The sequence below is a fragment of the Pituophis catenifer genome, unplaced genomic scaffold, assembly GCF_029215685.1.
Source record: "Pituophis catenifer annectens isolate HBS135680 unplaced genomic scaffold, rPitCat1.0.hap2 SCAF_10, whole genome shotgun sequence".
Taxonomy (NCBI): domain Eukaryota; kingdom Metazoa; phylum Chordata; class Lepidosauria; order Squamata; family Colubridae; genus Pituophis; species Pituophis catenifer.
In genome coordinates, this window is record NW_027256890.1 from 31,234,833 (window position 1) to 31,305,173 (window position 70,341).

The 70,341-nt window shown below is 50.1% G+C and overlaps 1 protein-coding gene across 1 annotated transcript; it reads left to right on the forward strand.

Annotated features, from left to right (window-relative positions):
- Positions 1-7,033: 7,033 nt before the first annotated feature.
- Positions 7,034-53,794, forward strand: LMNA (lamin A/C). The gene is made up of 12 exons (XM_070951255.1): positions 7,034-7,548; positions 37,519-37,675; positions 40,256-40,381; positions 41,254-41,424; positions 41,722-41,847; positions 42,575-42,795; positions 43,186-43,396; positions 45,463-45,570; positions 45,741-45,860; positions 46,839-46,931; positions 49,367-49,615; positions 50,809-53,794. The coding sequence occupies exons 1-12, from the start codon at positions 7,196-7,198 to the stop codon at positions 50,833-50,835; spliced, it is 1,962 nt and encodes a 653-aa protein (XP_070807356.1). The 5' UTR covers positions 7,034-7,195; the 3' UTR covers positions 50,836-53,794.
- Positions 53,795-70,341: the final 16,547 nt, after the last annotated feature.

Below are 70,341 nucleotides of genomic sequence, written 5' to 3' on the forward strand. Positions count from 1 at the left end.
GCTTGGTGGGCGTGGCATGGCTTGGTGGGCAGGGCTTGGTGGGCGTGGCATGGCTTGGTGGGCATGGCTTGGTGGGCGTGGCATGGCTTGGTGGGCATGGCTTGGTGGGTGTGGCATGGCTTGGTGGGCAGGGCTTGGTGGGCATGGCAGGGGAAGGATACTGCAAAATCCCCATTTCCTCCTGATCAGCTGGGACTTGGGAGGCAGAGAATGGATGGGGGCGTGGCCAGTCAGAATAATTACTACAGATTCTCTGAACTACTCAAAATTTCCGCTACCAGTTCTCCAGCACTGGTCAGAACCTGCTGAATACCCCCTCTGCTTGGGAGGCAGGTGACCAGGGACGTAATCAGGGCATCACAGAGACATCTCCGACCTCTTGACCTTTTAGCACAAATGCAGCCGGTTGTGTCACTTGCACGAGTTGCAGCAGAGTAACATCATGATGCTCCTCCTGATATCACCTGCCCACCACAGACACCCCTACCCCATGCAGGGTGGGAAAATCAGCCACTCACCAGCGGCAGAGAAGAAGTGGTGACCCACCTGACGCCATTGAAGCTCCCAGGTAATTCATGCAGGGAAAATTCTTCCCCACCTATGTGTGTGTGCGTGTGTATTTTCCTGGAGCGGTTGGTAGAGATGACCTTGGCAGATGGCGGGATAAGTGGCAGCTGAATTTGCAGAAGGAACCACAAAAGTCTCTGAAGGGACCTTCCCTAATTTATTGGGCTATAAAGGCTGCGGAGGAGAGATGCACTTTGAGACTTGCAAGAGTCCGTTAATGCAATAAAAGGGAATGTAATTAGAGCTAACACTTCTACAGCTGTGGAGCACCTCACGAAGCTGACACTTCCCCACAAAGACACACAAAAGGTAAATGCACTCATCTTGGCCCATGGGAAAAATCTGCCACCCAGGGGTGTCTGGAGAGGGGTCAAAAAAGTCAAGATGATGGCTACACACTACACTCTTGAAGCCCCGGCCCTATGAGAACCAAGCCAGTGTCTGGGCCTTTTCCAGGACCAAGACCCTGCGATTCATCAGGGAAAAAAAGAGAGCGGTTGGGACTTGGCCCAGCCGTGCTGGCCCATTGTTAGTTTAACAGAATAGGTCCTTGGAGGTCATCTAGTCCAACCCTGCTCAAGCACGACACCGTACCATTCAGACAAATGGTTTTTAAAATCTGCAGTGATGGAGCATCTACAATGTCTGGAGACAAGCCATTCCACTGATCAATTGTTCTCAGGAAATTTCTCCTTATTTCTAGGTTAAATCTCTCCTTGTTCAGTTTCCATCCATTATTCCTTGTCTGGCCTTCAGGTGCTTTGGAGAATAGCTTGACCCCCTTCCTCCTCTCTGGGGCAGCCCCTCAAATATTGGAAGATGCTCTCCTGTCTCCCCTGGTCCTTCTCTTCACTAGGCTGGCCATGCTCAGTTCCTGCAACTGTTTGTCTTATGTTTTAGCCTCCAGTCCCCTCATCATCCTGGTTGCTCTTCTCTGCACTTTTTTCAGTACAGAGACGAGCACCAGGGCTCATTCCCCGAATCTTCCAACTTGATTGAAGGGAAGCCGCGACAGGACAAAAGAGTGCCAGGAATCCAAATGCTTTCAAACGTCTTTGGTCTACTTGTTTTGCAACAATAACTCTCACATGACTACAAAATTTCAATAGTTTTTAAATTAAAAACTATGAATAGGCGAAACAGAAAGGCAAACAACTGTGCTGGCTTAGAATTTCTCCAGAGGGGACCAGAAGATGTGGTCTTTTTTCCCATCTCCAATGAGGACTAATGAATCATGACCATGTCATTCACTTAACAATGTATTGATTCACTTAACAACCATGGCAAGAGGACACAAAACTCACTAAACAACAGCCTGGATTAGCAACAGACATTCTGGAGCCAACTGTGGTCGTAAGTCCAGGACTACCTGGAGGGTGAGACTTCCTTTCAGGAGAGCCCGCAAAGGAGCTGCTTCTCCGCTGTGAATTGCGGCCCAAAGGAAGCTGCAGCCCAGCAGCTACGCTGGCGTGAAGCAGTGCCACGGCTGCTGCTGCATGGCTCTGTGGAGCGGGAGGGGTTTTGTGCAGGGGGCACGTTGAAGGGGGCTGCAGCTGAGGGGAGAGAGCTTGTAACCATCAGGGTGACTCACCCTGGCGGAGTCTGGGAGAGGCATGCTGCTGGTCGAAGGCTCTGGGTGTGCGCATGTGTGTCTGTCTGTGTTTGCATGTGCGTATGTGTTGCCAGGGCCACCGTGTGAGTCACTCCTCTGGTGCTGGGAAACTACTCCTGGCTTTTTTCTCCATAAAGTTGTCAGGATGTTTGGTCTCCTGGAGAACCAGGCTGGCCTATCCCAGCCAGAGGAGGAGCAGGAGACACAGCCAGGGAGGAGGGGCCCCATTGCATCCCCTCCCACAGGATTTTGGAAAAAAGTTTCTGGCAAGTAAAAAGAGAGAGGACAGAAGGAATCCAAGCCGACTGGCAGCTCTGCCTGCAACTCTTTTAATCTTGCCAAAAGTGGTTTATTTATTACTCATGTGTGCATTTATTACATTTATTTGCAACTCATCTCGTTTCAAAACAAAGCAATGAAATGGATGGAAACTACTCAAGGAGAAAACCAACCTAGAACTAAGGAGGAATTTCCTGACAGTGAGAAAAATTAGCCAGTGGAACAGCTTGCCACCAGAAGTTGTGAGTGCTCCAACACTGGAGGCTTTTAAGAAGAAAGCAGACAGCCATTGTCTGTAATGTTAGGGTCTCCTGCTTGAGCAGAGGGTTGGACTAGATCTCCAAAGTCCCTTCCAAGTCTGTTCTTCTGGGTGGCTTATAGCATGAATCAGTTCGGTATTTTAATGGGATATCTGTGCATGCCTGTGTAAAACACATAGGATATTAGTTTTAAATGTTCATTGTTTAAAGAGGCAGCCTCTTCACCTGCTTGCTCTGCAGGGCTTTGCATCCTGAAGTCTCTCAGTCCTCACACTTTGTGCCAGTATCAAACCACCTGTTTCCAGGATTATACTGCACAAGGATTACATACTGCAGTCCCCCCCCCCGCCCCCCAACACCTGTGATTTGCACTGCTAAATTTGTCTCGGGGGGGGGGGGGGTTGTTCCAATGGTGGGTTTCAAAATTTTTTACTGCCAGTCTGTGGGTATGGCTTGGAGGGTGTGGCAGGGGAAGGATACTGTAAAATCTCCATTCCCACCCCACTCCAGGGGAAGGTTACTGCAAAATCCCCATTTCCTCCCGATCAGCTGGGACTCAGGAGACAGAGACTAGAAGGGGGTGGGGCCAGTCAGAGGTGGTATTTACCGGTTCTGCGAACTACTCAAAATTTCCGCTACCGGTTCTCCAGAACTGGTCAGAACCTGCTGAAACCCACCTCTGGGGTGTTCCATGATTGCCTGTTGCAGCCCAAACTCTCAAGGGCCTTACAACCTTGAGCACAATCCCACCACCAGTTTACATCAAATCAAACCAATCAAATATTTATTATGGTCATAGACCAGCATAACCAGCCCATATCACTACACTGCAAGGTATTTATTGATTGATTACATTTCTATGCTACCCCTCTCTCCTACAAGGTGACTCTGGGCAGCTTACAGGTCTAGTAAACAAGTAAAAAATAATTAAAAAATTAAACCATTAAAGCTATACAGATTAAAACATTAAAAGCTGCCCTAAAACCAGACCTATAAGAGCCAAGGGACAGACGGGATGGGGATCAGGTCTTCTTACCCCACCAGCCCCCTCCTGGGGTGAGCACCCCGCTCGGGGCCCAGGTCAAGCCAGCAAAACCAGAAGGCCAAAGGGGAGGGGGCAGTTCTCCCCTTCAGTGGCAGAGTGTTCCACAGCAGAAAGCCTCTCCTTGATCTCCTCTGCTCCACTTCCTTAGCAGACGGGATCCTCAGCAGGCCTCCTCTTCTGTTGGCATGAGTGGGGTTGGCTTGTCCCCTCAGGGAGAGACACGTCTCCTTAGAGACCCTCAGACATTCTCAGCAGCCGCCACGTCTCTGACTAGGATGAGGCAAAGTGCTGGAAAGACACGAATCCCCACCCACCTCAGCCCAAAGCGCAAAGGATGCGCTTTGAGCTGCAAAAGGAGCTGCATCTCCGGGGAGGCTCATTAAACAGGTGCCCCGGGAGTGCCAACAGGCAGAGCGGCTGGGCACAAGGTGGGCATGGAGAACCTTCAAAGTAGCCACAATTCACTCTGGAGTCACCTCTCTTCTTTTCTCTCCCCTGCTTGAGAAGGGGGTTGGGCTAGAAGACCTCATAAGCCCCTTTGTACCCTGTCATTCTGTGTGGAGGTGGGCATCAATGGGTCCTGGTTGTGTGTTGTAAAGGCCTCCAATGAACAGTGGTGACGGAAGAACCAGAGATAAGTTTGGGGGAAATTGTCCACCCCTCTGAATGAATCTAATCTGGGAGAAATGGATCGAGAATAAGTGGATGAGGATTACAATAGAGGAAGGAAAAAGTAACACTGACATTTGGAGAGCTAAGAATGAGACGCTGCCTGCTAGATGGAATCTGAAGCAGCTCTGCCCTTTTCAAACAGGAGCTTTAACAATTCGGTTCATTTATTTTTATCCTACATTTATTATTTTATAAGTAACTCAAGGCAGCAAGCATACATAAATACTCCTTCCTATTTTCCTCAGAAAAACCATCCTGTGAGGTGGACCGGCCCGAGACAGAGGGCCCCAGCTGGCTTTCATACCAGAAGTGGGATTAGAACTCACCATCTCCTGGTGATCAGCCCAATGTGTAAAAGCCGGCTTTTACGGCCAAGGCAGAACTAGAACACTGCCCCTTGGTTTCTCACCTGATGCCATCGCCACTACACCTTGTTCTTATGGCAAGGAGTGAGTGGGACTCAAGTGCAGGATCGGCCTGCTTGGTTCTAGTAATAGAAAGAATTAGAGAAGGGCGGGAGGAGATTTGAAACTGGGAAAGCTATTTTGTGATAGAGTCACAAAGGAATCGTGGGAAAAACTAGATATGGAAGGAAAGGAATGAAATTTGAATATTGCAGGGAGAAAAAGTAGGAGTTTGAAATTAAAATGTATTATAATATAAATTATTTTAGTTGTTACTGCAATTTGCTTCCCAGCCACTTCTCTAAAGCGTCTAGTCTCCCAACAGAGTTTGTGTGGAAAGTGGGTGTAAGGTCTTGCCTCTCCAAGCGTCCCTCCCTGTGGAAATATCTGGGACCTGACAGTGGGCCGTTGGGAAGAAAAGGGGGGGGCAGGGAAGCTGCTTGGGACAGAATGAAAAGAACAAGGATGCAGAATGGATGAAAAACAAAGTGTGGGAGGGGGGTGAAGGGAAAGACCCCATAGATGAGAAAAAAGGACATAGAATGGAATGAACAAGGCAAAGAAGGGAAATGAATGATATAGATCTTACAGAAAGAGGAAAAGAGCTGCAAAGAATGCAGGACATTGGAAAAATGCAAAGAAACAAAGAAAATCCAGGGTGATTTTCCACCAAAATTTGTGGCAAGTCATGGAACAAGACACGTTCAGCAAAGCGAACAGGGCTAAAGAAAATGAACCCGATGAAATGATGTGGGCTGAAACCGAAGTGAGGCAAAGGCTGATGGTTGGAAGGAAGGAAGGAAGGGAGGGAGGGAGGGAGGGAGGAAGGGAGGGAGGGAGGGAGGGAGGGAGGGAGGGAGGAAGGAAGGAAGGGAGGAAGGAATGGAGGGAGCTCCTGCTGTTCCTGGGGGTAGCTCCATCAAAAGGGACGGGGGAATGGGCTTGTGAAATGTGCCTGTAGACTCCTTGGGTGCAATTTTGGTTGAAAGGGTGGGAAAGATGTTAATTTGGACAGTGTGGTGGGGCTTTAAGTTAGGAAGATTGATACTTTTGAAATTGATATTTATTTATTGAACATTTATAAACATATATATTTATGAGTAGTTTGTCCTTGAGTTATGACAACAGTTGGGACTGGTACTTCTGTTAAGCAGGGTGGTCCTTAAATGAGTTATGTCTAATTTTATGACATTTTTGCCACACTCGTTAAGCAAATCACCGTGGTCCTTAAATCAAACAGTCATTAAGTGAACCTGGATTCCCTCATTGACTGTCAGAAGCTGGCTGGGAAGGATGCAAATGGCAGCCTTGTAATTCCAGAATGTTGCAAGATCCCAAGTTCAGGCTATTCGTGACCAAATGCCCCAAATGAGCCTTTTGATGGCTGATGTCCAGCAGGGCCTGCATTCCGCAAAACCCCAAATATGCAGTGAGTGTGTGACCCCCCAGATGGCCTGCCTGTCAGCCCTCAGGACCCCTTGATGCACTCCTGGTAGCAAAGGAGGGAAGCTCAACTGTGACTGGCAGGCATCACTCTGAAGGGCTGTCACTCATTAGCTCCCCAGGCAGGAGAAAAGGGAGGCTGGGCAAAGACTGGGTGGCCCCAGTTCCCGTTTCCCCCTTCAAAGGGGGGGGGGTCTAATAGGTAAAATAGCAACCCAGCTGAGCCTTCAGGGTCCCCGAGTGCCCAAGAAGACCCTCTACTCACCCCCCCCCCAGGATCCCATCCAAGAGGGGGGTCTCTGTCTTGCAGAAGAGAATTCAGGGCAACAAAGCCCCTTGATGGCACAGGAAGGGGGCTTCTCCCGGGTACGGGCAAAAAAGTCAAAATGGCAGCCAGGCAGTTGCAACTGAAGCTCGGCTGCGATAGCCTTAAAAAAGCCAGGTAGCGCTTGAAGCGCGTCTTCCCGGCCACCGGCCGATCCTCCCGCCCCGCCCGCAGAGCCCCCCGGAGAAGCCAACGGTGCTTGAACCATAAACCATGGCTTATGCCGCACGGGAAGGCCGGGCTTGGGAAAGCGAAAGGGCGGCGGGCTGGGCTGCCTCGTCCCGAAAGAGCCGGGGGGGGCGGGGGGACTCGTCCTCTGGGAAAGGAGCCCGCCCAACTCAGCCTCTCAGAGCCGACCACGAAAACTCCCAGCATTCCCCTCCCTCCGCCTCTCCCGGGCCGCCCCGCTGCTCTCCCGTCGGCGGGCCGGAGCTTCGGGGGCTCGGCGGCGCCCGGTTGGGCAGCGTCCTCGGGAGGGGCGGAGCCGGCGCCGCCCAGCCCGCCCCGCGCTCCTCTCGGGGGTATTTGAGGCGGCGGCCAGGCCGGGAGTGACTCAGACGCGCCGCCGTCAGCCGGAGAGCCGCCGCCATGGAGACCCCCGCCGGGCAGAAGCGCGGCCCCCGCAGCGGGGCCACCTCGACGCCGCTCTCGCCCGCGCGCATCACCCGCCTGCAGGAGAAGGAGGACCTGCAGGAGCTGAACGACCGGCTGGCCGTCTACATCGACAAGGTGCGCTCGCTGGAGTCGGAGAACGCGGGGCTGCGGCTGCGCATCACCGAGTCGGAGGAGGAGGTCAGCCGCGAGGTGGTCGGCATCAAGGCGGCCTACGAGGCCGAGCTGGGCGACGCGCGCAAGACGCTCGACTCGGTGGCCAAGGAGCGCGCGCGGCTCCAGCTGGAGCTCACCAAGGTCCGCGAGGAGTTCAAGGAGCTCAAGGCCAGGTGAGACCCCCGCCCCGCCCGCTTCCGTGGCGCAGGGCCGGCCGGCCGGCCAAGCGGCCGTAAAATGGCAGCCGCAGCGCCCGGCGCTCCTCGGCCCGGAGGCCCTTGAGGCGGCGGCCTTTGGCGGGGAGCCTTTGGGCGCGATCCTCCTTCGCGGAGGCTGCCCCGGACAGCCCCCCCTCGCTCCCTGGCCGGCCGGTCCCGCGTGGGCTCCCCTCTCCGGTCGGGCGTGGCGCTGAACGTGTGTCACTCCTAGGCCGTCCGACCCCAAAGCCTGCCCACCGGGCCCTGGGGGCCAATTGCACCGCGCCCAGGATGGGGCTGCGGGTCGCCGCATTTGGGGGCGGCCGCGCGGGGGTGGCATCCCCCTCCGGCCAAGGCGGGGCCTCCCGGGACGGAGGGCGAGCCTTAAAGCGGGCTTTGGGTCCCTCGGTGGGTGGGAGAGCGAAGGCGAGAAAAGGGGCCCCGGAAGGCCGCCTGGGCCTCTCTTGAGCGCGCTTCTGACTAACGGATTCCTTGGCTCGGAAAAGTCCAAAAGGCGCGACTGTAGTTGGTGACAGCAGCGGAAAAATTGTAGGAATGTGTGTGTGTGTGGTAGACGATTTAGTAGTTTAAAACTTTGGGGGGGGGCTGTTTTTTGCAGGGGATGGGAAAATAATATTATAATGTATTACTCAGTACTTAGCTAGGTGGGTTAATGTGTGTGTTAGTTTTTTTAAATGCAATCTGTAATGTTTGTTTTGTGTTTGTTTTATTTTGGGGGGGGGTTAGGATTTTAACTGTTGGAGAACACAACACCCTCAGACTATAATGGCTCCACTCCAGCTGCCTTCTTGTGGGCCATCCCAGATTTGGTTGTGGTCTTCCTGGCATAGTGAGAGGAGGGAGTTGGGGGGGGGTCTCATGTTCAGTGTGCCAAGTGTGCCCCTCAGTGCCAAGATTGGGCGGGGTAGAGCTCTTACTTTGCACCCTCTTCATGAGGCACCATGGGCAGGGGCTGCTCTCTTCAAGGCTGCATCAGAACCGCCAAGGGCCTCCCGGAAAAGGGGCTTCGGAGGACGAGTGTCCTAGGTGGACTGCCCGATCAGCAACACGCCTGATCTTGTTTAGAGGAGAGGGGCCTCCGTGGGTTGCTTGCAGAGTTCTTTCTGATGGGGTCTGATGCTTTTCAGTGGTGGAGCTACAGGGGGTGAGCAATTATGGCCTCTTTACGACCTGGGGACTTCAACTCCCAGAATCCCATAGCTGGCTCAGGAATTCTGGGAGCTGAAGTCCACAGGTTGTAAAGGGGCCAGAGCTGCCCACTCCTGAGCTGCACCAATGTGGGTCAGGAGAATGCAGCTAAATAACCCCAAATTGCTGTGTAGAACACAGAACCCCCAAAACGTGGAACATCCAGTTGACGACATGTGCATAAGAGATAAAATTAGATTCCAGTATAGATTCTAACATTCCTGACCTTAAATAACCTCATGATTTGGGCTTCCCACTTGCCAATCTGATTCTTAGCAGGTTTGGCAGCTCTAGTTTGGTCTGCTTACTCACAACCGAGCTGTGATGGTTGATGTGCAGATTACTCCTGTGCATGCTGTGTGTTCAACTGAACCTTCCTGGCTTCTGCATTGATCATTTTCACATTTCTTGCAAAGGTTCCTGAGAAATGAGTGTGAAGGTCCTACAAGGACGTTGTTAGTGATAAGTGGACTAATGGGAAGTGTGCAAATAAATCCACCCCAGGAGGCAACTCTCCTTCTGCTACTCCTGGTGTTGCCTGGATCTCTCTGGTGTTTGTGGTGCTGGGTGTGGCTATGTTCATTTGGCACCTGTAATTAATCATTCTGCAATGTTATAGGTGTGCCAGTACCCTGTTCCCTCCTGGCTGGGCGATGATGCATGGGCTTTGGTATGCTTCTGCCAAGGCTGACTTTGCTTTGACTCTGGACTACAGCTCTCACCTGGATGGCTAGAGTTCAAGACTCAGTTAAATTTCCTTGCTGTCTGCTAAAATGGATGAATGCCTCATGTGCTCTTGTAATTTTCCATTGGGGGAAATGACTGATTTTTATGCATACAAGTAATCCTCAATTTACAACTGATGGGTTAGAATCAGAATAACGGAGTTGGAAGGGACCTCGGAGGTCTTCTAGTCCAACCCCCTGCTCAGGCAGGAGTCCCAAAGTTATAATGCCTCAGAAAGGTACTTGATGGCGTGTAAAACAATTCCAGCTGTTGTAAAACGTTGATTTGCCCCTCCCCTGTGGTCACAGGACCACATTTTGGGTGCTTTGAGGACCTGTTGCATTTACAATCATGGTCACATGACCATGGATTCTGCTTGGGAAAGTGGTTTTGGAATTGTAGCCCTTAATTTGCTTCATGGCTGCATGGTTCACTTAATGGCCTTGTGATTTGCTTAACGACTGCTATAAAAATGGGTAAAACCCCCCCAGGTCCGGTCACGCGGTGCCTCAACAGCAATGACTTTTGACCGATCCCAAGTATGGTGGGAAGTCGAGGACTCCTGAGTTGCCTCCTGAATGAGCAGTGGCAAATACATTTAGGGGAAAGGTCACATCCAGGTGGGGGAGGGGTCTTTCCTCAGCCATCCTGGCTTGTGCGTGTGCCAGAAGGACCTGAGCTTTGCAGGGCAGACCCAGGTTGTGACTTTCCAGAGAGCCTGTTTGTGTTGTGTCTCCCCCTCCCCTCTGCCCATCCGTGCACCCTCAGTAGATTAGCTACTGTTTCTTCTTGTTGGGTGAGTTACATTTGTGTCTTTACCTAGAGAGAGAAACTTTGAGGAATGGATTTCCCAGAACAATAAATAAATATTGCTGGGCTGCTTTCAGGAAATCCTCAGCGCAGAACTAAAAGCGCAAGTGTTTTGTGAGTTCAACAGACTAACACATTTCATTAAAAGACATGAAGTTTGGTAAGCTGAAGCTCGCTCCAACCAATGCAAAAAAAGCTTCTTGCCTCTTAATCAAATTGGCTCGTTTGGAGAGATGCAGCCGGGGTTAGAGTTAAGTTGCCTGATTTTTGGTCATTGCACAGCTTTCCTCCTGCGAAAGATTTGCCCATGAGTCAGTAAGCGCAGTAGTAACTCCTTGACTTCAGACACGCCTGGAGGGGGAGAGAAGGGATTCCATGTCTTCATTTGGGCTGTTTATATGGGTAGAAATTCAGCTTCTCCTAAGCTTTGGGGCCGATTGGTGAATCTGAAGGACTCTTGTGACCCTTTTTCCTTTTTGGTCATCGTGGTCTTCAAAGAGCCAACCTAGAAGTGAGGAGAAATTTCCTGACCGTGAGAAACAATTCACCAGTGGAAGAGTTTCCCTCCAGAAGTTGTGGCTGCTCCATCGCTGGAGGCTTTCAAGGAGAGGGGGGGGAGGCAGCCACTTGTCTGGGATGGGATAGGGCAGGGGTGTCAAACTCACATTGTCCAGGTCACGTGACATATCATGAACCCCCCCCCCTTTGCTAAACCGGGCGTGGGCAGCTCGTGATGCCTCTGGCCTTTGCCAGCCCTGGTATAGAGTCTCCTGCTTGAGCAGAAGGGCTGGACTAGAAGACCTCCAAGTTCCCTTCCAACTCTGGTATTCTGTATTCTGTGGAGCTGTTGGAGGTGCCAAATGTTTGGCCCAGAGCTGTGTCAGAGTCTCTCAATGAGAGTCTTGGCCTGGATAAGACTTCAGGGATCCTTGCTGGCTTCCCAGCGGCATTTCTTGGGGATCATTCATCTTGCTGCCTAGTGACTTTTATCTCGGTTCCCCGGACTGGGTCCAGAGACCTACAGAGTGATAATCTGGCCCAGTGGCAGCTTCCTTCTTTTGTGACACCTGCTCCCTTCTTTGGAGGTCATCAAATACTGAAGTCCAGAAAAAGAAGACGGCTGCTCTGATGCGCTCCTCAGAAGCCAGCAGGTTTGGCTGAGGCTGGAGCATGTGCCATGTTTCTAGTCCTTAGTGTTTGTTTTTGTGATCCATAGGCATTAGGGGCATATTCCATAATCTGGAATAATTAATCAAGTTAGGGTATAAATCAGTCTTTTTTTTTTTTTCTTTAATTTGATTTATATGCTGCCCTTCTCCAGAGACTCAGGGCGGCTTACAATGCGTTAAGCAATAGCCTTCATTCTTTTCTATATTTTATACAAAGTCAGCTTATTGCCCCCACAAACTGGGTCCTCATTTCACCTACCTTAGAAAGGATGGAAGGCTGAGTCAAGCTTGAGCCTTGGAGAGATTCGAACCAGCAGAAATTGCAGGCAGCTGTGTTAATAACAGGGTGCATTAAACCACTGTACTATCAAGGCTCTTGATAGTTTTGGACCTTGACCACTGTAAGATGCGTCAACTTAAGCTCCCAGAATCCCTAGCCAGCTTTGCTGACAGGAATTCTGGGAATTGAAGTCCACACAACTTCAAGATTTAACAAGACCGGTATAAATACAACTTTGCTGGGAGAAATTTAAATCCCAAATTCTTGATCTGTTATTCCAAGTCAGTGGGAGGAAAAGCTAGCTTCTTGCAAGTGTCTTTTCAGCTTGGTGCCTCTCTCTGTCTCTGATAGTTTTCTTCCCGCTTCCTGCCATTTGCTCTTTCTTAAATCCATCCCCTGCAACCGTTAAAAACTGCTCTGTCCTGACTGAGTGGCTGCCACCTCGCTCTCCATGTTTTCTGAGTGAGTTTCTTCCTTGGCCACTTTTAGAAGTGACAGCTGCAGGCCGAGGCTTTGGGGAGGAGCTGCCGGAGAGGGTTGCTCCCCTTTTATCTTCCTAAGCCATTTGTGGCTGGCATCCTGGATTGCCTCTGCTGGGTCACAGGCCCAGCATTCATGCAGACGGAAGAAAAGAGGGCTGGGCAGTGCCTGACAGGAGCCGTGTAGGACAAAAGTGGAGCTTGATGGAGAGGTATTGGTTTGGGTGGTGAGAAGCCAGAAACATTGAGCAGAGCAACGATTGGACTAGAAGATCTCTGAGGTGCCTTCCAGCCCTATGATTCCATGTTCTATCAACGCTCTTCCAAGTCGGGGGACTCTGCATTCCTCGGTGAGGAGAGAACTTGCTTTGCTTAGGCCCCAAAAATAGTCTTTCTAAGCTTACGTATTGCTGCTCAGAAGAGAGTCTGAGCTTGCATCAATGGCTATAACCGTCCGCTTCATTCTTGAGTCCTTTCCAGAATTGCTCCCAGCCCAGGGCCCTGTTTCTGGGGGTCACTAAGAAGATGCTTCCCAAAGCCATTAGCAGGGCAGGAAGGGATCCCATTCCACGACTAGGAGTCAAACGTGACCTGGGTGTTGTGTTTTGGGATGATTCAAATGTTCAAAGGTCCTTAATTTTCCACATGCGTTCAAACAGCCTTCAACCTCTAGAAAGTGCCCTCTCAGCGGCAGCTCCCCGCTTCTCTACTCTTGGGGGAACCCTAGAAAGATTCCTGAAGTTGCTGCTTGGCCCTCCCTTTGTGCCAACCGTGCCAAGGCAGGAGCTGGCCTTTGAGAGCGGGGCAGGCTGTGAGTAGCAAGGCTCGCCCACATGCCAGGCGAGCTCTGGGTTGCCAACTTGGCAGAGGCGCTCTGGGCCTCCTCCATGTTGAAACAGAGGACCTTCCTCGGTCCCACCTCCCCTTGAACAGGCCAATTGGCAGCGGCCGCCTGCCCTGCATAGTCCGGATTGGCTGTCCCCATGGAAACCAGCCATTAGTTTGGATTTGAACAGCAGAGGAAGCGCCAGGCAGGACCGTTTCTGACTCATGGCGGCCACTCCTGCAGGAGCAATTATTCCTATGATTCATGGGCCGCTGGTTCTTTCCAAGCATGGGGAGCTGCCAAGTGGGAAGGGGAAGAGCCGAGATGGGCAAGGTGCCCACTTGGAGGGAGGAGGCAGGAAGGAGGCCTCCCCAAATGCTGGGGAAGTCCCCTCTCTGCCTGACGGAGCTGCCTGCTATTTTTTTTTATATATATTTGCTACTTTTAGCTGTGCTTTCCCAAAGGATCCACGCTTTCCAAGTTGTCATTTGCTTGGGCACGAAGCAGGATCCTGTAAATTTCCATGACGGGCATCCCAGGAGGATCCAGGGTGAGCTTAACATGGGCAAAATCAGTTTCCAGTCCCACTCATCTGAAAACTGATTTTCCCCACTGTAGTTCCCTCCCCTGGCTGGCCCCCCACAACACTTCATGAAAGGAAAACTTTGCATGCTGGTGGCTGTAGAACCTCCTGGTGCCATCCCTGTCTACCTCCCTACGGAGACAGCAGCTGCAGTAACAGGCAGCTCTCCTGCTCTGGAAGTTTTGAAGATCATGCTGTGGTCACAGAAGTTTGCTTCACACCTATTGAGCTTTTATTCTTTTAATTATGTTTTTTTAAAGTTTTATATATATTTTAATTGTTTTTTAATATTTGTATTTCATGTTCTTAATTCTGGCTGTACACCGCCCTGAGTCCTCAGGGAGAAGGGCGGTATATAAATTGGAAATAAAATAAAATATAAATAAATAAATACATTAAAAGAAAAAATATAAGTTTGCAATAGTGGTGAATATCTGTAGCTTGGATGTAGAATGAGGATGAAGCTTCTGGTTGATTTCTGAACATTTTGCTGCCAGGCTAGGAGTTTAGGTGGTGTCAGGGTTCCTCTGTTTTGTTGTTGTTGTTAGTTGCGAAGTTGTGTCCGACCCATCGTAACCCCTTGGTTCCTCCAGGCCTTCCTGTCCTCTACTATCCTCTGGAGTCCATCTAAGCTCATGCCTACTGCTTCAGTGACTCCATCCAGCCACCTCATTCTCTGCCGTCCCTTCTTCTTTTTTTTAATTTGATTTATATGCCGCCCTTCTCCGGAGACTCAGGGCGGCTTACAATGTGCTCAGCAATAGCCTTCATCCTTTTATATATTTATACAAAGTCAGCTTATTGCCCCCACAACTGGGTCCTCAATTTACCTACCTTAGAAAGGATGGAAGGCTGAGTCAACCTTGAGCCTTGGCGAGATTCGAACCTGCAGTAATTGCAGGCAGCTGGTCTTAATAACCAGCTTAATAACAGGGTGCCTTAGACCACTGTACTACCAAGGCTTTTTTGCCCTCAATCTTTCCCAGCATTAGGTTTTTCTCCAGGGAGTCCTTTCTTCTCATTAGGTGGCCAAAGTATTTGAGTTTCCTCTTCAGGATCTGGCCTTCTAAAGGGCAGTCAGGGTTGATCTCCTCTAGGCCTGACCGGTTGGATCGCCTTGCAGTCCAAGGGACTCGCAGGAGTCTTCTCCAGCACCAGAGTTCAAAGGCCTCCATTCTTTGGCACTCAGCCTTTCTTATGGTCCAACTTTCACAGCCATCCATTGCAACTGGGAAAACCATAGCCTTGACTATACGCACTTTTGTTGGCAGGGTGATGTCTCTGCTTATCCACCCTCAAAAATATAAATTAAAGTGCATTAAAAAAAGAACAAAAGAGAAACTTCTCCCTTCATCCAAAAGCAGATATAATCAACATTAACAATTTATCACAATCTCTTAAAATGAAACCAAACTTCTTTTTATTTGCTGTCCCCTCCCAATTTGTCATTTCTAGGGTCTATGGAGATTCTCAGTCCTCCAGGTCATGGCTGTCCCAAAGGTGCTTTTCCAAAAGGCAGCTGGACTTTCTTGGGGTTTTCCTTGAAAATGTTTCACTTCCCATCCAAGAAGCTGCTTCATTTTTAACCAAGAAGTCAGAACTGAAGAGAAGCAAAATATTTTCAAGAAAAAAAAAACAAAACCCAAGAAAGTTCAGTTGCCTTTTGGAAAAGCTTCTTAGGGACTGATGCCTCACCTCCCTGTTAAACAGCAGAATTCCAGTGTAAATTTTATGAGCTTTAGCTGATTTTTTGAGGTGCAAATCACAGCTGCTCCTTGCTTTAAAATGTGTGAAATGTGCACCAATAATGCAATGTGGGCTTTATCTTCTAAGAAGAACTCCTAAGTGATGGGTTTCTAATCCTCTGCTCTTCTTCCCTTCACCTTTTAAGGACGTACCTGGGATCAGGCCAGTGGTGGGTTGCTACTGGTTTGCCCCAGATTGGGCGAACTGGTAGCGGCGGTGGCAGGAGGCTCTGCCCACCTGCCCGGTCACTTCTGCACATGCCCACGAGCGAACTGGTAGCGAAGAGTTTTGAAACCTGCCCCTGGATCAGGCAGGTGCAAATGCAGCTATGGTGGGACGGAGGCAGCCTCCCTCACAAATACCTGGGACCCTGTCCTGGCAGGCTACCTTCTCCGGCAGCTGCAGCTTTGATGATAAAGCCACCGCTTTAGTGTATACGTCCTTGCCATCAAACAAATGCATACATTCGCAAAATAACAGAGGGCCTTAAAAACAAACAAACAGGAAGAAGCACCCTATGGAAATGCCAGGTCTTAAGAGCTTTCCTGGAGTCTAGGGGGGGTTTTGCTTCAGGGAAAGAGGGGTCCAAGCTCTGGGGACAAACCCCTATAATAGTATTTTTCAACCTTGACAACTTCAAGATGCATGGACTTCATGCTGGCTGGGGAATTCTGGGAATTGAAGTCCACCCGTCTTCAAGTAGCCAAGATTAAGAAATACTACCCTAAAGGGAACATGGATCCCAACCCACACAAATGAAATGTGTGCAAGAAAACAATTTGAAGGTGTTCACCAATCTTTGAATTGGACCCAGAAACAAATCAATGGTCTGGGCAACTTCAGACTTCACAATGTGTTGAAATGAAACGAGCAACTTCTCTCCAAGTATCTGCTGTGCTGAAACCTAAGTGTAACATGTAACCTGCCCCCAAAGCATTCAGCAGGAAGTTGGGACAATTGTGCGAGTGGGTCAGTGCCAGGGAAAGAGGGGTACCTCAGTCCCTGCTCAGGAGGTTCCTGGTTAGCTTTGGGTGGGCTCTTCTTTCCTTTAATTGACTCCTCCTGCCGTTTCTCCTTGGATCCCAAACCACAAGGGGAAACAACTAATTCTTTGCCAGGAGGAGGGGGTTCTGTGCTCTGCCTTGTCAGCATGCTTGTTTTAGAGTGGAAACTTCTGTCGAGGGTGGCAATGTGTTTTTGTGCGATTTGGCCTTGAATGGCCTTGAATTTAGCCCACATATGTCTTTAATTCCTTAGTTCCAGAGCCTTCATGGCAATTATCTCCCCAATCACACAACAACAACATAGATCCAGCTTTGTGTGGTTCTTCAGCGCTTCTAAAAAAATCCCCCTCTTACATTTTTGTCTTCCTCCTTGATCTTCCTTTTTTCTACATTGCTGTCCAGGAAGTTTTTCAGGCTTGGGAAATGTCTTCATTTGTTTGTGTCTGTGTGTACATGTGCAGGCACAAACCGTATAAGCTCCTTAGAATAAAGTTTTCCCAGGTGGCATACAAAACACGTTAGAGCCGCTATTAAAAACAGACTAAAAGGAGCCATTAAATTTAAGGAATGCATAAGCAAGACAAACCAGAGAGCCTGGGGTTTCATTCAGAAGAGGCTCTGGAACAACAGTTGTCCGTAGCAATTGTGCTATTTTTTCAGGGCAGAGCAGCTGCCACCGCCATCCAGGATGTCTGCATGGTGCTGGCTGGGGAGGTGGTCTCTTTGATGAGTTGCAAATGGAGTGGGGGGTCTTGCTCCTTTCTTCTCACCTGAGTCCACTCTGAAGTGCTTAGCAAAAGTGCCATTCCTGAGCTCCACTGGGGTGAGATCCCTTCATTTCGGGCAACAGGCCTGGACCTCTGGAAGCTGTGAGAAGGGCAGCCGGCATGCCCCCAATCCTGGGCAGTGTTTCTCCAGGGTTTTTAATGTTTTTAATTTTTAAATGTTTTTTATAATGATTTTAAATGCATTGTGAGCCGCCCTGAGTCTTCGGAGAGGGGCGGCATAATACCAAGAGCCTTGGTAGTACAGGAGTTTAAGGCACCCTGTTATTAAGCTTATTAAGACCAGCTGCCTGCAATTACTGCAGGGTTCGAATCTCTCCAAGGCTCAAGCTTGACTCAGCCTTCCATCCTTTCTAAGGTAGGTGAAATGAGGACCCAGTTTGTGGGGGCAATAAGCTGACTTTGTATAAATATACAAAAGTATGAAGGCTATTGCTTAACGCATTGTAAGCCGCCCTGAGTCTTCGGAGAAGGGCGGCATATAAATCAAATTAAAAAAAAAATTGAATTAATAAATAATAATAATAATAATAATAAATAAATAAATGGTACCAATAAAGGATAATATTGGTAGCTCAGAGTTGAACTGTGGGATCCTTGATGCTCTCTGAGCTTGGTGGTTTTCTTGCAGATGTTTCGTGACCAAACTAAATAACGTCATCAGTGCTGGAAGGGAGAAGGGTTTGTGGAGAGGAGGAGGAATGTGGGATCCTTGGTGCTCTCTGAGTTTGGTTGTTTCCTTGCAGATGTTTCGTGACCCAACTATGTAACATCATCCGTGCCAGACCTATAATATTTCTGCTAATAGTGCTGAGGGTGAGTGGGCTGGCTGGGAAGCAAATCCTCCTCAGCCCCCTCTTGAGCCCAGGAGGAGGGAGAGGCCTGCTTTCCTGTCTTGGAAATGAACCTCTCTGTTTTGCAAGCTGCTTTCCCTTCCCGTTACCCTGGGATTAAGGAAGAGAGCAGCCTGCCCTCCTGCTCCTTCTCCAGCTGAGCTCATCACTTCTGAATGATGTGGCTTAACCTGATTGGTGCGACCAGGCGCTTCCTCCTTGGCGCTTCCCAACTCCCCCCTTCATGAAGAGAAGTGGGCTCCGCCTGCCCTTCGCTTAGGTGTCTTGGGTAGGTGTGGGGCTGACGGGCAGACCCGGAAGACCCCAGATGGGAAATGGAGGAAGAAGGCAGAGGAAGGGATGGTTCGACTCCTAAGCAAGTTACGTTGCTTGTCAGTGTCTGTTCGCATGAGACGCTAAGCCCTCCACCTGGGTAGTGAACACGGCGGCTTTTTTGTCAGGATGCGCCTGGCCTGAACCAGTCGGCCACAGGAAGGTCTTCCGGCACTTTTGCTCCTGGAGACTCTTCATCCCAGGGGCTGTTTGGGGACCAGGGGAGAAACCTGCTTGTGCCTGACGGAAACAAGCTTCCTTCTCTGGACTTGGGTCAGCTTGTCTGAAAGCACAGACACTGAGCCCTTGTGTGTGTGTTTCAGTGCTGTCTGCTGCCCGGCAGCTTTGCTGGGTGGGAAATTTTGGGAGTTGAAGTTAAAGTGGCTTAAAGGTTGACCAAGGCCCAAACTGCTCTATCCTGACCATTCAAACAGCAGTTGGAGCAACACACTCTTTGTTGGGGGAGGGTGAGTGGGGGTTGGGGTGCCAGGTGGAGGTGGACGGTCCCTTTTGAAGCAATAGGAATGCTCACTGGTGGGATTCAAATAATTAAACAACCGGTCCTCTGCCCTAATGACCAGCTGGATGGGTGTGGCCATTGTGGGCATGGCCATGGGGTATGACAGGCAGTACTCTGCCTCCTGCACCCCCCTGGGAGTAAAAATGGGCTGCTGGGGCCAGGGCACCATTCCCCCCATGCCCCGTTTTGGGCCTAGGAGGCCTCCCTGCAGCCTCCTGGGAGCCAAAATGGGGTGTGTGGGGACTCCTGGAAGGGGTGGGGTGGGGCCAGCCAGCAATTGAACTACTGGTTCACTCGAACCGGCCCAAACTGGCTGAATCCCACCACTGGCCCCCTCCCCAGTGTGGCGGGGAGGGGGTCAGGCATCCTCCACAGACTTGGCACGAAGGAGGGAGTGGGAAGGAGAGAGCAGAGAGGAGGTTGGGGATCAGAGGCCCCCTTGGAAAGCCCTGCAGTGGCTTGGACCCAGTGGAGGCCGTTGGAGAGAAGAGGCTGCCCGCTGGCCTCACAAGGAAGCTGGGCTGAGGCCGGGGAAGAGGATTCTGATGTACACCCACACACCCTTCCTGGGTGCTGACAGAGGGACTTGGGTTCAGTTTCTGCTTCAGGGTGCTCCCGCCCAGCTGGTGGCACCCAGCGAGTGTGTCTGCAGCTCCCCAAAGTCTGGGCCAGGTAAAGAAATCCAACTTGTTCCTGTGGCCTGGATCACCTCATGTTTGGTGACCATCTGTGGCTGAAACAGGTTTTTCAAGCATTGGGAGGCAAAATGCACCGAGCTGAGAATTTGATCAGCACAAGAAGGATAAAAAGGAGCAGGCAAACGGTGTGTTTTTCTTGCTAAATAGTTTGCAGGCCTTGTAAACACGCCCCAATACTGTGGGAGGAGAGCTGACGTTAGTCTGTGTCGCCCACCCCGGGAACCTGACAGAGTCTTTTCTGACTTAGATTTTATTATGAGGCTTTTGTGAGGGGCAACGTTTTCATCCACAAAAGCTCTGAGTTTCTTCCCCTTCCTCAACTGACCCGTCAGGGCAAAGAGTCCAGCTGGCCTTTCTTGGTGCAAGCAGACGGCCTTCCTAACTGCCACTCCAGCCCTTCCCTGCCTGCCTGCCAGCTCCTGTCTCCTGGGCTCCATTCAGGATGCAGAGGGGAGGCCGGACTGCCAACCTGAGCCTATTGACCAAGGCCTTTGGGGGGATGGGGGTCACTTCTCCATCGCTGGTGTCTGATCAACAGGATATGAGTCAAAAGAGCAAATTGTCCTCCTTGCCTGGAAGGAAGGGTGGGCGTCATTCAGCAGACTCCGGCTTATAGCATGGGAGCTCAGGGGCAAAGAAATGGGTGGCCTGAGCCGATGCCAGGGACTTAGGCTCCGTTGCGGAGGCAATATGAGATCCCCGATGCCCACCTTTGCCATCAATGCTGGAAGTTGGGTAACTGTCACTTCTTGAGCAAGTTGGTTTCTGTTTGCATCCGAGGGATGTAATGCCAATGCCCTCCATTCGATACAGTAATTCATTGAAGCCCTGAAGGCATGAAATGTCTCCATACATGAGAGAAGAGCAGGCAGAACCAGGGGCGGAGTGAAGCGAGTCAGCAACCTAGAGTCCTTACATTCCCACAAATGTCTCAGTTCAACCCTCTGGAATTCCATTGACTCTTATCTGGTACCAATTTAGCTCTGACCCTTACTAGATTAGATCCTTGAGCAATAAATCTTCTGAATTGCAACTTAACATATAGTCCTGGTGCTTATTAGTGGTAGAAGGATATTTCTCCTTTGAGTGTTTCTGGCCTGTGGAAGCCAATGGCCTTTCTCCATCTGGATGGACTGACCTGGGTTTTGGGGATGGGGAAGCAACGTTACCAGCATCCTATGATTGGCAGGTTGGCCCTTATCTGATATAACCCCTGGCCTATTCAGAAACCTGGCATTTGACGTTGGGTTTGCTTTATTTTATTATTCCTCCATGGAAGAAAATCTGAATGAAATGAGAAGAAGCAGAGGAGGAGGAGGAGAAGGAGAAATCCGCCAATGGGGTGGGAGCTGTAGTGGGGCCAAAGAAGAAGAAGATTTTAAACATGTGAATCTCAAATTAGGAGCACCACCCCATCCCAAAGGCACTTCTCTAACCTACTTTCTTGTTTCCACTCTTTTTTTTTTTTTAAAAAAAATAAGTATCCTGGTTCAAGATGTTGTCATCTCTTCCCTGCAACCAGGTCAGTCTGGAGCTGCAGGCCCTGGGGAAGCAGCCCACCTGTCAGCACAAGCGCTTGCTCCCCTCGGCGTATTCAGGGGGTTGCATTGTCTGGAGGGGAGCAACTGGGGCTTTGCAGTCCTTCGGTGGAGGCTGAGATGGAAGGAAACATGAAACCAAGTCTGACTTTGCCCCCACTTGGTTCTTCAGTCGGGGCCGCTCTGGGTGGTTCCTGCAGCCCTCGTGCTAAATGGGGGCGGGGGTGGTGGGGGGGAAAGAGGGCCACCTGTTCTTCTGGGACCTTCCCTCCCTAGGTTCAGGGACAGCTGTTGTGGGTCTCCAGGATCCATCTCGGATTGTCCCCTGAAAATGAGGACATGGGACATGTTAGGGAAGGAAACCTCCCATTTTGCAGGCTTTGCACAGGGAGGTGTGGAGCCATTAATCTGATCAACAACCAGACTGTGGCGAAGTTAATGAAACACTCTTCTAAATTAGAGGCTTAATAGACAAAATAAGGACTAAAATGGAAATCTGGGGGATGGTGGAGTCATCCCGTGTAAATTACATGCTCTCCCACCCTTCCAAGTACAGTTGCGTGCATCTTCTGTACTAAGTAGAAAAAAAGTAAACGGGTTTTATAGCTAAGGTGGCTAAAAAGAATTTAAAACTGGATCAAATTATTTTCCATGGAAATAATCCAAAGCCAGCAGCAAAAATTTTTTTCTAGAGCATTGTTTCTCAACCATGGCTGCTTGAAGATGGGTGGATTTCAGCTCCCAGAATTCCCCAAACTCAGAGAACACCAAGGACCCCACAGTTCCTTACCTGTTCGTTACCTGTGGCTTGAACCTCTGGCTATTCCTTGTGCTGATTTACTCCTAGGCCAAGTAATTGTGGCTGGATAAATCCTTCCCCAAGGTTTGCCTGGACCATCAGACTCTTTTATCCTCCAAGCCACCCTAGGACTGGCTTTGTAAATCTGAGCTAACAAAATGTTGTTTTTTTGTTTGTTTGTTTCCATGTTATCTAATGGTCTAGTCACTATAACTGACAGGATTCTAGGTTGCCTTGATATTTAACAGACTAAGAGAGTGGGAAGAGATTTTGGAGGTCATCTAGTCCAATCCTTTGCTCAACAGCAGGCCCTCTACCATTCCAGACAAGTAGCAGTCCTGCGTCTTCTTAAAAGCACCCACAACTTCCACTAGTTAACTAGTTCTACTGGTGAATTGTCCTCACCGCCAGGAAATTTCTCCTTAGTTTCGATTGCTCCTCTCCTTGATTAGTTTCCATCTGTTGTTTCTGGTGCTTTGGAAGATAGATTGACTCCTCCTCTTCTTTGTGGCAGCCCCTCAAATACTGGGATCCTGCTATCCTGTCTCCCCTAATCCTTCTCTCACTATACTTACCCACTTCCTACAAGTATGGTTTAGCCTCCAGACTCTTAATTAACTTTGTTGCTCTTCTCTGCACTCTTTCCAGAATTTGAACATCTGCATTCTGGTCTGTGCAGAGGTAGCCGGGTTCTTTTAAAACCTTGTGAGATGGTAGAAAGTGAAATACATTTGCCCTTTTCAGAGGCTGTGCAAAGCACGCAAAAGAGGCGTGTTGGCCTCTGAGTGTTAAACCGCCATCTCAGAGCCCCGTGGTGGCTTCAGGGCTGCTCTCGGCTGCCTGGCTGATCCCGTGCAGGCAACCTTGCGCCAGTCCCAGCATGTGCAGACAGCCAGGCGGAGCTTTTGAAGGCGCCGAGGGGGCTTGGCAGCAGATAGCAGCTGCCTTGGACACGTGGAGGGAGGGAGGGAGGGAGCTGCTTGCTGGTGCCAGGGCCTGGGGAGAGTTTTCCCAAGTACTTTGCACCTTCTAATAATTGACCTGTTGCTCTTTCAAGTTGGGAAAAGAATTGAGAGATTATGTTTGTTTGTAATGCTGAATAAACGGTAGTTTATTAGATGGAGCGCTTGGGTGTGGCTGTTTACCCTGCATACAGTTTTTTAACAAATAATTGGAAGATTTAATCTTTCTGCTTGAGGTGCACGACTAGGAACTCAAAATATTTAAATGGACTGTTCTTCAAAATCAGGGTTACCCAACCCTTGCAACTGTAAGACACTGCAACTCCCAGAATTCCCCACCCGGCATGAAGTCCATGCATCTTAAAGTTGCTTGGGAAACACTGTTCTAAGTGAACAGCTACTGATTGAAACAAATGAAGCGTCCGTGTTTTTCTTCAGTAACAGGTGAATTTTGAATGTTGGCAATGAATTCACTTATTCCCCTTTAATGGGTTTGCCTGGCAAGGAAGCAGCTGGCTGTTTGCTGGATCTGGCTTGGCTCTTAAGCCCTTGCAAGCAACAGGCTCGGAAATGGATGATGTAAATTGGGGGGGGGGAGAGAGAAAGGAGCCCCTGGAGGACCTCACAGGCACCCTGTCTGGCTTGGAGGGCCAACCGAAGTCTCATGAAGAGCCAGGCTCAAAGCAGAGCAGCAGCTGCCGGCCTCCCATACCCACCCAACCGGATCTGTTTCTCCCACCCCTTCGGCACAGGGTAGCCCTTGACGTCAGCCACGGCTGGGAAGAAAACCCTGCTTTGTTTACCATCTTCGGCAGGAGCCCTGCCCTGAATTCTTGCACGGTGGCACGATGCCTGCCATGCTCTGGTCCCTTTTCCACCCACCCAGAGAAGCGGTGTTACATCACACACACTGCAGGGACAGAAAGCTGGGTGGGGGTCTCCCTGGGAAGTGGGGAAGGCAAGGAGAACGTGACCTTTCTCTCTTGGGAGAGAGCTGGGCTGTTGTTGGAGAACAAGGCATTGGAATCGCCTGGCGGGTTTTGGGCCGCCTCCGAGCTTTAGAAGCTGGCACGAGGTCAGTCCACGCCCAGCTTCCCTGCCAAGATTGGGGGCTGAGTCACTGGACAAAAACTGTCCAGAGGGAACACTCTCTACCTCCAACTTAGAAAACGGACAAACCGACAAATCCTTCCTCTCTTTGTTTCTTTAAGCCTGGAAGCGCCTGGAGGATGCTCATCACGTTTTCAGAAAAGGGAGAGGAGTATAGCGGTATAACAGAGTTGGAAGGGATCTTGGAGGTCCTCTAGTCCAACCCCTGTTCAAGCAGGAACCCCCCTCTCATTCTAGCCAAAGAGCTGCCCAATCTCCTCAACCCTCCGCTTGAGACAAATCAAGCGTGCTACCCTGAACCTTCAGGTAAGATGCCCAGAGTCGCCCAAGAGTGAGTCAGGCAGCCATATAAATTTTCTTAACATAAATAAAAAAACCTCCTCTATTTTATCAGCTAAATTCCTATGACACAGGTTTTTGCATCAAGGCACTTTTTATGCTTGCCTTTTATTTTTGTTTATTTTTTTGCAGGTCTAATAGTTACAATATCCCCCTAAGATACATTATTTGGCATCTTTTCCTAGTGATGTTGCTATTTCCCCAGATAAAGGGAAAATGAATCCTGACACTGTAGCTTTTATGTTACCCTTAAAAAAAAAAGGATTTCCTGGATTGGATTGAACTCTTGGGTGGAGCAGATCCTTGGTGACTCCCCCCTCCCCCCCCACCTTCCCTGATCTGTATCTTTGGGATTTGGAATTCAAAGGTAGACTGCTTTAGAGTAGGAAGGTTCTGTTTTCATGCCTTAAGCCTGCATTGTTACACTTTTAGGGTGCCAGCTTTGGAAACGGGTTCTATGAAACCATTTTTCCATGTTGTCTTTAAAACATGCAGCTGCACCTTTTGATAACTTACCATCAGATGTTCTGGGCCTTTCTGCATTCTTATTTCTGTACAGCTGGCAGTCTTGGCAATGGGTCCTCCCTATCTCCTCCTCCCCCCCCACTTCAGCTCCCACCCCGTTGGCGAATTTCTTTTTTTCTTCTTCTTCTTCTGCTTCTTTTTCTTCCTCTTCTTCCTCCTCCTCCGCCACAAAAAAACAGCTGTTTCTGTCAAAAAAATTCTCCTGGGTTTTTGTCAGTGAGCTGAAATACAGTGAGGAAAGTTCATGTGAGTTGTGAGTGATCTGTTTAAACAACAGTTCTCGCTTCTGTCTTGGAGCCAAACAGGCTTCAGCTGCGAAAGGAGTCAGTTGCAAAGCTGCTCCCAAGTGGTAGACAGCAGCTGCTGCTTCCTCCCAGCTGAACGGAAGGAGCCCTGGCCCCGAGGAACACCTGGCCCGGAGCCTGGGCCTTTCCCAACACCAGGGGCTCAGGTACTTCCAGGTGGAGGGCCTGGAGGTTCTCCAGCCTGCCTGCATCAGAGACCATGGTTGTAGGCAAGGCAGACTGTGCCATGGGTCTCCTGCGTGGATCTTTTTACCGGCAGAGACCCTCGTAAGTCCACCCCAAGCCTTGAAAAGTGGGGAAAGGATGCTGGTGCCTTAGGGAGGGTCAAAAGGTTTAGGAGGAAGATGAACTCGGTGCCTGGAGAAGGTGGAATTGGGGAAAGGAACATGACTTTCGTGGCTGATGAATTAGTCACAGTACCAGCTTGCCTTCCTCCACTTTCCTACATTGTTGTGACTTACTAAAGCCGTGTTGTAAAAAGGCCCGTTTTGTCCGTCTGCACTGCACTCTCAATCACAAAGAGAACAGGAGTGAAAAGGCCCATTTTGGGAATGAGGGAGCTGCTTGCTGTCCGAGATTATAGGGAAATTATTTTTTTATTAACTTTAAATGCTGCCCTTCTCTCTATCAAGCAACTCCGGGTGGCAATGTCATAAATACCGTAGCCGTAGATAACAACGTGATTTTGAAAATCACAAAACTGCTTCTCACTTATTTTGGCCATGTCCTGCAGGGGAATTCACCGGACAAACAAAATCATTATTATAGTTAGCAGTGAAAGGAAACCAGGCTGCTGAAGAACATGGTGGCTGGACACCAGCCAGAGCAGAGAAGGATTCGAAGAGGGGGGAGAGTCCTGGCCCAGAGAATCGCCCGTTGAATGGAATCAGTTGAATGGATGACATTGTCATCAGCAAAACAATGTGAAGGTTAAAAACCTTAGAAGACTGGGCATTAACGATTACAATTAAGTATTTTACCCAAAAGAAGCCCTCTGCTGGATCCCATTCCAGCCATCTGAAGTGGCCATGCCCCAGTGGGCTGGGTGGGTGGGTGGGGGGAGACAAGAAAGCTTTGCCCGCCCACTTTGGAAAGGGAGCCACTGTGTGCCCCGCTTGTTGTGGCTTCTGAGCACTGAGATTTGAACCCCAGTCCCCAGGTCTGTGCAGGGCTGGGTCTGCCACTGCAGCCCCCACCTGCCTTCCAGCAGAGACTCCCCCACCCGAGCTTTCTGCCTTCTCTTGGCTGCTTCAGCCCTGCAGCGCTTCCCATCAGCTGGAGCAGCGTCTGCCTCTCTCTCCTTGGTCATGCCACTACCTTTTGCGCCCTAGGTGGAGAAGTTGTTCGTCTCCCTGGACTGTCTTGGGGGTGGGTGGGTGGGTGCAAGCAGAGCCTCTGGGAGGATGCCAGGCTTTTCCTCAGCCCAGAGGAATGCCAGTTTTGAGTTGCCTGCCAGGTGAGCAGCTTCAGGATCTCCTCCTAGCGGGGTGGGGCATCTGCAACCACCCACAGGTACAAAGGTTTTTCTTCCTAGGAGCCACCAGTGCACAAGGGATGTGTGTGTTCCCACATGCCTGTCAAATTGTCCCCGATCCTCAGCCCTATTTCACTTTCCCAAAGTGCCATTCCATGGAGTGATGCTTAACAATTTATGACCTATAGCACGGAATCCTAGTGCAGGAAGGGACCTTGGAGATCTTCTAGTCCAGGGGTGTCAAACTCAATTTCATTGAGGGCTGCATCAGAGTTGTGGCTGACCTCCGTGTGTGTGTGAGAGAGAGAGAGTTGGGTGGGTGTGGCCAGCTTGGCACCACTCCCCAAACTGCTGGCATGTTTCCTCTTTGCATTGGGTAGAGCAGGCCGGCACCATGTGGGTCAGCCCCTTCCATTTTTCACGACGGCCCTGTGGGCCTTGTGTTCGAAACCCCTGTTCTAGTCCAACCCCCTGCTCAAGGCAAGGAGACCTTATACCTGTGATGGCGAACCTATGGCGTGCATGCCGGAAGTGGCACACAGAGCCATCTCTCTAGGCATGCTGTTGCCTGTTGCTCTTCCAGGTTCCAGCGCATGTGCAGAAGCTCCGGAAACCGGAAGAGTAGCTCCATGGTGGCATTCATGCACCAGGAAGCTAAGCTTCTGGTTTCCTGCACGCACATGCGCACTGGCCAGCTGGTGTTTGCGCATGCATACATGCCAGAAACCAGAAGACCAGATGACTGGTCCACATGTGCACGCCGAAAACCAGAAGCTCAGTTTCCTGGCACGCGCATGCGAAAAGGTTCGCCAACAGCCTTGATAGTACAGTGGTTTAGTGCACCCTGTCATTAACACAGCTGCCTGCAATTTCTGCTGGTTCGAATCTCTCCAAGGCTCAAGGTTGACTCAGCCGTCATCCTTTCTAAGGTAGGTGAAATGAGGACCCAGTTTGTGGGGGCAATAAGCTGACTTTGTATAAAATATACAAAAGAATGAAGGCTATTGCTTAACGCATTGTAAGCCGCCCTGAGTCTCCGGAGAAGGGCGGCATATAAATCAAAAATTAAAACAACAACAACATTGCCTTATACCCTTCTGACAAATAGCTGCCCAACCTTTTCTTGAAAACGATGGAGCACCCATAAGCCTTCCAGGCAAGCTGTTCCACTGACCACTTTTCCTGTGGGTTTGTTATTTTATGCAGTTCAAGCCGAGATAAGCAATTTCCTTGTATCCACCTTTAAAGAAATAGGAGGCAGCTTTTGAATTTTGGATGTTTTTGCCTAAGTATGACCTGAAAGGGGATCTAATTCTCACACAGGTCTTAAAACTAGACAAGGAGAACCGAAATGAGTCAAAAACACAACTTCTGGAGGGAAGCTGTTCCACTGGCTAATTGTCCTGACTGTCAGGAAATTTCTCCTTAGTTCTGGGTTGGTTCTCTCTTTAATGGACTTCCTTCCACCCGTTACTTCCTGCCCTGCCCTCAGGGGCTTTGGAAAAGAAGTCTCAATGACAGCCCCTCAAATACTGCTATCCTGTCCCCCTTAGTCCTTCTCTGGGTTAGAATAGAATGAGCTGGAAGGGACCTTGGAGGTCTTCTAGTCCAGCCCCCTGCTCAAGCAGGAGAACCTAGACTATTTCAGACCACTGACTTTTCTAGTCTCTTCTTAAAAACCTCCAGTGATGGAACACCCACGATTTCTGGTGGCAAGCTGTTCCACTGGTTAATTGCAACCATTCATCATATGTTACCACGACAGGGACTGGCCAATGCATTGTTAAGCAGTGCAGTTGTTAAGGGAGACAGTACGTGTTTACACACGGTTTTATGACCTTTTTTGCAAAGGTCGTGGAGCAAATTACCCACAGCCATTAAGACATCACTTGACTGACTTGTGACCTTTCCTACCAACTTCCCCGTGGATTGTCAGGAGCTGCCTGGGAGGGTCACAAATGGCAAGCAGAGGACTGCAGGACACGGTAACCGCCATAAGTGCGAGCCAATTGCCAAGCACCTGGATCACAATCACAAGACAAGGTTGCAGCGAGGTTGTGAGTGCCAGAACTGGCTGTAAGTCCCTTTTTTCAGCACTGCCATAACTTTGAACAGTTATAAACAGATGGTCATAAGTTGAGGACTGCCAATACAGGCCCACACATTCTCAGCAGCAGCATCAAACCTCTCTATGCATAAATGCATTTTTATGTCTGTGACTAATTTTCCAGCTGACCAGATGCAGGAAACAAGATATTCAATACTGCATTAACAAGGAACAGAAACTAAAATGCAAGCCGTATCCCGCCTGACCTTCCCTCCCCATCACTGCCTCCTGATGTGCTCAAAACCCAGGCAGAGAGGCAGTTCTGGACATTTCCTCCAAGGAATAAGTGAACAAGGAGAGTGTTTTTGACTCATTTCGGTTCTCCTTGTCTAGTTTTAAGACCAGTGTGAGAATTAGATCCCCTTTCAGGTCATACTTAGGCAAAAACATCCAAAATTCAAAAGCTGCCTCCTATTTCTTTAAAGGTGGATACAAGGAAATTGCTTATCTCGGCTTGAACTGCATAAAATAACAAACCCACAGGAAAAGTGGTCAGTGGAACAGCTTGCCTGGAAGGCTTATGGGTGCTCCATCGTTTTCAAGAAAAGGTTGGGCAGCTATTTGTCAGAAGGGTATAAGGCAGTGTTGGCAAACCTTTTTGCATGCGCGCGCCGGGAAACTGAGCTTCTGGTTTTTAGCGTGTGCATGTGTGCCAGTCACCTGGTCTTCCGGTTTCTGGCATGCATGCGTGCGTGCGCAGAGACCAGTTGGTCAGTGTGCATGTGCATACCGGAAACTGGAAGCTCAGCTTCCTGGCGCGTGCATGCGTGCCACAGAACTCTTCCGGTTTCCGGCGCTCCCGTGCATGCAAAGGCCAGCTCGCAAAGACCAGCTGGAACCCAGAAGAGCAACAGGCTGGTGTGCCCAGAGAGATGGCTCTGTATGCCACTTCTGGCACGCGTGCTATAGGTTCGCCATCAGGGGTATAAGGTATCCTGCTTTAGGGACTGCTTCCAACACAGTTAATACTGTTATTCTGTCAGTTGGGGACTACCTGTAACCTGAAAGGGTAGTAAAGTTGCTTTTTGAGTATGACAATCAAGTTGGAAGCAGAAAAAGCAACAGGAGGGCTGCTCAAATAGCCAGTCAGTAGTAGTGGCCCCAACAAAGTTAATGGAGACCAGGTGTTACTATTAACATTCAGCAAATGCATAATGGTTCCCGTTCCATCTATCTCACAGGCTTTGGAAAAGCATAACTCCTTTTCGTTAACAGCAACACTGGAGTTGGCTCAACGAGGCCCAGATTGCGCATACTCGTGTATGGGCTAGAACCGTGATGGTGAACCTATGGCACACGTGCCAGAGGGGGCACGCAGCGTCCTCTCTGTGGGCATGTGTGCCATTGCCCCAGCTCAGCCAGCTGGTCATCAGGTTTCCAAGGCACACATGCGCACTGTCCAGCTGGTTGTTGGGTTTCTGGTGCTCTGGCATGTGTGTACCTTCCGGTTTGGGCACATCACTGGGCTAATGCTTGAAGTTGAACAATTTGTTACCCGTTACTAAACTTATTCAGGCTTACTTTATGGAATAAATGCTGGGCACAGTTTGTGTGTGTGTGTGTGTGTGTGTGTGTAAAGACCAGGTTGCATTTTGCAACTCTGAAGTTAGACAGGGCTGTTGGGTTGTGCATGCACCCCATGTGCCACCTCCATGATTTCTTGGATAGTCCCCCTTTCTGTGGGAGGATCTGGGTGGGGCCCTCAGTGCCCACAAAACTCTGTTCTGGCACTCAGGAAAAACTCTCCCTGGAAACGGAAGCCTGGCGTTTTGCTCCGACTTGCAAGGGATGGTGGGGGCAATGGGCAGGTTTTCCCCACGTTTCTTCCTGGCTTTTGGGTGTGGAGCAGATGAGTCAGAGGGTGACATGCAGTGGAGCTCCTTTTCTCTTCCAGGGAACTTTGGTTTTGCTGCCGGTCCAGAAAGAGTGCAGAGAAGAGCAACAGAGATGATTAAGGGGCTGGAGGCTAAAACATATGAGGGACGGTTGCAGGAACTGGGCCTGGCTAGTCTAGTGAAGAAAAGGACCAGGGGAGACAGGAGAGCAGTCTTCCAATATTTGAGGGGCTGCCCCAAAGTAGAGGGGTCCACCTATTCCCCAAAGCACCTGAGGGCAGGGCAAGAAACAATGGATGGAAATTTAACAAGGAGAGAAGCAACCTGGAATTAAGGAGAAATTTCCTGACAGAACAAGTAACCACCCGGAGGCTCCAACTGGTCCAGAATGTGGCCGCGCGGGTGATTATGGGAGCGTCATGGCGTTCCCATGTAACACCTCTCCTGCGTGAGCTGCACTGGCTCCCAGTGGTCTTCTGGGTGCGATTCAAGGTGTTGGTTACCATCTTTAGAGCGCTCCATGGCTTAGGACCTGGGTACTTACGAGATCGCCTTCTGCTACCGATAGCCTCCCACCGGCCAATACGCTCCCACAGAGAGGGACTCCTCGGGATGCCGTCGGTCAAACTATGTCGACTGGCGACTCCCAGGGGAAGAGCCTTCTCTGTGGGGGCACCTGCCCTCTGGAACGAATTGCCCCGGGATTTACGGATGATCCCTGACCTACGCAACTTTCGTCGTGCCCTCAAGACGCTGTTGTTTCAACAAGCTGTGCTGACCTGAATACCAAGATCAATTTTAAGTTATATGGGTTGTCTTTGTCTTAATTGAAATGGGCCAAATTATTTAATTATTTAATTATTTAAATAAAAGGAATTATTTAATTCCTTTTAAACTGTTTGTCAGCCTTTTATATGTGTTTGTTTTTTATTTTTGGCTGTGCACCGCCCTGAGTCCTTCGGGAGAAGGGCGGTATAAAAATTAAATAAATAAATAAATAAACCAGTGGAAGAGCTCAGAAGTTGTGGGGGCTCCATCGCTGGAGGTTTTCAAGAATTGAATGGAGAGCGATTTGTCTGGAATGGTCTAGGATGGTCTCCTTGTGCAGGGGTTGGACTAGAAAACCTCCAGGGTCCCTTCCAATTCTGATATTCTGGCAGTCCCAAGGCAGCCTTGTAGCAGCTCTTTTCTATAGCAGTCTTGGGGTTGTGAGAACAGGGCTTTCCTTCTGATTGTCGGCGATCAGCCCCGCCATGCTGGTTCTGTGCCAGCTTTGCAAATTCGGCAGGAAAGGAAGTTTCCCAAACCCAGAATAGAAAGTCGTTTTCCCCACCTTCTTTGAAAAGCCTCGTGACATAAAAATGAATGATTCTGAGATTCCACTTCCTGGAGGTGGGGGGAGGGGGAAATCCCAATTCTGGCCGAGAGGAACCATGGCTGTGATGTGTTGCTGTGATGTTGTTTTTGAGAAACAGCCCAAAGTCTCCTGGGCAACCTCTTTGTTGGCATCTCGAGGCAAGCAAAGAAGCTCTGTGTGAGGAGAATAAGAATAAGAATAATTTTATTTCTATACCGCCCTTCTCCCGAAGGACTCAGGGCGGTGTACAGCCTATTAAAAACACAAGACAACATCAGTTAAAATAGTTTAAAATTATTAAATAAATTCGGCTCGATTTAAAACCCCAGAAATTTAAAACCCAATTTAAAATTGTTATGTTGATAGACCAGCCTGGCGGAACAACAGGGTCTTGAGTGCACAACGAAACACCCGGAGGTCAGAGATCTTACGTATTTCCGGGGGCAGTTCGTTCCACAGGGCTGGGGCTCCCACAGAGAAGGCCCTCCCCCTGGGTGTCGCCAGCCGACATAACTTGGCCGATGGCACCCTAAGGAGACCCTCTCTGTGGGAGCGAACTGGTCGGTGGGAGGCTATTGGTGGCAGAAGTCGGTCTCGAAGGTACCCGGATCCTATGCCATGGAGCGCTTTAAAGGTGGTGACCAACACCTTGAATCGCACCCGGAAGACCACTGGGAGCCAGTGCAGCTCGCGCAGGAGGGGTGTCACGTGGGCACAATGGGTTGCGCCCATAACCACCCGCACGGACGCATTCTGGACCAGCTGGAGCCTCTGAGTGCTCTTCAGGGGGAGCCCCATGTAGAGAGCATTACAATAGTCCAGCCGGGAGGTGACAAGGGCATGAGTGACTGTGCGCAAGGCGTCCCGATCCAGAAAGGGCTGCAACTGGCGAATCAGGCGAACCTGATAAAAGGCCCCCCTGGCCACGGCCGTCATGTGCTCTTCTAAAGACAGCCGTGCGTCCAGGAGGACACCCAGATTGCGAGCCCTCTCCATGGGGGGCAAAGATTCACCCCCAATAGTCAGCGATGGCACCTGCTGACTATATCGGGACGCCGGCAGCCACAGCCACTCGATCTTGGACGGGTTGAGTCTGAGCCTGTTCCTCCCCATCCAGACCCGCATGGCCTCCAGGCAGCGAGACATCACATCAAGGGCATCGTTGGGGTGGTCTGGGGTGGAGATGTATAGCTGAGTGTCGTCAGCGTACAGGTGACACTTCACCCCAAAACCACGGATGATCTCACCCAGCGGCTTCACATAAATGTTGAACAGGAGGGGCGAGAGGACCAACCCTTGCGGCACTCCCCATGCGAGACGCCTCGAGGTCGACCTCTGCCCCCCTGCCAACACGAACTGCGAGCGGTCGGAGAGGAAGGAAGAGAACCACCGCAAAACGGTGCCCCCTATTCCTAACCCTCTCAACCGCTGCAGCATGATACCATGGTCGATGGTATCAAAAGCCGCTGAGAGATCTAATAAGATCAGGACAGAGGAACAACCCCTGTCCCGAGCCCTCCAGAGATCATCCACCAACGCGACCAATGCCGTTTCTGTGCTGTACCCCTGCCTGAAGCCCGACTGGCACGGGTCCAGATAGATAGCTTCATCCAGGTGTCGGGGAAGCTGTTGTGCCACCACGCTCTCAACAACCTTCGCCACAAAACGAAGGTTGGAGACCGGACGGTAGTTGGTTAGTTCAGCCGGGTCCACGGAAGGCTTCTTGAGGAGGGGCCTCACCACCACCTCTTTCAAGGTAGCGGGAAAGTCACCCTCACTCAGAGAAGCACTTATAATCCCCTGGAGCCAGCCTCGTGTAACCTCCCAGGAGGCCAGTACCAACCAGGAGGGACACGGGTCCAATAAACACGTGGTGGCACTAATCCTACCCAGAACCCTGTCCACATCCTCGGGGGCCACACGATCAAACTCCTCCCAGATAATATTCTCAAGACGTGCCCTCGTCTCCTCCCCTGGACTCATCCAGTTGGAGTCCAAGCCTTCCCGAATCCGAGCGACTTTATCATGCAGGAATTGCACAAAATCCTCAGCTCGACCCTGCAAGGGATCCTCCCGCACTCCCCCCCAAAGAAGGGAGTGGGTCATCCTAAACAGGGCGGCTGGGCGGTTCTCTGCAGATGCGATAAGAGCGGAGAAATGGTTAGATTTTGCCGCTTTTATCGCCACTAGGTAGGTCTTGATATAAGACCTCACCTGTGTCCGGTCGGAATCGGATTGACTAGTCCTCCAAATGCTCTCTAGGCGTCTTTTCCGACGCTTCATCTCTCTCAGCTCCTCAGAGAACCAAGGAGCTAATTGAGATCGGCATCGGGTTAGAGGCCGCAAAGGCACGATGCGGTCCAAAGCTCCGGCGGCCGCACTCTCCCAGGCGGCCACCAGCTCTTCAGTAAACGGCCCAAGTTCCGTCAGGAACCTTTCGGGGTCCATCAGGCGCCTGGGACGGAGGAGTGGCCATGAGGACTAGAAGTGCCACTTTGCTTTTGCAACCCAAGCCCAAGATTCTCAGAGTGGGCAGAATGACTGCACAGTCCTCCCTTGAAAAATAAATACCCTAAAAGTAAAAGGAAAAAGTTGAGGCTGCATGTTATTATCTTATTCTGCTGTGTGAAAGAGTCAGAAGTCAGTGCTTTTCTTTCTTTTTCCCCTTTCATCCTACAGTTTTTCCTTCCCTGCTTTCTCACTATTTTCACTTGTATTTGTAGTTTATATTTTGATAAACGAATGAAAAAATGGGTAGAAGCATAAAAAGGAAAAATAGATACCCTCAAGGATGCCTGGTGCCCCTTTTGCCCTTCAGTGCCCGTGCCAGCAGCTGTTCCTTGCAGTTGCTTGCTTGTGGAAGAAAACTCAGCCCACGGGGAATGGGTGTGTGTGTGTTGCTTTCAGAGTCATCTTTCTAGTAATTTCTTGTGGTGAGCGTAACTTGTAACACTGAGTTTCATATTCAGTTGCATCTTACAAGGCCAATATAAAATCACAAACACACGGACACTCACACCCGTTTCAATGACTGGGCATGTGCCTGCCTGCTTAAGCCGCACCCTTAACATTTCCACCTCTTGGAAAGTGACTGGCGCACCATCCATCCTCACCTGCCAGCTGCAGCTCAGCTGTTTTCGGCCACTGATCGGTTTCCAGAACCACAAATCCGTGCATTAAGTTCTCCTACCAGCTCCCCCTTTCCAAGTGACCGAATAGCACCCCTATTCCTTCCTGTACGGTCCGTGTTGCCGAAAGCCTCCCTTGGCCCATCCCTCTGGGCTCCCTGGCATCATCCTAGGAGCTGCATGGCACCGGCCCTCCTGTTGCAGACTTTGCCAAATTCAAGTCCAAACTGAGCCCCTTTGGTCAAACTCTGTGTAGCCAAAGAGGGAAACAAGAAAGTGGTTCACGTCTGCAGGGCAATTGAAAGAGGTAAAGGAGTTTCCAAAAAGCAGAGACCAGTTGCACATGGCCAACTCTAGATAGTCCTCAACGTACGACCACAACTGAGCTCAGAATTTCTGTTGCTAAGTGAGACAGTTGTTTTGCCACATTTGATGACCTTTCTTGCCACCGTTGTTAAGCGAATCATTGCCATTGTTACGTTAGTCAGACATTTGCTTGTCAGAAGGTCGCAAAAGGGGATCATGTGACCCTGTGATTATGATGCTGTGATAGTCATCGTTGCCAGTTGCCAAGCGTCTGAACTTTGTTCACACAACCCTAGGGATGCTGCCATGGTCACACGTGGGAAAAACTAAGCCCCTTTTTTCAGTCACTAAATGAATGGCTGTAAGTCGAGGACTCCTTGTATTCTTTCACTCCACCTCAGCTGCCGAGTTTTGAAGCTGTGAAGCGGCTGCCGTTGTCGTTTCTTGTTGCATCTTGTCTTGTCCAAGAAGAAAAGCAGCCGAGGAATGGAAACTTGGATCCGAGCTCTGATAAACATGCCGATTTTTCTTTCCCTTGTCTCTATTTATTCCCTCTCCTTCCTAAGTTAAAGCCAAATGCAAGTTTTTAAAAAATTGAGGCCCCGTTTCCCCTGCTTTGGCTCTGTTGCTGGCATCCTGCCGCTGGGTGTAATGGAGAGAGAGGGAGGGGCTACGTAAGAGTCCTCACCCTCTTCCCGGCCGGGTTCACTGGACCCCCCCCTCCCTCTGAGCCATTGGTCTCCAAGCCGGGCAACTGGATGGCCTCAGCCCAGAGGAGAAAGCAGCCTTTGGCTCACGCCACGAGGTGGACATTCCCCTCTGTTGTGCTCCGTAAAACATGGCCCAGGTCTTTTTCACAAGCCGAGCCATGCAACAAACTCCCATCCGGCTTCACAATTTTTCTAACTCTAACCCTACCAAGCGCACGACTCCTTCCTCCGGGGCTCATCCGGGGCTGAGTTTAGCATTCTGGAGCAGGGCGCTCCAACCTCCCAGAGCAAAGCTGGCTGAGGAATTCTGGGAGTTGAAGTCCACAAGTCTTAAAGTTGCCAAGGTTGGAGAGGCCTGTTCTGGAGAGTTGCACTCGCTGGTCTTCATTTATCGCTGCGTTTCTGTCCTGCTTGACTTGTCACAACTCCAGACAGTTGATGTGATAAGACGTTGAGTATGTTTAATGCCACTATAAATAGACTGAGGGTTCCGCCTGGTGGTGACTGTAGCTGAAAAATGCCAGACAGGACAGACACCGCAGTTCCTTGGCAACTTGTAAGATAGGCCGACTTTAACTTCAGTGAAACATCTGCAAGGAAACAAGAAGCTCAGAGAACCCTGAGCTATAAATATTCCTAGTTGGTTATCATCACCAACTGCAGAGGTAGGAAATTGGGATACGAAGCATCGCTCTGCGACTCAACCTTCCTGCTGTCTCTGCGTCCTTTGCTTGTCCCTTCCGGGAGGTATTTATCTTTTGGCCCTCCAGCCTGAAATCCTGGTCCCCAGCTGGTCCCCAGCTCTCGGTACCCAGTTTGGAAGGAATCTCTCCAGAAGCAGCTGAGAATAGAATATCATGTTTATTCTAAATCAGGTCACTGTTTCATGATGGGTAACTAATCACACTTCCCTTCAACATCTTAATCAGCGCTGCAGTTCTTGGATTTTGTTCTCTGAGCAAAATTTGGTGGGGAGGTAGCAACTGAGCAAAGGTTACAGGGGCCGAATTTGCAGTTTCTTCCCCTTCCTGGTGAGGGAGCCCAAATAGCCGGTCCCACAGATGAAAGGTAGGTCCTCTGGATGGGATATCGATTGCTTTAAGTGTTTGGTCCAAACTAATTTAAAGTTCCTGCTTGTTCAAACTCACAAGATCTTAGGCAATGATCAGCACAGCCAGATGGGGGCGCCAGATTCTCAGAAAATGCAATTCTACTGACAGGTGCGCCTGTTGTGGTTTACTTACTGATAGCTTGCTGAAATGTGTGAATGGAGTCATTCTCTTTATTCCTGGGCCTGGGTTCAAATCTGGTTAATATTCTGGTGCTCCCGAGTCTTGTTCCCATGGGGATCTTGTGGGCTGATGCCAAAATCCATCTTGTCTTCCGGTGGGGCTGCTGGGAGCTGGGAAGCTCGTTCCTCCTGACCAATCGCTGCCTCTTTCCCTTTCAGGAACTCCAAGAAGGAAGGAGACCTGCTCGCCGCCCAGGGCCGCCTGAAGGATGTGGAGGCCCTACTCAACTCCAAAGAGGCTGCGCTCACCACCGCCTTGGGGGAGAAGCGCAACCTGGAGACTGAAGTCCGTGACCTCAGAGGCCAGCTGGCCAAGGTAAGCCAGGCACACCTGTGAAGGTCCCAATAGTCCCTCTGCTCTGCTCTGCTCTTTTGGGACCCTTGAGACAGGAGGGGGCCTGTTTCCCCTTCTGTGCCTCCATCCCGTGTCCATCTTTGGACTACCGGACTCAAAATGTGCCAGGAGAAGTGAGTGAGTAGGCTCAGGTAGACTATGTCTGTAAATGTCTCTTGTGTGGGAGGGGAGGGGTCCTTCTGCTGGGAGACCACCAGCCTTTCATGTCCTTCATGGGCAGCTCCTGCTCCTGTAGATTGCCAACCAAGGCCAATGAAGATGGCAGAGCCAAGGTTAGGCTGGCCGACGTTATTAGGCCTCCATAAAACTGAGGGCAGGTTGGTGGTCTTTGAGTTTTTTCCCCCCCTGACAATGGGTCACTGGGCGGCTGTGGTGATTTCTATTTGGCCAGGCTTTATCTTTTTGTGAATTTCGTAATTGTGAATTTAATGTGTGCTGTGTCAGAAGGAGGCCAAAACAGCAGCAAGATTTATAACAATATTTCTCAAGCTTGGCAGCCGAATGATGGGTGGACTTTAACTCCCAGAATTCCCCAGTGAACTGCCAGCTGCCAAGCTTGAGAATCCTTGGTCTGTAAGGACCAGCAGCTGTGCTCAGCTGTGGTTCTTCAAAGGTAGACAACTCCTGGCCATTGACTGTCCTGAATTTGGCCCCTTCATCTTTGAAGTTACGTTGCTCAGACACTCCCTCGCTCAAGTGACCCCAAGCTCCGTCACTAAGGGGGACAAAGCCCCTCCTTCCCTCTGCTTTTTCCACTTATCTCTATGTCCGTCCTGCACCCTCTCTGGGCTGTGCTCTAGAACAGTCTGAATGTTACGATCAGCTTAATTTTACCTTCACTGCCCCGACCCCCTCCTGCTTTGCCCCAAACTGACAGGGGGCTGGAAAAGCTCATCTCTGCAGAAACCAGGTGAGGCCAGCAGGGGGCGATGGAGTCCACCATTTGCCAAGGCAGAAAGGAGGAATGGACTGTTGGAAAGCAAACTGATCCTTCCATTCATTGACCTTTAAGAGGATCTGGTTGTGTGGACTCTTGTTCCCATCATCCACAGCCAGGGATCTGCCTCCCTGCCCAGGGGCTTTTGTGCAGTCCCCTGGTGATTGGCCCAAAGTCACCCAGGGGCTTTTGTGCATAAGGCGGGACTAGAACTCCCAGTCCCCTGGTGATTGGCCCAAAGTCACCCAGGGGCTTTTGTGCATAAGGCGGGACTAGAACTCCCAGTCCCCTGGTGATTGGCCCAAAGTCACCCAGGGGCTTTTGTGCATAAGGCGGGACTAGAACTCCCAGTCCCCTGGTGATTGGCCCAAAGTCACCCAGGGGCTTTTGTGCATAAGGCGGGACTAGAACCCCCAGTCCCCTGGTGATTGGCCCAAAGTCACCCAGGGGCTTTTGTGCATAAGGCGGGACTAGAACCCCCAGTCCCCTGGTGATTGGCCCAAAGTCACCCAGGGGCTTTTGTGCATAAGGCGGGACTAGAACCCCCAGTCCCCTGGTGATTGGCCCAAAGTCACCCAGGGGCTTTTGTGCATAAGGCGGGACTAGAACCCCCAGTCCCCTGGTGATTGGCCCAAAGTCACCCAGGGGCTTTTGTGCATAAGGCGGGACTAGAACCCCCAGTCCCCTGGTGATTGGCCCAAAGTCACCCAGGGGCTTTTGTGCATAAGGCGGGACTAGAACCCCCAGTCCCCTGGTGATTGGCCCAAAGTCACCCAGGGGCTTTTGTGCATAAGGCGGGACTAGAACCCCCAGTCCCCTGGTGATTGGCCCAAAGTCACCCAGGGGCTTTTGTGCATAAGGCGGGACTAGAACCCCCAGTCCCCTGGTGATTGGCCCAAAGTCACCCAGGGGCTTTTGTGCATAAGGCGGGACTAGAACTCCCAGTCCCCTGGTGATTGGCCCAAAGTCACCCAGGGGCTTTTGTGCATAAGGCGGGACTAGAACTCCCAGTCCCCTGGTGATTGGCCCAAAGTCACCCAGGGGCTTTTGTGCATAAGGCGGGACTAGAACTCCCAGTCCCCTGGTGATTGGCCCAAAGTCACCCAGGGGCTTTTGTGCATAAGGAGGGATTAGAACCCCCAGTCCCCTGGTGATTGGCCCAAAGTCACCCAGGGGCTTTTGTGCATAAGGCGGGACTAGAACTCCCAGTCCCCTGGTGATTGGCCCAAAGTCACCCAGGGGCTTTTGTGCATAAGGCGGGACTAGAACTCCCAGTCCCCTGGTGATTGGCCCAAAGTCACCCAGGGGCTTTTGTGCATAAGGCAGGACTAGAACTCCCAGTCTCCTGGTCGCTAGTCTGGTACTTTCACCACCCGATGAAACTGGCTTTCCTTCTCCTTCAGGCTCTCTAAGTCCAGATGTTTTTCACTCCCTGCAGCCTCTAAGAGGACGGCAGGCCTTGAGGGAGAGAAGCTAAATTGGGATTGATGGCTCTTCACTAGGGGAAGGGTACCGTAAGAGGATCTGGCTCCTTTGGAGCAAGCTGATGCTACACAGGCTTCCCCTTCTGGGCATGACGGGGTCCCTCATTTGTCCCCCTGCAGTTGGAGGTGGCCTTGGCCGACGTCAAGAAGCAGCTTCAGGACGAAATGCTGCGGCGGGTGGATGCGGAGAACAGGCTGCAGACCCTGAAGGAAGAGCTGGACTTCCAGAAGAACATCTACAGCGAGGTAGGGCCCCTTAGAGGTCATCTAGGCCAACCCCTCCTCAGCTTGAAAAGGGGACTCTGCTGCTTCATAGCTCCCGTAGCCAGGAATTCCTCCTTACTTTGAGTTGGGGTCTCCCTCTGTAAAAGACCCACCCATTCTAAAATAAATTTTATTATTAGTTTCATTATAAAATAAAAATAGAGAAAAAATGAAAGTTAGGAAACGAAGAGAAAAAGACGGAGAGAAAAAGTGGTGACTTCAAACTTTTTCAAGACAGGAAGTCCTCGCCTTACAGCAGTTCATTTAGTGACCGTTCGAAGTTACAACAGCACTGAAAAAAGGGATGTGTGGCTTGACGGTTGCAGCCTCCACGGAGTCCCCTTTTGCAACCTTCGGACAAGCAAAGTCAAAGCCAGATTCACTTAACAACCCTGTTGTTAATAACTGAAGTGATTCACTTAGCAACTGTGGCAAGGAAGATCATAAAATGGGGCAAAATTCACTTAACAAATGTTTCACTTAGCAAGAGAAATTTTGGGCTCAATTGTGGCCGTAAGTAGAGGACGATCTGGACAGTGGCAAACAACCCCCCCCCCTTCTTTACATTTCACAATAGTTCAGTATTTCAGAAATAATAACTAATAAACTAATCATCTGAACCTAAACGATGGAGAATCCCTCTCCATGGGCCGGGAGACTTGAACTCGCCACACTGCCTTGGGGCAGGCAGTCGGCCCAATTCCTGCAGCCTTTTCTCCCCACAGAGGAATGGGGGCTGCTGGATCGTGCGGGCTGCAGGTTGGGGCTGGGGGTGGGGAAAATGGGTCACAGTTGGGGGGGTTGTGCCTCCTTGCCTGTCCTGGGATGCCCTGCTTACCCGCTGCCCCCTGCAGGAGCTCCGTGAGACCAAACGCCGTCACGAGACGCGCCTGGTGGAGATTGACAACGGGCGCCAGCGGGAGTTCGAGAGCAAGCTTGCCGATGCGCTGCACGACCTCCGTGGCCAGCACGAGTCCCAGGTCAAGCTCTACAAGGAGGAACTGGAGAAGACCTACGCGGCCAAGGTAGCACACCTGGGGGGTGGACTCCCGCTCCCATCATCCCCAAGGTGGCACCCTTCTGCTGCCCCCTCCCTTTCAGATGCTCTGGAATCCTCTCCCTCACTGCAGCCTTAAGAGGAGGGAGGCCTTGGGGGGGGCGCTGAGGCAGGATGGGGGCCTTGCTGAGTCTAGCTCTTAGCCTTGGGGTGGGGGAGTTCCCCAGTCCTGCCCTGCAGAGCAGCCCAGGCAGCCTTGAGGACTGGCCACTTTGAAATAAGCCAACCTCGGCCACCTCCACAATGCTGTTTCTGATCTTTGCAGCTGGAAAATGCCAAGCAGTCGGCCGAGAGGAACAGCAACATGGCCGGGGCGGCTCACGAGGAGCTTCAGCAGACCCGGATTCGCATCGACAGCCTGTCCGCCCAGCTCAGCCAGCTGCAGAAGCAGGTAGGGGTCTCGCGAAGGAGGTGGGGTTCCCACTACCTTTCGGTCTCCGGAAGCAGGGAGTGCCGCCCAGGTGCTTCAACTCGCTTCTGGGTCCCCCTTTGAAGATTGGGGGGTACAGGTGGTCCTTGATTTACAACCATTTGTTAGTGACCGTTCAGTGTTGCAGTGGCACTGAAAAAAAAGTGACTTAAGAACAGTCCTCACACTTACGACCGTTGCGGTGTCCCTACAGTCACTTGATCAAAATGGGGCACTTGGCAACCGGCACGGATTTAAGATGGTTGCAGCTTCAGGTGATCCCCCTTAGGGACCTTCTTGGCCGGTTTCCAACAAGCAGAGTCAATTCACCCAATGACTACACGATTCATTTAATGACCGTGGCCATTTGCTTAACAAAAAAGCTTGGAAAATCAGGCCATGGACAGAATGGTTGTATGTGGAGGACCGACTGCCTCTTGGGAGCAGCATCCTGTCGGCCACCTTACGGGCCCCCCTTCCTCTGTGAGGCCTCCGCTCTTCCCTCCCTGAGGGAGGACCTCACAGCCTTGAAGCTAGCAAGTGGGGGGAGGCCTAACCCTCACCCTTGCCATCTCTGGGGCAGCCCTGCCGTAGGAGGAGACCCTGCTTGCCCTCCACTGTTTTGGGTTGGGGTGAAAAGGGATTGGTGGCCTGCTCGCCCGGCCCCCTGGGCAGGCCCCCACCCCTCTCTCGCCTTCCTCCCCAACAGCTGGCGGCCAAGGAGGCGAAGCTGCGGGACCTGGAGGACTCCCTGGCCCGAGAGCGGGATACCAGCCGCCGCATCCTGGCGGAGAAAGAGCGGGAGATGGCTGAGATGCGGGCCCGCATGCAGCAGCAGCTGGACGAGTACCAGGAGCTGCTGGACATCAAGCTGGCCCTGGACATGGAGATCAACGCCTACCGCAAACTCCTAGAGGGCGAGGAGGAGAGGTGGGAGCCGGCGGCCTGGGCACACTTTGCAAGCTAGGCAGACCACCTTTGCCTGGGGGGCTTCACCAAGCTGGGCAGGGCCCCCCACCACAGGCAGTCTGGGACCTTCAGGTGTGACCCCGGAGGGTCTGCTGGAAAAAGGTTGCCTCCCTCATTGAGGTTTCAGTTCAGATTTGGAGAGATCTGGGGCTTGCCCGGCTGCCCCTCCTTTGGGGGGAGCATTTTGGGGCCCTTCTAGGACGGGTTGGGCAGAAAGGTCAGCTTGGCTTGAGCGCTTCCCCCGGCACTGAGGGTGGGCACTGCAGCCCTTCTGTTTGCTGTGGGGAGCGCAGGTGCATCCCTGGGGAAGTAGCCTCTGCTCAGCCCCCTGCCTCTCTCTCTCCCCCCCAGGTTGCGCCTCTCTCCCAGCCCCTCCTCCCAGAAGAGCGGCTCGCGCATCCGCGTCTCTTCCTCTGCGCAAAGCTCCACCAAGAAAAGGAAGCTGGAGGACGGCGAGAGCCGCACCAGCTTCTCTCAGCATGCCCGGACCAGTGGCCGCGTGGCCGTGGAGGAGGTGGACCTGGAGGGGAAGTTTGTCCGGCTGAGGAACAAGTCCAATGAGGTGGGTGCTGGTGGCTGGGGGTCCAGAACCCCTGGGCCAAGGAGGGCTGAGGAAGCCATTTGCTCCTGGGGGGGGTTAGGGGGCATAAACTGATCTTCAGAGCTGCAAGAGGCAGCCGTGTCTTTGTAGGGTGGACACCCCCAAGATCCTGTTGTGCAGCCTCCGCCTCTTTTTAAGCTGGCCCCCTAAATGTGGGATGGGATGGAAAAGGGAAGCGATGTAGGAGAGTGGAGGGCAGCTATGCTAAGAACAGCAAATTCTAATCTAGTTTAAAGTTTATTTAACTGTATTGCCCACCCAACTCCAAGAGAAATGGAAGAAAGCCCAGTTTAGCTTTTGATAGCAGAGAGTCTTTACAGCTCAGTCTTGAACTGTGAGTCCTTGGTGCTCTCTGAGCTGGGCTGTTTTTTGCAGACGTTTCATGACTCAACTAGGTAACATCTTCAGTGCTAGAAGAAATGGGGTTTATTTGTTTATTTATTTATTTATTTATTTATTTATTTATTTATTTATTTATTTATTATATTTCTATACCGCCTTTCTCCCGTAGGACTCAAGGCGGTGTACAGTCAAGAAAGATATAGATACACAAACATCATAAAATTGCTAATTAAAATTATTATTATAACATAGTTTGGCCCAATTAAATAGAACCTAAAATTAGATAACATTTTAAAAATCATTCACATGTTCATATGTTTAGCCCCGCCTGTTGGAACATCAGGGTCTTGAGGGCACGGCGGAAAGCACGGAGATCAGGGATATTCCGTATCTCCGGGGGCAGTTCATTCCAAAGGGTTGGAGCCCCCACAGAGAAGGCCCTCCCCCTGGGAGTCACCAGTTGGCGTAATTTGACTGACGGTACCCTGAGTAGTCCCTCCCTGTGAGAACGAACTGGTCGGTGGGAGGCTATTGGTGGCAAAAGACGGTCTCAGGTTTGGTCTCTGTTTATGAACAACAGCCTGCCCTGCCAGTGATTCTGGGGCGGGGTGGGGGGGGTTCTCCTTGGTGGTTCATTGATTGAAATATTGTTTTCTGTTTGTTTGTCTGGGGTTAATCCCTGCTTATCTGGGTGTTGTCTGCCAGAGGGGATGTGTTTGGTCTGATGATGTTACCTAGTTGGGTCATTAAACATCTGCAAGAAAACCACCAAGCTCAGAGAGCACTGAGGGCCCCACAAATTAAGTTTTGTTGTGGCTTCATGGCTACTTTTGAGCTGAGCCCCCCTCCCTGCCAGCCATCCAGAACCTGGGAAAGGAGATGGCTTACCTCCCTCTGAGCACATTGAGAGTTTCCTTGAGTTTGCAATGGTGAGCTGTGACGGTTGGATTCTGGCTATGGCCAAAGTACCTGGAAGACTCCAGGCTGCCTTCCCTGCTTTGTGGCTGCCACCAATGGAATCTCTCTGGCTTCTGGTCAACCGGGATGCAGAACGTTTTTATATATAACTTTATTAAACTTTTGAAGAAGCAAGATAAAAGCTAACAAGAACTAATAGAGTTAAAGAGAGAAGAAAAAAGAGGACAAGAAAAAGACAAAGCCAAGAGTGGAGAAAGAAAAGAGAAACTTCAGATTGTCTTTTACAAGAGTTGTTTAAGTACAAATGTAAATTAACCGCTCACTCTCTGGTTACAGCCCTACTTAACCTGCTTCTGCCTTCTATTTCTTTTCCAATTGTCAAAGCCAGGGATGGACAACTTGGAGGAGAAGCTGGCTGCAGCTCTTTGGGGTTGGGACCAGTCTGGAGAAAATCTCTCAACTTGACTTTAATTTTTTTGGGGGGTGGGGTGGGGTGGATTTTATGATTCTTTTGATGTGTTCCTGCAATTGTTTGCAGTGTTTTTAAAGGTCAGGCCCCAAATGTAGAGCTGCGGCCACTTTTCTCCTTTTCTTTCCTTTGAAAACATTTTGCTTCTCATCCAAGAAGCTTCTTCAGTTCTGAAACTTCTTGGATGAAAAACAAGACATAGCCCAGCCCCCCCCCCCCCCCCGCCTGCCTGGCATCTCTTGGGCTACCCTCAGCCCCAGTAGCTGCCTGCCATGGCTCCTCGTTTGTGCCCCCTTAGGACCAGTCGCTGGGAAATTGGCAGATCAAGCGCCAGAATGGAGAAGACACCCCCATTTCCTACAGATTCCCTCCCAAATTCACCTTGAAGGCCGGCCAGCTGGTCACGGTGAGCAGCAAAGGTGGGCTTGGTGGGCAGGAAGGGTTGGACCCGGGATGGGAGAAGCAGCAAGGGGGACGAGGTGCCAGGTGGAGCCTCCCACCCTTCTGGTGCCTGTGCCAGCCGTGGGGAGCTGCTCTGCAAGGGTGATCAACCTCTTCTCTTCCTTCTCCTGCAAGATCTGGGCTGCTGGTGCGGGGGTGTCCCACAACCCCCCCACAGACATGGTCTGGAAGAACCAAAGCTCATGGGGCTCCGGCGACAGCTTGCGCACAGCCCTGCTCACCTCCAACGGGGAGGTAAGGTGGCTGGGATTCGGGGGTGAGAGGGCGGAAAACCCCACGGTGTCTCGTTGTGAAGACTACTGTGTGGGTGGGCAAAGGGGTAGACCTTGCCATTGGAAAGGGGACAGAGCATTATTGAATTTATTCCATTAATTAAATTAACCTGCCATGTTTCCCCGAAAATAAGACAGGGTTTTATTTTCTTTTGAACCCCGAAATAATACAGCTTGGCCTTATTATTGGGGGAGGGGTGGTCTTATTTCGGGGGTGCAGGATGCCCCGGGTGGCCTGCGCATTCAGAGCCGGAAGTCCAGCAGAGAGAGACTCCCTCCATGCGCCGCCATCAAGCCCCTCCCCTCTTGCAGGGTGCGTGTGTAGAATGCGAACAGCCCAAAAGCGCCAAGACGTGCGAGTGCCTGGCCCCCCCCCTCGCACGCCTCCCAGGCCTCACCATGCTGATGTGGGTGAAGCTGGTGAGCACCAGGTCCTTGAGGAGCTCATAGCCAATGCCGCCGGAGCCCACCACCAGCACCCACACGGAAGCCATAGAAATATAGGCAGAGTTATAATTACAAAAAATTAAATAGACTATTATGGCTGTATAATTGTAAAATGGCCCATCCTCCCCACAATTTTGTTGTCTAAAAATGCCCCTTCCCCTTAAATAAATTCTGGAAATCACGATGGTGCCTTTTGTGACTCTTGAGTCCCGTTTCATTTTGGGATTAACAAATCCGGGGGGGAGGGGTGTCATTGGACACATCCTGGCCCTTTCCTTGGTGCCAGCATGGGTAAATCCATCCATCCATCCATCCATCCTTCCTTCCTTCCTTCCTTCCTTCCTTCCTTCCTTCCTTCCTTCCTTCCTTCCTTCCTTCCTTCCTCCCTCCCTCCCTCCCTCCCTCCCTCCCTCCCTCCCTGGCTGTTTCCCTCCCAAATCCTGCTGTGCTGGGGTGGACCAGAATCAACCCCCTCGTTTCTCCCTCCCTGCAGGAGGTGGCCATGCGGAAGCTGGTCCGCACAGTCGTTGTCAATGATGACGATGAAGAGGATGATGAGGATGGCATCCACGGCCACCATCACCACGTGAGTTTTTTGGGGGGTGCCCGGGGGAGGGGGCTCTGCCCGTCTTCTGAGGGCTGGGTTCAATGTGGAACAAGCTAAGACTCAGTAGCAGTCGGGGAGGGTTTCGAAAATGCCAGCGGCTTTGGTTGTGGGGCAAGGACCCCCGTGAGAGAAATTCTTCCTCGGAAGCCGTTTGGATTTTTTTACCATGTTCTGCCGAGATTTTGTTTTGTTCGTTAGTCTGCAACTGAGATTAAGTCTGCATTCAGAGGATAAAAAAAGGCTTTTAAGAACCTTCCCTCCCCACCCCCAAATGACACTGAAAGCAAGCATACATGGGAAATACTCCTCAGTTTTAACAATTATTTTAATTATTCTCAAGTGTACAAATTGAAATATTTATATACCTAGTCTTTTAAACAAAATAGCAAAGAATTTTAATAAAGCTAGTATTTATTTATTGTTTTATTAATTAAAGTGACATGCCATCCGTGTCACTGACTTAGTCAACTCTGGGCGCTTGTCCCTTTGGATGGAGAGTGGGTGAAAATGATGTTAGGTAATCTCAGGAATCACAGGATGGACTCTTCCACATCCACGGCTACTTAAAAAAATACAAAACAAACATCTCTTAATCAAAACCTGAAATCAGAAGAACAGAAGTAGAATAGGAGTAGGAGTAGGAGTAGGAGTAGGAGTAGGGTAGGGTAGGGTAGGGTAGGGTAGAGTAGAGTAGAGTAGAGTAGAGTAGAGTAGAGTAGAGTAGAGTAGAGTAGAGTAGAGTAGAGTAGAAATAGAAAATAAATAGAAATAGAAATAGAACTTTTATTGGCCAAGTGTGATTGGACACATAAGGAATTTGTCTTGGTGCATATGCTCTCAGTGTACATAAAAGAAAAGATACATTTGTCAAGAATCATAAAGTACAACACTTAATGATAGTCATAGGGAAACAGTCAATATAAATCTTAAGGATACCAGCAACCAGGTTACAGTCATACAGTCATAAGTGGAAGGAGATGGGTGGTGGGAAGAATGAGAAGATTAATAGTAGTGCAGACTTAGTAACTAGTTTGATAGTGTTGAGGGAATTATTTGTTTAGCAAAGTGATGGCATTTGGGAAAAAACTGTCCTTGTGTCTAGTCGTTCTGGTGCGCAGTGCTCTATAGCGTTGTTTTGAGGGTAGGAGTTGAGTTTATGTCCAGGATGCAAGGGGTCTGTAAATATTTTCACAGCCCTCTTTTTGACTTCGTGCAGTATATAGGTCCTCAATGGAAGGCAAGTTGGTAGCCATGGTTTTTTCTGCAGTTCTAATTATCCTCTGAAGTCTGTGTCTGTCTTGTTGGGTTGCAGAGCGAAACCAAGTATTGGCTTTGTGTGCATTGGACACTTCAGACCACGTTGGAAATCAAGTTTAAGATTCAGCTGGTTAACATGCTCGCATTTAACAGGCTTGTAAATTTAACAAGCATGTTAAATAGAAAAATGCGTTTAGCCTCAATTCCAGTGTAATATTTTATTTCTGGAATAATTAAACTTAACATATATTCTACATTGGGTTGTTTTTTTTAAAAGTCATTGTAGGCTTCAGCACCCCAGAGCAAGCCAGAATCCTTGCAAGATACGAATCTGATTTTTAACTCAGGGTTGACCTGTGGGGTCCTTGGAGCTCTCAGGGCTTGGTGGTTTTCTTACAGATGTTTCATGACCCAATTGGCATTATATAAAGCCCTAATAAGACCACACCTAGAGTCCTGCATCCAGTTTTGGTCACCACACGATAAAAAAGATGGTGAGACTCTAGAAAGAGTGCAGAGAAGAGCAACCAGGATGATGAGGGGACTGGAGGCTAAAACATACGATGAACGGTTGCAGGAACTGGGCCTGGCTAGTCCAGTGAAGAGAAGGACCAGGGGAGACAGGAGAGCATCTTCCAGTATTTGAGGGGCTGCCACAGAGAGGAGGAAGGGGGTCAAGCTGTTTTCCAAAGCACCTGAAGGCCAGACAAGGAGCAATGGATGGAAAGTGATCAAGGAGAGATTCAACCTGGAAAGGAGGAGAAATTTCCTGACAGTGAGAGCAATCAACCGATGGAACAGAAGTTGCCTTCGGAAGTTGTGGGAGCTTCATCACTGGAGGCTTTCAAGAAGAGACTGGGCTGCCATCTGTCAGCAATGATGTAGGGTTGCCTGCTTGAGTGGGGGGTTGGACTAGATGACCTATAAGGTCCCTTCCAACTCTGTTAATCTGCAAGTCTGTAAATTTGTAAATCTGTAACATCTTCAGTGCGCTGATGAAGTTACCTAGTTTGGTAATGAAACATTGCAATGAAACCACCAAATTCACAGAGCACCAAGGACCTCACAGATACGAATCCAGTATCTCCAGCCCCAGATGGAGTCTCGGTCCGGATGGTGCCAAGCTTTGCTCCTTACCCTCTTCCTTCCTTCTCCAGAGCCACTGCAGCGGCAGTGGAGATCCGGGCGAGTACAACCTGCGTTCTCGCACAGTGTTGTGTGGCACGTGTGGGCAACCGGCAGAAAAGACCTCCGGGGGCACGAATGTGGGCACCAGCACCATGTCTACTGGCTCCTCCTCCTCCAGCTTGACCATCACACGCAGCTACCGCAGTGGAGGCACCAACCTCGGGGAGAGCCTCTTGCCTCGCTCCTACATCCTGGGCAGCTCCACCCCACGCCAGCAGGTCAGTCCCGGGGCACCCCAGCGGGCATGTCTGATCCTGGGCTCTGTGGTGGGAGCCCTCCGACTATGAGTGGTCACCCCCTCCTCCCGTTGCTGGGGAGGGCATGACACATATCACTGTGGGTCGGTGCTTTAAGATGCTTCCAGGAAGGCAGAGAGTTGGCTGTGGGCACCACAGAGCTTCCTGGCACCTTCTGTGCCACACAGGGCTCCTCAGGAGGCCAAGGCCTTTTGGAAAGCCTGGGATGGTCCCCACTGAGTAGCATGTGGGGGGTGGGCTAAAAACCCTGACAGCTGCATTCTGGCTCTGCAAAGTTCACACGAGAACAGTTGGCTCCAGTTGGCTCTGTGCTCAGGAGTATATGCCCTGTCTGGCATGGGATACAGTCTCCTGCTTGAACCCCTAGGGGTCGGACTGGAAGACCTCTGAGCTCCCTTGCAGCCCTGTGTGTCTATGAAACCCTCTTGGGGGTGGTTGGGACAAGGGAGGTACAGTTTGGCTCTCATGTCTCACATCCGGTGGAATTGCATGGCTTGGATGGGGGTCAGGCAGCCAGTCTGTACAGCCAGCACCTCGCCCACAGACCCCCATCCCTCCCCACGGCCAAGCAAACGGACTCAGTGGCCCCTCGCTGGGCCTGCTCAGTGGCTGCACTGGGGGGGCTGCTGAAGATGCCCCTGAACTGCGGGACTTTTTAGGCAGAAAATTTTGCACTTTGGAAAATTGTTCTGCTGATGGTCTCCCCTGTTCCTCCCTGGCATTCAGGAGCTGGTGCAAATGTTGGTCATACTGATCCAATTTGGGTGCAGAAGTGGGGCTGGAGAGAGGTTGGAGCACACAAAGAGAGCCTTAGCTGGGGGAGGGAGGGCCTGTTGTTCCTTTGGGGCAGGGAAGCCAATGCCTCATAAGCATTTTGGATTGGCAGCCATGTCTGGGTCTCCCACAACTCGCTTGCTGGTATTTTGAGGGAGGCCTGATTCTGGATCAGCCCTAAATCTTGAATTAAGGAGAAATTTCCTGATTGTGAGAACAATTAATCAGTGCTTCATCGATGGAGGCTTAAGAAGAGCTCTGTCAGCCACTTGTGTGGAATGGAAGAGCGTCTCCTGCTTGAGCAGGGGGTTGGGCTAGATGACCTCTGAGGTCCCTCCCAACTCTGCATCCTCTCTCTCTCTCTCTCTCTCTCCCCTTAGGGTCCTTCGAACTGCAGCATCATGTAATCGTCCAATGTTCCCCGACATGCACTCAAAAGCCTGCTTTATGAAGCTCTCTGTCCTTTACATGCTGAGAAAAAGAGGAAACCATTTTTAAAAAAGTTATTTTCTATGCAAGAATTTATACTTTATTATATATCTCTATATATCTCTATATATAAATACGCTAAAGATGCTTCAGGGTTTTTTAAGGGGGTTGGGGAGGTCTTTTTTCTATCACGAAAGTTTAAAAGGAGCCCTGCCAAAGAGGTTAATGTATTATTGCCAAAAAGAAAAGAAGTCCTAGAATTTTAATATTTTACTTCTAGTAAGGGGGAGCGTGCAAATGGGCATGATCTGTCTCTCTCTCTCTCTCTCTCTCTCTCTCTCTCTCTCTCTCTCTGTGTGTGTGTGTGTGTGTGTGTGTGTGTTTTTGTGTTTGTCCTTGAATACCAAAGCTTTCTTTTTGAAAAACGAAAAAAATCTTACCGTTTTTCTCCTTCTGGGTCACTGTTTGTCAACTTCATCAACTTTAAGCTGGGTGGACTTCAACTCCCAGAATTTCCCAGCCAGCCCTCCCCCCCCATCTTAAAGTTGCTGAGGTTGTGAAACATTGCTCCAGTAAATTTGTTGCACTTAACATTCTCCCTGGGAGGGGTGTTGACCTCTAACTACGGTAACTCTGGTTAACTCCTGCCTTGCTTCCCAGCGACCCATGCACTTGAGCAAAAGAATCCAACTCTTTTGGAGACACTACAAGCCAAGAGTTGACCTTTGTTTACATTTTGAAAATGGGAGGGAGACTTTCATACCGAACCCATTGTGGGTTGCAATGATACATGGGGGGTGTCTCATATTCAACCCTGGCAAGTTTAAGATGGATGAACTTCAACTCCCAGAATTCCCCAGCTAGAATGGGGGACTGCAGCATCCTGGGAGTTGAAGTCCACCCGTTTTAAAATTGCCAAGGTTGAGAAACATGAATTTAACTTCATGTCAAGTCCCCTCCAGCCCAAATCAGGTTGTTTAATGCCTGCATTAAAACACTTTAAGAGCTAGTAATTCAGGGATTCTTGAATTAAAATCCAAATTACCCTTACTTTAGAACTTCTAAAATGTCTGACCTACATTGTCCTCTGTTCAAAAACGCCAGGTGTTTCAGGGAAGCCCTTTCTGGTTCCATTCAGGATGACTTTGTACTTTTTAAACAAAATTTGACCTAACTCCCCCCCTGCAAAAAAGCTGGTCCATTGTCCAAACCTATCCACCCGACACCCCGCTTCACAGTTTGAAGGGGGAAATTAAGTTTACAGCCATTCTTTGCTTTGAGGAAGGTTTAGTAGAAAAGTTGGAAAGGCTTGTTTTGGCCTTTCCTGTCCTCTTTGTAAGAAGAGAAACTGCCTTTAGATGCCACTTGACCTGCTTTGCTTCAGCGGCAATGCTGATCTCTCTGCCCAGCCCTTTGCCCAACCCTACGAATGGCACATGGTGCCTGAGCATGTCTAGAGTGCCTTGACCAAGGTGGGGGATGCAGAAGTGGGCTCCTTGTGTCTGCCAGGGGAACCCCTGGGCTTCAGATCGCCTTCCAAGGCTCCAGAACGGTGAGGACCGACTAGAGAAAAGTGCCTTCAACTCCCTGCTGTGGAATCAGCTGGGTTTCTAGTCAGAGCATCAAGTCAAGGGGGAGATGTGGGTCTTTGGCTTCCTGCCCTGAAGCAGAGCTGATGCCTTTTGGCCGTGGGCTGGGGGAGGGGGAGGCGCCAGCTATGCTTTCCAAAATGGGCCCCACTCTGCTCCACCAGGAGGACAGGTCCATGTCTTCTCCTGGGCTTGGAGCAGAGATCTGCAGACCCGTGTGGCGCCTTGAGGTCCAGGTTAAGTTTGAGAAACGTAGTTCTTGTATGCGGTTTGGGACTGGAAGCCTTACCTTAAACCTACGCTGGTTGGGGAATCCTGGGAGTTGAAGTTCACAAGTCTTAAAGTTGGCCGGATGGAGAAACATTGATTTAAGGTAATGTTCTTCAACCTGATGCTCCTCAGCCTTTGATGGGTAGCTGGCCTCCTGACCCGTGGATCTTTTCCTTGGACACCTCCCGCTCCAGAGGATCCATTGATGGGATCCCATGTAAAAGGCCAGATCCCTGTCCACCCCACCCCCCAGTCCCTTTGGATGGGCTGTTTGGGGCCCTTCCCCTTTGAGAATTTGCTGGGAAATGGTAAACCGTCTTGTGGGGAGAGACTTGGCTTCTCACCAAGGGGAGGATTGATGATTTCCCCGACTCTGCACGGCTTCCCGGAAAAGAGGAAGAGCTGCACAGCTTCTCTAGAGGCAGCCCGTGGATGTCCTCTGCCCCCCTCCAGGTAAGTCCCATGTGCCTGGAGGGGGCCAAGCCTGAACCCCCCAACCTGCCCTGCTCAGTTGGCCCAGAGTAGACGGTTCGCTCTGCTTCCAGCTGTGATTGGAGTAGGAAGCGGCTCTGATTCTGACTTCTGTGTCCCACGGGGGGTCCCCCCTGCCCCCCCTTTTCTCCTGCCGTTTATCTGTTTTGCACTTGGAGAGAGAGGCCCTTTGGAAGCTCTTTCCTCAGGAACCCTGGCAGGATGGAGCACCCACGGCTACTGTGGGGCGCCCTGCCTCCTTCGCGGGGACAGCAAGCCTGCCTTCCAATTGGGGGTGGGAGAGGAGGAGGGGGCGCCAATTAAACCAGCCAACTGCTTGTTCCTGCCTGGTGCAGATGCTTGCTGATTGAGGGGGTGTGTGTCTTCTCTGCTCCAGCTGGGTCCGAGGCCTAGTCCTCCCCTTGCCAGGCTCTTTCTCTGTCCTCGGAAAGGGCACCACCTGGAGCAGCTCTGTGGAGAAGACACTCCCTTTTTCATTGTGCTGTTAATTTGGGGTGCTGTCGGGTCTGCCAAGGGCTGCTTGCTGCTCTGATGGCAATTGTGCAGTATTTGTATTTTCTTAAACCAATATAGTTATCCAAAACTACGACTGTTGTGTTTCTTTCATCGGGAATGGGGGGGGGCCTCTGGGGGGGGCTGTTGGGGTTTGCTTGGCTTGAGGTTCCCACCCCACGTTTGGCTCCCCAGGGAGGCAGGGAGGGCACAGGAAGTCATCACACTGCCTCTGCACACAAAACCTCACCTGTTGGGATGCTGTCTGAGGCTGGAGAGGCGACCCATAGAAAAATACCTTTGGGGCGGAATGAAGCTGGCGTTGTCCTCCAGAGGCCTGACACAATCAGTAGGGAAGACCCAGACCTCGGCCCCCCACCCCAGCCCCACTGCTGGCAGGGCCTGCTCTCTGGGGAGGACACATCCTCCCACGCCAGGCCAAGCGGCCGCTGAACCCATCAAGGTGATATCTGCAATGCTGTGACTCACCTGGAGGAGGTGGGCACCATGCTGGGCTCCAGGTGGCCTGCCTGCTTCCATGTCCACTTCAGGGGCTTTGGCTGCAGGAAACGGCAGGAGCTCCCAGCGGCCAGCAGTGTCCTTGTGGTCTCCTCCCTGCCCTTCCCACCGCAGGCTCCTCCTCCCCTCGCAAGCACAGACCCTTCGCCTGGCTTCCCCATTGATTTTGCTTGTCAGGTCGAAAAGGGGATCACGTGACTTCAGGACACCGCAACCCTCATAAATATGAACCAGTTGCCAAGCATCTGAATTTTGATCACGTGACCACGGGATGTTGCAATGGTCATAGGTGTGGAAAAATCCTTTGAATGGTCACTAACTGAATTGTTGTAAGTCCAAGTCTTATCAGAGGTTCCAGATGGGACGGGAGAGTCAGGGAGCATTGTGTAAAAGCAATTCAGTTCTTGGCTCTTTTCAACAACTTTAAGGACTTCTGACTTTCTTTGGTGCAGTAGATTAAGCAGAAAAGCCTCCCAACCTTTTGCTTTACATTTGACAACATTTCAAGCCGTTTCCATACTTACAAAATCATTCTAATTATCAAAAATAAAATCAAAGTTTCATATTTTTTTCCAGCTTTGAGCAAAAAGTCCAGCAGCGATTTCCAACTTGAAGCAAAGTTAGGTAAATTCTTTAGTCAATTATGCCATTTCCAGAACATCACTGGACACACAACGATCCACACAAATGCATGCGATTAAGATATTGTACAAAATGCATTACGTATCAAATCAACGTTTGGATAAACGGTACAAAACGCCAGCTACTAATACGGAAACCCCAAAACCCCGGCACGTTGGAAGGCAAACTTTGGGTCAGGCAAAATGGGGCTCTATGGAAGGGCAAAAACACGCTGCTGCCCCCCCCCTCCCCGCCCATTTCAAGGGAGCCTGAACGTTCCAAGGGTCTCCCGGGTATTTTCCACAGGTGGCCACTAGAGGTCAGGAGCTGCCCGTTCTGGATTCGGAGGCTCTCCTGGAAAAAGCTGCTTTAAAGAGCGAGGAAAAAGGGGAAAGGCGCGTTGAGGGCCCCAACTCTTGAAGCTGCTGCCGGGGGAATTCTGGGAGTTGAAGTCTGAGCCAGGCGGGGTTGGGGCGAAGGGAAGGCCAGACCCTCTCAGGGGGGCCGCTCTGACAGATGAGCAGAGTTGGAAGGGACCTTGTGGGTCATCTAGTCCAACCCCCCCCCCCGCCCAGGCCATTTGCGCTTCTCTCCCCTCCCTCCCGAGCAGCCTCGGAGCCCCCCGGGGTCCGGCCAGGCAGTCCCGACTCGCCCCTTTGCAAGACCACCGGGCTCCCGTCCCGCAGCGCTGCCAGAGCACCGTCGGGGCCGGCGAGGGTCGCCTCGGGGCCGGCCGGACCTCCAGCCGGTTTTCTTTTTGGCGGGGGGGCAGCGCCTCCAGGGCCGCGTTCTCCGCAGGCTGCCCCATCGCGGCGCCCCCTCCCCTTCTCTCCTCCCCCCCCCCCGGCCGGAGCGGTCACGTGGCGGCGGCGCGCGGGCTGCTGACCGACCCAGCGCCCGTCCGGAGGCGGCCAGAGCGGCGGGGCTGCCCCGGAGGGTCTCCCGGCCGGGAAGGGGCGCCAGGAGAAGGCGGGGCCAACTGCAGCCGGCAACGGGGCGCGAGGGAGCGGCCGCCCAGCGGAGCCCGGAGCCGGGAGCGTCCCCAGGTCGGTGTGGCGGCGGGAGGTTGCGCGGGGCTCGAGGCGGCTGCAACGGACGCGGCGGCGGCGGCAGCAGCAGCAGCTCCCCCGGGCTGGGAGGTGGCCGGAGCCCCCCGGCAGCCCCGGGGCCGAAGCGCCGCTTCCTAACTTCAGAAGGGAGCTCCCGAAAAGGCTGCCCGGCGGGCGAGCTCCGCGCCTAAAAGCCCCGCGTCCCCGGGGGAAGGGCGGCTCAGCGAAGCCTCCCGAGGCCCTTTCTTGAACCAGAAGTGCAGTTTGGGGGTGAGTTTTCCCCGAAAAGCCTCTGAAGTCAGCCCTTCTCAATTCTGGCAACTTTAACAGGGGCTGGACTTCCACTCCCAGAATCGGGGGTGTGACAAATGGTCATAAGTCTCATAACTTCGTCACTAACCGAACGGTTGGTTATAAGTCAAGGACTACCTGTATTTATTTGACCCCCCCCTTTTATTATTTTATAAATAACTTAAGGTGGCAAACCTACCTGTTGCTCCTTCCTCCTTCTGTTTTGCCCATCACAACAGCCCTGTGAGGTGGGCCGGGCCAAGGGAGAGAGAGATCCAAGGTCAGCCAGCTGCCTTTCAGGGCTCACCCAGGACTAGAACTCACCACCTCCTGGTTTCTAGGCCTGCGCCTTAAGCAGCGCCAGGCAGCATCCCTTGGGCTGTTGTGTTCTTGTGGATGGTTCTCAGGAGGCTTTCTACTGTTTTGGTCTGGCCCTGACCTGACTCTGCCACCGTCCTTGTCCCAAGAAGTCAGCCCTTGTTTCTCACCATTTGCTGGCAGAGGAAAAAAATGAGTTGGCAGAATTCTGATCCCTTCCAAGATTTGAGCAACAGCTCCCCTGCCCTCTTGCTATCATCATCATCATCATCATCATCATCATCTTTTTAACGACCCCATAATCCCTGCAACTGAATGGAGCTAGCAGAGTGTTTACTGGCCAGATGCCCTTCCTGTCGCCAGTGCGGAGTCTTGTTGACAGATATATTCTCATTTGCCCAGAGAGAGAAATATCTGCCTCTACCTAGGATTGAACTCACAGCCTCCTGATTGTGAGGTGAGAGCTCCATCTCTAGGCACCACACCAGCCTGCCCTCTTGCTATGCTTGAGAGAAATACAGAGTGTTAATTATGTGTAGAATTTATCTACTGCTCAGTCCTTATGCTCCCTGGGGAGTCTGTGCTGCACTCTGATTTTTAATACGGCGAAAGGGAAACATGCAGAGGAGTTATTAATTACGATTCATTAATTCAAGTTAAGTTCACATACTGAATGAATATAAGCGGTGCCCCTTGGGATCAGACCCTCAGTCCAGCTGCCTGGTTCTCATAACCAGCTGCCCACAGAAGCCCACCGCTTTCCCAGCAGTGGGGGCTCTTCCGGGACAGTCCCACCACCCAAGGCAAACAGCCACGGATCTCCATGAAGCCATCAGGTCAGGGGTGGGTTCTAATTTTTTTTACTACCGGTTCTGTGGGCGTGGCTTATTTTGTGGGTGTGGCTTGGAGGTCATGTGAGTAGGTGGGCGTGGCTAGCTGGTCAGTCATTTCTGGAAGGTCCTTGCACTTACGACCAGTCCTTGCACTTATGACCCGACTCATTTGTTTGCTTTTAACACTGATCAGCTGTAGGGCGGCCCTTTGAAGCCCCAGGCAAGAGTTTAAACAGTTTTTTTCCCTCTAGTCATCAGCTGGGACTCAGGAGGCAGCAATAGATTGGGGGTGGGACCAAATAAAAGGTAATAATGTGGGTGGGAGGGTGGGGGGGGGGAACCGGTTCGGTGATGTCATATCATCACTGCTACCGGCTCGGCCGAACCGGACCAAACCGGGAGGAACCCACCACTGCATCAGGTCCGTTTTTGAAGCCATCTAGGCTTGCAGTAAGCCACCATTTCCTCTTGTGCTAACAAATTCCAACATCGAATTACTTCGATATTTCCTTTTTTGTCTCCCCTGATTCTTCCAGGATTCTGTTTCATTGGGTGACCTCTGATTCTAGCATTTTGGGAAGGGGGGGAATAGCTTCTCCTAGTCACATTTGTCTATACCAGGGATAATTTTACACACCTCTCATTCCTGTCCTTTGTGGACTAAAAAGCCCCAAAGCCACAGACTTTCCTCCAAAGAAAACTGCTGAAGCTCTTGGATCATCTTAGTGAATGAAAGAAAAACTATTTTTATCTTGAGTGGTTTAGTTCTCCACTCTAAAACTCCCATCTTGGAGCGCCCCTCCCTCCCGGAGGCTTTCTTTACCCTCAAGTCAGAAGCATAGGAGTGGCCTTGGGGCAGCAAGCTGAGACTGGTCTAACCCAGAATCCTCCTTGCAATGGCGGGATAGCCAGATGCCATGATCTCGATGTTCAGAGATAGACTGCTGCTTCACTGGAAGGTTCTGCTTACATCCCCTGGCTAATAATGGCTTATAGATTGTTCTCGTCAGCAGTTGCAAACCATCTTGTGGCAGGGAGTTCCATAGGTTCAATACACAGAAGAATAGCTTCTTATTAGTCCAGAGGCCATTCATCAAGGACAGCTTTGCAATTAGCTCCAGGTTCTTCACCTTGAGCATTGCCTGGCCCTTTGCAGACCAAGAAAGTTGATCAACTGGTGGACAAGAAGAAGCAAGGATCCCCCTTCACCCCTCCAGCTCACTGGCAACCTGCTCCTTGGCCAAGGGTACCTAATGCATACGATGTATCCCTACTCACTGAATCTGAACCAAGGCCCCGGGGAGGTTCTAAATTCCCAGGTCTTGCTGCCATCAAAGCCCCAGGTGGACAGTTGCAAAGCCCTCATCTTGCAATACATAAAGTCTGGACTTACGACCAATTGCTTAGCAACCATTCAAAGTTATGACGGACTTCCCCCAAGTGTTTATGACCCGGTTCTGAAGTTCTGACAGCCATCCCCTGGGTCCCGTGTCTCAGAGAAGTTGAGCCCCTTCTTTGCCCAAATGCTGACCTACCCATCGTCCTCGACCGGGGGGGGGGGCATTTCATGGTTTGCAGAAATTCTGGGGCCAAAGTGGAATCCACTTCTGGGAAGGAAGAGCTTGTGGGGGAAGTTGTAAAACACGGAGCAGAGACATCTGGGCCGTGGTTCTTGCCTGGCCTGGGTTCTTGGTGGCAGCAGCCGGGTTTTCCCTCCTCCCGCTGCTTCCCCCACAACGCCCCATCTCCACATCTGCTCCCCTCTGCCCCTTCCCTCCCTCCCTCTCTCTTTTCCTCAAATAGAGCTTCAAAGCCTGCAGTCCTCCAGAGAAGGAAGGCAGAGAACATGCCCCTCCCCAGGATTCCTGCACCCCAAGGGGGCCCTGAAGGATTTGGGGGGGGGTGGCTGAAGCCTTCCCTTCTTGGACTTTCCAGGAAATGGCACTTGGCAAGAAATGACAGATTTTGCAATGTTTTCCCCTAAGCTTTGCCTATTAAATTTCAGGGATGAGTAGGAAGCAACCGTTAAAATGGAAGGGGAAACAACTAAATAGTTCAGAACTGGGGAAAAAAAATTCCTGGCATTGCATGTTATCTGCTGATTTATTTGATATAGTACTGTATGCACAATGAATAATCAGAAATGCTAGACTAGAAGAAGTAGAAATTGGAATTAAAGTTGCTGGGAAATGTATCAACCATCTTGGATGTGGGAATGGTCCTGGAAATGAGGAAGTACAGAATAATAGAGTCGGAAGGGACCTTGGAGGTCCTCTAGTCCAACACCCTCCTCAAGCAGGAGACTGTATATCATTTCCGACAAATGGCAGTCCAGCCTCTTCTTGAAAATCTCCAGTATTGGAGCACCCGTGATTTGTGGAGGCAAGCTGTTCCACTGCTTTTAATTGTTCTGTCAGGAAATTTGTCCTTAGTTCTAGGTTGCTTCTCTCTTTGATTAGTTTCCATCAGTTACTGCTACTTCTGCCCTCAGATGCACTTAAGGAAGACTTAAGGAAACTGGTTGAAGGTGAAAGAACTGAGATAGATAGATAGATAGATAGATAGATAGATAGATAGATAGATAGATAGATAGATAGATAGAGGCAGAGCAACAGGCAATGCCAAGTCAGTGCAAATAGATGGATAGTTTGAAGCTGTTTCAGCCTAGATGGGACCGAAGGGTGGAAGGAAGCCATATTTGCTCTTTGGGAGAAGATCTAAACTGACTGCCAGAGCAGAGACCTCACTCTGCCCTGGAGGTCCATGTAAGTTCTTCCATTTGCAATCTGTGGCTTGAAGGTTGGGCTGCAAGAAAGGCTGAAGGAAGAAGAGCAAGGAGGCTTCCAAATTGTGCTGCTGAAGAACGTGGCTGAGAAGAGCCTGGGTCTCAAGAAGGGGAACTCCTCCAATAGCAGACGGAGGAGAACCAGCTGTTCCCTAGAAGTCCCAGAAGGAAGCTCTGGCTTGGGGGTTCTGGGGAGGGAGGCCAAGGCTGGAGAGGCGTGTAGAGGGCAAAGGGGCTGGACCTTCACCCAGGACATACCAGGAGCTCTCAGGAACTCAGGCAGTGGGACTGAGGAACCATCCAGAAAGGGATCCCCTCCAACAGGTCACAAAGAGTTGGAAAAGACCAATTTGTTTCCCATGTGCAATTAATTTGCTTGCGCAAGAGAATTAATCCATCACAGGAACCTGCCATTCAGCCCAAAGTGATGTAACTGAGACGCAGGCTAATGTTCTCCAGAATCAGCTGGGCCTAAGAATGGACAGTTCCTTTCTTTGGAATTTCTTCCTCCTTTCAGTTCAGACTCCCCCCCCCTTTCCTGCGTTTGCTCCCCAACTTTTCTGGAGGGAAAGAGAGAGAGAGAAAGCAGGTGGCTTCTCAGCAAAGCCAGATGGGGGTTCAGAGGCAAAGTGGAAGGCTGGACTGAACCTTCCAGGCTGAGACGCTCCTGGCAAAGAAGAAGGGCTTATGGAGGAAGCTCATCCCTGCCCCATTCTTGGGGAGGGGAGGGCGGGGAACACCCTCCTTCCTTCCAGATGGGGTAAAAGCTGCCTCTGAAGTGAAGAACCTGCCTTTGCGCATAGGAGCCAGCCAGGATGGGGAGTGTGTGTGTTTGCAGCATGGCCTCGCCCCAGAGACACACTTGGCTTTCTCTTTGCAAAGAATCTTATTGAAGCCTTTCTTTCCTTGCTCAAGAAACGGGTGAGAAGCATGGCTTCCTTCTTTCCCTGCCCTTGGGGTCTGCCCCCAGAAAGGAGAAGCAAGAAATAAACAGACCCAGTGGGATTCTTACTTGACCCAGGCAGTTGATGTGGCTCTACTCTTTGTGCACAAAGATGTGGCTGGTGTGACATGTTGCTGAGTGAATATTTTTGGCTCAAATGCAGGTGCTCTGCAGGTTGAAGCGATAGCCTCTTCCTGCGGTTGGGGGGAATTGACCCACCGTGACTAAATTGAAAGGATTTGGCTCCACTCTTGCCCCGGGTTGTGCTTGTGGGCATTTTCCTATCTGCCTTGTGAATTCAGGCCTCACAGTTTACTAATTTGGCTTTCATCTGGCTACAACCACGCCCACATTTACCTAGATAATTGGGTTAATTATCCTTGCCCTGAAGGTTTCTGCTTTTCTCTGTTATTCACAGTTTGCTAATGAATCTCTTGTGCTGCTGTTGGGGTAGCTTTTTCCTTGTGGAAATTAGGAAATGTTTGCACAAATGTTTCCTTTTCTGTTTTTGATCTGGGGCCTGTGCTTTCTTTGCATTTCTGTTTTCTGTTCCTGTCTGAGCTCTGTGTCAGGTAGCTTTCCAGAAAGAAAGGGAAGCATATAGTGAAGATATAAGGATGTGAGAACAGCCCACAGGAGTTTGTGGTGTCCGGAGGAGCCCCCAGGATTGAAGGGAAGGCTTATTGTGCACAATGGAGACAGGTGTTTGCATGTGCACTAAACACCTCAGTTGCCTCCTCACTAGAGGCCACCCATGGAAATGTCTCTGAAATTCTCTTCTCCTTGGAAAGCCACTTTGAAAGTTTTCAAAATAATTTTTGAAAATTATTTCAAAAATAGACCGGATGCCTTCTGATTGGTATGGTATATTGTCTTGAGCAGGGGGTTGGACTAGAAGACCTCTGAGATCCCTTCCAGCCTTATGATTTTGTGTTCTAAACTAAAGTGTTCACTTTCACCAGACCAAATGAAGGTGTGAGGAAAAAAAACAATATTTTTTTCTTGTGGCACTTAATTTTGTGAAGTAATCACCAATTAGAGCTAGCCAGCACTCCACACTGTACTGCCAAGGATCACAGATTGTGATGCCATAGGGCAGTATTTCTCAAACTTGGCCACTTTAAGGTGGGCTTCAATTCCCAGAATTCCCTAGTCAGCTCCCTAATTCTCCATGCTTGCTGGGGAATTCTGGGAGTTGAAATCCACAAAACGTAAAGTGTCTGAGATTGAGAAACACTGTATTAGGGTTTGTCTAACTATGGTTAATTAAATGGTGATTAGTTGAGAGCAGAGGCTTCTTCCTGACCTCCCTGCTCTGTTCCTCCCTGATTGGCCAGTCAGGCCACACTAAGTGGGCTACTTCAACCAATCACAGTTTGGGAAGCTGTCCTCTGATGTTCCCTTCATTTACTCTCTTTCTCTTCATCTCTTTTTCTTGGAGGACTGTAGAGGCAAAAAAAAAAAAAAAAAACGTATTTGTCCCAGGGAGCTAAATGGCTCCATTTTAACATTTTGGTCTGTTGTGGGGTTGCATTTAAGCCCTCATTCATTCTCTTGACATATGAACGTCTTCGTTGCCCCGAGTTTCTTGGGGATGTAGCCTTGCTTGGGCTCTGAGCCAGGAGAGAGCTTCCTGACGCTCCAGTGGATACTGGGTATTGTAGTCCAAGGGGTCTGTTTGGAAGAAGAGATTGTCCAGATTCTCATTGCAGTAATGAGACATACAGGTAATCTTCAAAGTAAAACCATTCATTTGGCAACTGTTTGTAGTTCTATTGCTGAAATAAGTGGCTTACAACCAGTCCTCACACTTATGACCGTTGCAGTATTCCCCGCGGTCACATGATCAAAATGTAGGCGCTCGTGACGGCCGTTTAGGACCTTCACACAAGCAACGTCAATGGGGGGAGGGGCGGGAAGCTGGATTTACTTAACAACCATGTGATTCACTTAACAACTGCAGTAATTTGCTTCACAACCAAGGCAAAAAAAGGTTGTAAACTCAGGTACAACTCACTATGCAACCGTCTTGCTTAGCAACAGTCATTTTGGCCCTGATTGTGGTCATAATTCGAGGACTACCTATACCAGGCTTGCATTACTCTGTTCTATGAAGAATCAGGGAGCTATTTTCACCACAAACATGGCAGAATATTAGCACGTGGGAGGGAAGCCGAGATCAGCCCTGAGACGGTTTCCTTTGCCTAAGAAAACCTGACGTTTTCTGCCTTGTTCATCTCCCTCGTACAGCCCAGACTCGGGTGGAGGGAGGGCCTAGGATTCAAGGAAGCTCAGTCTGGTTAGCTAGGAAACTAAGATGCTTTTATCCGGGATTGATAGAAGAAACCATTGTGGCCGGATCGTGGTGTGTTTGGTTCTGCTGGACCTGCAGCGTACCTAGATGGCTGGTCAGTCCCTGATTTCAGCTATGTTTCTTTTATTCCTATTTTGATGTTACTGACTTTTAAAAGGCACATGAAATGTATTACCAAGAGGCAAAATGGGTAATTGGAATGATGGTTGTACACCCAGAATTTGAGGGTCCCTTTGTCTCTCCTCCAGATGCAAACGGTCTGTTTTGGGGGGGGGGTCCTTGTGCTCTCTGAGCTGGGTTGTTTTTCTTGTTTTCATTACCTAAACTAGGCAACATCATCGGTGCAAAACATCCCAGCTCAGAGGGCACTAAGGACCCCTCCTTTCTCTCCTGAGCTGCAAATCTCTTTATGGATCTTTATTTGATTTTAGGATCCAAAGTGGGCACATTTCCTTCCATATCAAACACAGAAAATCCCCCCCCCCCGGTCACCTTTTCCCAGGGAGCAGGGCAGGAGGTCCTAGTATCATGCCCAGCCCTGCGCGGTGGGGGCTGGAGTTTCTTCCGGGAGACACTGCCTAGAAGAACATCTGGCAGCCAGCCGACGTGGCGTGAGGCGGGCAAAGAATTAATGAGGTGCCTGCCGTGTCTTCCCAGGGGTGAGTGGCGAGGAGGCCCCTCGTGTGGAGGAGGAGAGCCCCCTCTCTGTCCTTCTGCTGGATGCCACATCTGGACAGGAGCCAGGTGATCCCCAGCCGCCCGACGGATGCCTGGGATGATCTGGGAGGCAGAGGCTGGACCGCTGCTGGAGGTAAAGCGTCGCCATGGCAACCCCATGATGTTCCCTCGGCATAACTAGCAGGCGGTGGTGACAGGGATGGGCTCCTCGGACAACGGAGGGAGTTTCCTTCGCAGGGCTGTCGAGAGCCGGCTGGCTTCCCTGTCGCCCCGGGGAAGCGGTTGTGGCCGCCGGCCAGAAGCCTTTGCCACCCCCGCTGTCTCGTCCCCCCACCCCACCCCATCATCCCGGATCTGCATCCCTCCCAACTGCCAGGTACAGCTTCTGTCTCTGCTTTTTAAATAGTTGCAATGAACAATGGAAGGAATTTGGCTGGTTGTGTTTTTCCAGCTGCACTGGAGGCAGGCAGAAATTTATTTTGCTGCTGCTGCTGCTGCTGTTGTTCTGAAGGGTTTCCCCAGCCATGAGAGGTATCTTAATGTATGCGGGCTTTTTTGTTTTGCGGGGCATCTCTGGAGCTTTAGAAACGGGTTACAAAAGCCGATGAGCAGGAATTTAGATGCACGTGTTTCTCTCCCGCATCAGGGAGTTTCCCCACACATTAGTTTTAATTAAGGCTCTCGTGTCCTTTGGGGGTGGATCCTCTGTGGGGAAGCCAGAGCTGAATCTGGAGTTGGGGGGTAAAGGAAGAGGTGAGGAGCCACTAAATTTGGTATAAAAATCCATGGGGTGGGGTAGGTCATTGTGTGTGTGTGTGTGTGTGTGTGTGTGTGTGTGGCAGGACAGAGATGGTTAATGAAATGCAGCGATGCAACAGGCGCCTCTCCCTAAATTCAGTGACAGGTAGTTTTTTGTTTTTGTTTTTTGTTTTATATGCCACCCTTCTCCGGAGACTCAGGGCGGCTTACAAGGCTTACAAGTTGGTCTTCTGTCTGATCTCAGCAGCCTCCTCCTCTTTGAGAGCCGGAGGGGGGAGGGTTGTGGGGAAGGGGCACGTCCTGGCTCAGCCAGAAGCTTTGTCCGGTTGGGAATGGAGGAATCCAGCTGGGGGGGAGAGGGGGGAGCAGGCAGGGAAGGGCTACCTTGATGTATTGAGAAGCCACTGTGTTTTAGGTGGGAGAGGGGTCAAGGAGGCAGGGGAGGGGGCTGGCCTAGAGGCAGGCTGAAGTGGCCAATAAGATGGGGTCTGGGGTCAAGTGGTCAATATCTTCAGCCCAAGTAGTCAGATGATTAAGGGAAGGAGGAAGAAAGGAGAAATAGAAGGAAGGTAGGAAGGAAAGAAGGAGAAAGGAAGGAAGGGAAGGAGAGGGAGGAAGAAAGGAAGAATGGAAAGGAGAGAGGGAAGGACAAAAGGAAGGAAGGAAGGAGAAAGAGAAGGAAGGGATGAGGGAATAATGAGGAAAGGAGGGAGGAAGGGATGAAGGAAGGAAGGAGGGAGAGAGAGAGAGAGAAAAGTGTCCGTGGGGGTCACTTGCATCCATCCTTCATGGAGCTACTGCTGGTCCCCCTTTGGCTGCCTCTGATTAGGGACTGCCCGGTGCTACTCCATGCATTGACATGGGAGGGCTGGAGAATTGAGGTCGGTCAGCAGCCCCTCCCCCCCGCCCCAGGCTTCCCCTTTCCTCTGCTGTTGTGTGTGCCAGAAGGGGCAACAGCCTTTGCTTCCTCAATTTCATTTTGCAGCCCTGACTGAATTCTTCTCTGTCTCTTGTGCTGGGATCTCCTCCCTTCGCGCTCTCTCGACATGCATCTATCATGAGATTTTCTTTCTACCACGATGGCCATATATTATATATAATTTATGTGTGTTACAAACAGCACATATGTCAAAATGTCAGGCATGTCCTAGAAGGGCTGGACTACAAATCCCATCACAGAATGTCAGCAGTTGTGAGTCTGCAAAATGTCACTCAGCGCTTTGCTATTTTCACTGCAATACTCAGAGTTTTCAAACAACCTTTGCAGATTTGGCTTAAATGCCAGACATATTTATTCTTGTTCCACACAATTTTGTCCTTTGCTCTCTTTCTAAATCAGTTTTTCTAGGATTGGCCCGCTAGTTAAAACTCTGCTGTTCAAAGTTACAGTAGTACTGGAAAAGGTGACTTATGACCAGTCCTCAGACTTACAACCATTGCAGCGTCCTCACAGTCACGTGATCAAAATTCACAATATTTATGATGGTTGCAGTGTCCTGCAGCCACCGGATCGCCATTTGTGACCTGCCCACCTGGGAATGTTGCAATCTGGTATTGCTTAACATTCAAATGATTCACTTAACAACGGTGGCAATAACTCATAAAATCAGGCCTGACTCACTTAACAACCACCTTACTTACCAACAGAAATTCTGGCCCCAACTTCCTCACCTGTTCAGGATGGCTTCAGCCTGTCTCCTTCAGGGGCTGAGATGGGAGGCAGCAGCAGCCTGGAGGGTGGGGGGCGGCTGGCCGGTGGGGGGTGGGAAGACACGTATTTGTGCTGCAGCTGCGAAGAAATGGGGGCACGGCTCTGGAGGAAGAGCTCTCAAAGGCCCGGCTGGGTTACCTTTTTGCAGACGCTGCTATTTTATTCGATGAATGCTTCTTTGAAAAAAATAAAAGGCTAAGTTATTTTGGGGTTTAAACTATAATTAGCAGCCCTAAATAGAAGTGAGGTTTAGAGGGGGTGTATTTCCCAGCATGCTGGCTGGGGGAATTCTGGGAGTTGAAGTCCCCACGGCTTAGAGAGGCCAAGGCTGAGAAGCTCTGCTAAAATGGGTTTGGGTTATTTGAGGTCTTGCATGAACCGTTAAGACCCTAAATCGGAAAAGGTGTGATGTCTTGGCAGGCAGCAAGGAATGTGAATATGAGGATTGTGTTTCACTAACTTGGCTTGGGGGTCTTAATGCAAGACAATGACTTTCATTAAACCAGGTTTGGGGTCTTAATGTGAATACAACTATAGGTAGTCCTTGACTTACTGCCACAATTGAGGCCCAATTGCTAAGCGGGACAGGTGTTAAGTGAGTTTTGCCCCATTTTACAACCTTTCTTGCCACACTTGTTAAATGAATCACCACTGCAGTTGTTAAGTTAGTAATACGGTTGTGTTGAGCAAATGTGGCTCCCCCATTGACTTTGCTTGTCAGGAGGTTCCAAAAGGAGATCACATGAAAAAAGTGTGAAAAACAATCACAAGTCACATTTTTCAGAACTGCTGTAACTTGGAACAATCACTAAATGAACTGTTGTAAATTGAGGACTGCCTGTTTCAGTAAAGCCAGGTTTTGGAGACCAGCGTGTTGTGTGAATCCAGGCCCTGTCAGCCAAGTTGCCTGGAGGGCTGGTGTTTGCAAAACATCTCCAGGATCCTGGAAAGCCGGAAGGCCGAAGCTTTGAAGAAGGGATGGTGTTCGCTAGCCAGAGAGGTAACGGGGGCTTTAATTCCCTCTGTGGTGGCAACGTTCCAAGAGGCAACAATGGCTGCCTTTGTGCAGACACCGTTTCTCAGCCAACGGCAAACAGCAGACTGTGAAATTTGCCTGGGATAACCTAGTTTCCCTGCACCGCTACAAGGAACTTTCTGTCTCTGTTCTGGGGCTCCTCAAAGCCCCCCCTGTAGGGCATGGTGTTCCCTCTTGGGACAATGCGCTCAGCCAGCCACATCCGTGCGGACGAAAGCCGAGAGGGGCTGAGCGGATGGATCCACGCCAGGGCAAAATTTCTGCTTTCCTTTTTCCCCCTTTCCCCTTTTTTCTTTCCCTCTTTTTTTCTTGGATGACCGGAATCTTTCCTATAACTTTAATTATTTTTTTCCCCCAAAAGGAAGATTAAAAACTAAGACCAACTAACATAAAGTAAGAAAAAGAAATGGAAAGAAATCAAAGAGAAAACTAAAAATGCAACAAACGAAAAAATACCAAGAAATAGTTTCCAATCTTCTTCACTGCAGTTATAATTACAATGAAATATTTACCACTTACTCTATGGTTATAACATACCTCTTTTCTAATTTAGCCTGTCTAGTCATCAGAACCATAAAATCATAATTTCATTTTTTTCTGTTTCTTGCTAAAAGTCTATAAGGGGTTGCTAATCAGCAATAAACATAAATATTGTCTTTTCTCTGATAAAAGAAGTCAATTTAGCCATCTCGGCAAGTCCCATAGTCTTCCTCATTGTCCCATCCCTTCATTGTGGGTCATGCTGCATCTTTCCATTTTTGTGCAAACAATAATATTGTTTACCGTGTACAGAAACAATCTTCCACAAATCTTTTCTAGCTGACTATCCATAACTCCCAAGAACAACAAAAATCCAGGGATTGTAAATTTGAATAGAAAACTGTCCTCAGCGTACAGCTATTCTTTAACAGTGGAGTTACAATGGTGACCTATCCTCAAAGTTATGACTGTCGCATCACTTTCTTGGTGACACAATTTGGATGTTCGATAGTTAACTTGCCTAAGACTTTGATACTGAATTTATGCCCCAAATAAGAACAAAATATTGTTTTATAAATGTCTTATGTTTAATGGGTTTTGCTCACGAAAATTGGCATTAAATGGAGTGGAGTGATCTCCCCACAACTGAACAGAACTTCTGAGAAAAATATTAAAATCACCCAAGGCAATTTTTTTAAAAAAAGTCTTTGATTTGGTGGGCAATTTAGAACCGGTTGATACATGGAGATAAAAAAATGGCAATTCAAAAGAATATACCTCCTTTTCTGAAAGACAGAGGTCCCTTTCAAAAACAGACCTGATTTGAATTTCAAAGGCCTTGGCTACTAAGCTTTCTAAGGTAGATATATTATCCAAGATGATTTTGGATCATAGTCTTGTAACTTTGGTTCATAAAAGGAAATCTGATTCATTTAGATGGAAACTAAAAGTTGCTAGAAAAAGAGACAACAGTGTATTGTAATTTTTGAAGATAAATAAGGTAAAGGCACATTTAAGAATGGTTTGGGATGTAAGAAAAGCTTTTGTTAGATATTATTATACAACATAATAGTGAACTTAGAAGAGTCAAGAAAAGACACAAAGCAATTTTGAGAGATCAAGAGAAAAGAAGAAAAATTAAAGATGCTTCCAGAGAAGATAAATATTTCTTAACAAATTAACTTTTAACTTTTAAGAGAAATGGAAATAATCAATTATGTAAAACAAAAAAGTTTGATTTTGTAAATAAACCAGGGAAGTGGCTAGCATATAAATTACAATAAAATAAAATAAAATAATAATGAAGTTACAAGAGGGAGATACGATATTATACTAATGGCATGTTAGGCGCAAACAACCAGTTTCACGTGTGTAGAGTTCAAACTAGCTACTTTATTGTTCTATGCCTATTTCACAGGAATCTTCCCAGATTGGTAGTTTGCATCTGGGCCAGACTAGATAAGGTGCAAGATACTCAGAGAGGGTGGGACTTGCTCTCTTGCGCCTTCGTAATGATTCCAAGCTAATTCCCCACTTGACTCCTTCCCCTGGCTTAGCCAGTCTCTCCAGCAAAATGCAGACATAGAAAAAACATTTTATTGATATTCCAATTTGTATAAAGGAAATGACCTCTGTCTAGAGAAAAACAGATGAATATCTAAGAAAACAAAAATTGCTGAGAATTACAGAGGAACTGAGACAGTTTATGTGGAGTAAATTTATAATAAGTTAAGGACTTCTGCAGATGACAGTGCTGGGTTTGGAAAATCCTGTTCTGGCTGGGGAATTCTGGGAATTGAAGTTTACACATCTTCAAGGGGCCAAGGCTGGGATATTCTGCTTTAAAGGGAATTGAAAGATTAATGGGCAAATCAGAAGAATAGCAGGTTTCAAGGTTAATAATCAGCAGACAAAGGTGTTAACAAAAAATATAAAATTAGAAGATCCAACAGCATTGATGAAGGACACCAGACTTAATGCTCTGCTTGAATCTTGAGCCTGAAATTTTTGTCATCGGATTTCCCCTGGAATTCTAGCAGCTTTCACTCTTCCTGCTACAGTTTTCTCTTCCGTGCAAAGGAATGGAAAGCGGCAGCAAAGCACTCTTGCCTTTAAATCTGGAATTAATTTGAGAAACCTTCTGAGTCAGATCAAGACCCTGGAATGTGGAGGGGGAGGAACAGTTGGGAAATCTGGCTGACCCCCAAGCCAGCATCACGTTCGTTCCTCCCTCTCTCCCGTTCCTCCCTTTAATGTGCACGGCACTAAGAATTGCAAGTAAACAATACCGTAATAATTTATTAA

Coding starts and splice junctions, on each gene's coding strand:
- LMNA (XM_070951255.1), top strand. CDS start 7,196: ATGGAGACCCCCGCCGGGCAGAAGCGCGGCCCCCGCAGCGGGGCCACC. Junction 41,848..42,574: donor TCAGCCAGCTGCAGAAGCAG/GTAGGGGTCTCG, acceptor CCTCCCCAACAG/CTGGCGGCCAAGGAGGCGAA. Junction 42,796..43,185: donor CTAGAGGGCGAGGAGGAGAG/GTGGGAGCCGGC, acceptor TCTCCCCCCCAG/GTTGCGCCTCTCTCCCAGCC.